The 72,089-nt window shown below is 39.8% G+C and overlaps 2 protein-coding genes across 4 annotated transcripts; one reads left to right on the forward strand and one right to left on the reverse strand.

Annotated features, from left to right (window-relative positions):
• Positions 1–1,231: 1,231 nt before the first annotated feature.
• On the forward strand, positions 1,232–51,626 carry tsc22d1 (TSC22 domain family, member 1). 3 transcript variants are annotated; one of them, XM_084420308.1, is made up of 3 exons: positions 1,232–4,291; positions 49,267–49,318; positions 50,253–51,626. In XM_084420308.1, exons 1-3 carry the CDS (start codon positions 1,767–1,769, stop codon positions 50,523–50,525), a joined length of 2,850 nt encoding a protein of 949 aa, XP_084276434.1. In that variant the 5' UTR covers positions 1,232–1,766; the 3' UTR covers positions 50,526–51,626. The 3 variants fall into 3 exon arrangements, with proteins under 3 accessions (XP_084276434.1, XP_084276436.1, XP_084276435.1); XM_084420310.1 differs by lacking the exon at positions 1,232–4,291 and adding an exon at positions 44,730–45,368; XM_084420309.1 differs by lacking the exon at positions 1,232–4,291 and adding an exon at positions 48,241–48,796.
• Positions 51,627–53,262: 1,636 nt separating this feature from the next.
• Positions 53,263–56,170, reverse strand: serp2 (stress-associated endoplasmic reticulum protein family member 2). The gene is made up of 3 exons (XM_084422242.1): positions 55,931–56,170; positions 53,787–53,859; positions 53,263–53,693 (listed from the first exon to the last, which is right to left on the reverse strand). Exons 1-3 carry the CDS (start codon positions 56,012–56,014, stop codon positions 53,653–53,655), a joined length of 198 nt encoding a protein of 65 aa, XP_084278368.1. The 5' UTR covers positions 56,015–56,170; the 3' UTR covers positions 53,263–53,652.
• Positions 56,171–72,089: the final 15,919 nt, after the last annotated feature.

Genomic DNA, 72,089 nt, shown 5'->3' on the forward strand with positions numbered 1-72,089 from the left:
GCTTTTACACAATGCCACGTTATATACACATAATGTTCTAATAAATGGTACTTTAGGAATGAAGAAATTCACTTTCTTTTCAACTATAACATCAAATGTCAACTAAATATTAAACCTAACATTAAATATAATCTTTGAATATGCTTTCAGCATAATATTTCTCTTAGTCATACCTTTACCCTTTTCTGACAAACATATATATTTTTTTTTATAGTAACTTGTTTACAAATTTCAACAGCTATGTGAAACCCACTATTTCACCCGGCAGCCTTGATGGCAAACCATCAGCGTTAATACATATCTGGTGTTCATACTTTTGAAAATGTATCTTCTTCCACACAACAAAGATGCTATTCTCACTGTCACAGCTGAAAGCTAAATATAGCTGGATCAGCGCACATGAGATACATTCCTTGTTGTTATTTTATAACCTAGCTGTCGTTGTCTGAAATAAAACACGTATTTTGGAATTAAATGATACATGTTTAAAGCAAAACACATGAATAGTAGACACTGTGTAGGTCTGCTGGACCTAGAACTTTACTTCTCATCCCTAAACAGAGGTGAGCAACAAACAGCGTGTGTAAAATAACTGTGTCAGTGCAGATGTGTTTGGTTGTTCTTTTCTGTCTGTGGAAATATCTGGCTACTCTTTCAGACTAGCTGTTTTGCAAAAACAGAACAAATCATTGATGTCACAGGGTCTGTTTACATCTTGTTGATGTCCCTGCCCTGTACAGGGCAAAAACACACAACAGCACCTAGCCTAAATACTGGTGTTTACTAGCCTACATCTTTCTCAGGTTCAAAATGTTTATTTTCGGTTTAATGAGTTTTGAATCAATAAAATCCAAAAATATTTTTTGTATAGCTAAACCAATTTGTCAGCCTAATAGGACCCAGAAATCCGTGCCCCTGTCTTTCTCTCCCCTTCTTCAATGTCAAATAATAATAACCATAGCGGACAAAAGATGTTATTCTGAGTGTTTGCTGCCACAGTTACCGAAGGCTATAATAAGAAACATCCCTCACCAACACAGTTGGCTGTACTCGGCTTCATTCGAGGGTTTTCGGAGCTCTTCGCCGGCCGTCTCTAGGACACCCCCCTCCCCCCTGTCCTCCGCCCATCATAGCCAGACTCGCTCGGCTTTATGTCTGGCCGCTGTGAACGTGAACTGCCATGCGCGGTCGCCATGTTATCGCGCTCTCCTCCCCCTTTCGGTGACTCGTCACAGGCTGATAGCACTAGCACAGGCTACATTACAAGGAGGCAGCTGGTGAATAGGACCAGAGTGGGAGAGAGACATAGCGCTAACACAGGACTAAAACAAAAGAAAGCACGGGATGGAATAAAGCAGGGCAGCGCTGAGTTGCTCGGTTTCTCTCTGTCAACTGACGCTGGCCGAAGGACTTTGTTTCGTGTGATTTCGTGCTCTGGTGACGGGTGATACAACAATTGAAAATGCGCCTGGCAGTTTGAACTGTGATGGGGAGAGACGCTGTCGTTGTAAGGTTGGATATCGATCACCTCGGGCCGTCTGTGTCGTCTCCTTCACGTTTAAACTTCACCGTTATGCTGTGCTGAATGGTTTTGCGAGGATATACGTTTTGAAAACAACAACAGCTGAAGCGAATCCGTGTCGGCTAGCTCGCTAGCGACTGTTAACTTAGCATTGGCATTAGCCTGCTCCTCATGGTGGACATTTAAATACACCTCCAAGTGGAATTATCGTGGCAGTTAACGTTACTGGAGAAGTGTTGGTTTTATGTGGAAATTACTCGAGCGGCTTCAAGTTGCTTCCCAAAAAGAGCTTGTTCTCTTGAGCTGTATTTATAACTTTGTCAGAGACTATCCTTCAGAAATGAATCACCACGACCGATCAGGAGACTCCGGCAGCGCCCGAAAAATGGTTTACCCCATGAGTTTACCCAGACGGGACAGCAGTAACAGCACGGTAGGTGGTTCCTCCTCATTGACAACTTCGGGAAGCACCAGCCTTAATAGCAACAACTTAATGCTAGGGGATGAGTATTCACCACCGGTGCTGATTCAGTCTCAAACACCGGCCGCATCCTCGCTTGGGCCCCAGAACCCTCCTCAGAGCCTCAGTATCCCCTTGCAGACCACTATGTTTCCCCAAACTCTGCCCACTGCAGTGGCACAGATGAAGAAGAAGAGTGGCTTTCAGATCACCAGCGTTACCCCCGCTCAGACATCTGTCAGCACCAATAACAGCATTACAGAAGACACGGAGAGTTGTGACGACTTGGATGAGTCCCACACCGAGGACTTATCATCCTCAGAGATCATGGATGTGTCCCTTTCGCAGAACAACAATGCAGGAGGACCTGAAAGGAGCTCCTCAGAGGAGACACTGAATAACTTCCATGAGGCGGAGACCCCGGGGGCCGTGTCTCCCAACCAGCCAACCATCCTCACCCAAGCACACCTGCATGGCACCATGGTTAACGGGACAGTTCACCATCATCACCATAATTCTGCTTCATCTAAAAAAGCCCATCCTGCTGGTGGGACACAGATTGGGAATCCTTTGGGAGTTGCAGTCACAACTTCAGTGACTTCAAGCTCTGGAGCTTTAACTAGCACAGGCCAGAAAATGCCTTCAAATGTGGTAGGATTGATTGCGAATGCCTCTGTTGGCACAACCAGTGTCATCGGCCAGCCTTTGGCTACTGTCGCCTCAGGAACTGGAATGATCTCTGTGACTTCAGGTGCCACGATTAGTACTGGTAATCCTTTAACAAATAATGTTTGTATGTTAAATTCCACCAGTGTGCCTGTTGTGGGTGGCAAGAGTACCAATAGTAGCAGTGTAAACTACTCCCCTGCTTTGAATAGTATTAGTAACCAAACCGTAAACTTGACGCACATTCCCAGTGGAATAATCGGCACGGGTCTCACCGCTGCTCCCACAGTTTCCGGTGGTGTTGCTCCGACAGGCGCAGGGCAGGTGGGGCCAGCTGTCGTGGGCCAGCATGCAGTGCCTGCTCCCTCTGCCCCAGTGATGAACGCTCATCCTCCGCAGGCCCAAGTGCCGCCTCCTGCCTCCACCAGCTCACGTTTCAGAGTGGTCAAATTGGACTCTACCTCTGAGCCTTTTAAGAAGGGTAGGTGGACGTGCACCGAGTTTTACGACAAGGAGGTCCCGGGTGCGGCGTCCTCTGAAAATGCCCCCAGCACCAGAACGGTCGAAAGCATTCGCCAGTTTGTGCCTGAGAGTGTTGTGTGTCCGGACAGAGAGTCTGTAAGTGGGAGTTCTGTCAGCAGCTCGGCCAGCCATTACACTGAAAGTCTGGGTAGCGGAGAGACTGGCGGCTCCTCGGCTGCGAAACAGACCTTCCAACAGCCCGCTGCTCAAAAGCATGACTACTCCTCTTCCAGCGTGTCCATGTCTCAGATGCAACCCCAGGACTTAGTCCATGCTCATCTTAAGACTAATGCGGTAGCTCCGATGCCGGCGAGCATTCAGCAGCAGCCGCCGCCGGGAACTATCGGAGGACTGCAGAACACAATCGGGCATTCGTCTACAGCTGTGCCCACTCATATGCCCAAACTGACATATGCCCAGGCAGCACAATCCTCTCCTGTGGTGACCCAGCAGCAGATGGGCTACTCGCCCGCACCGGCCCAGGTAGCACCAGCACATGTTAACCCCTTAATCCCCGGAGGCAGCCTACCACCTGACTTCCCTCAATCCAAGCAGGTCATGAACACTGTGCCACCTGGGTCAACACAAACACTGCCCCACCTGCCCGCCCCCATCCCGATCGTGGCTTCTCAACCCTCCGTTGCTCAACCTCTTCAGCAAGGCCTCCTGCAGCCACAACAGACCCCCACCGCGCAGATGGTCCAGATCGTGTCCCAGCTGGTGCAGTCGGGCACCGGTCTCGTGCAGCAGACCCAGGGGCAGCAGCTCGCCCCTCAGCCCTCCCTGGAGCAGCAGTCACAAGCTCGTGGCACACAGTTTGTCCCGGCCGTGACCTCATCAGGCATTCCTCCTAAACTTCAGAGTGATCCGCAGTCCAGCCTGATCCAGAATGGCTCAAAAGAGACCGGGCCGCAGCCTGCGTTTATGCCCAGAACGCTAGAGGATGCCCAGCTCCTTCTGTTACAGCACCAGTCTCTGCTCATGCAACCCAAGCCAGCCGGCGGTGAATGTGCCTCCCAGACGGGCACCTCCCGTGGTCCAGAGGGAAGCAGTGGAGTCAGTGCCTTAACTGCCTCCGCCAGCCTGCTGAAGAGCTTACCTGTGGATGGAGAGGATGATGGGTAAGTTTCAGTACTTATTGCTTATTCACTCTGTTTTCAATTAATTGACCTTTTGTAATTACAGTTGGACTAGCTTTATTACAAATTACACATGCAGGCAGTGGGTGATGATCAGCGTTATGGCTTAATGCAGTGCTTGAAACATAAAGGGTGGCGTTGTGCATTAAATATCACAGCAGGTTTGAAGCAGGGATTCAGGCTTCCATATAGCATAGCTAGAAGTGTTTTCTCATATAACACCAATGTAGACTGTTATTGTGGTATTACAGACAGAAAGAGTAAGGTAAATGCTTTGCTCTACAAAGTAGCCTATGTCAGCATGCCTTTAAAGACCCCATGAAATCACTTCAGATGGCTGTATTTTTGTACTGTTGACATTCACTTTTGAAATGGGCCAATAGTCTTTTGTTTACATCACAGCCATAGTTAGATGTAGGTGTTTTAGTGGGAGGTTCTCTCTCATTCTAGAGAGAATTTGATTGGACAAAATGATTGCATGATGAATCATTATTTTTGGTCTATTTTGAAAGAGAACGATTTGATGTTTTTAAATGAGTATATCAGCTAAAAGTGACATTTAAGTGTTACACTAGTATATAGGTGGCATCTAAGCTAACATTTTATGGACTTAAAGCTGTAAATATGCTTTTTAGGACTCGAATACAGACTAAAAATGAGCTTGCTGCAGATACTTCAAACTGTAACACAGTTAAACCCAAAATAGATCACTGATGTGTGTCTGTTTAAACGCAGGTTGTCTCTGTTTTTGCATACAGATAGCAGTGTACTCTGTTAGTAGATCTAACCAGCCTTTTTAAAATCCAGAAACACTACCTTCTGTCTAGTCCTTTTTTTTTTTTTTTTACTGCAAGGCCAAAAATGTAACCTACATATGAAAGCAAGTTCTGCATGTCATACTTAATAATCCAGGTTGCAATGCATACACATTTTTAAACCGGTGTGACATATGTTTGCATTTGTCTTAAGCTCTTCAGAAGAAACAGGCATGCATGTTTATACTGTGCTATTTTAATGAGTTGTTCATAAGTAAAGTTTCCTGTGCTTGACAGAGCTTGTCTAACAGATGTCCTAGTGCTCTGTAATCTAACACTCATTTTTGAAACAGACAGTTTTGTCACAGTGCACACACACACACACACAAGTGTGGCACCACTTCTTTCTCTCAGGTGTTAGTCATAATCTTGCTTAAAGTTTTTATTGTCTGGCTTTACTCTATAACACTGTCAGATCACAGACCAGATCTGTTCAGAACTATATTCAGACATAAATGTCAATAAAATGTGGTGGTCACCAAACATCAGACCCTCGCTGGGAATGAGATCACACTTCTATTGCATTTAATTGCCTTGTCAATTTTTGGTCAGCACTTCTTGTCAGCCACAACTAGATGGTCTTCTAAATTGGTGGCATAGTCTTAAGACTTTTTAGCGAGATTCAGTATATATTTTGATATGCATTTGCTTTCAAATAGCTTTACATAGTGGGTTCCCAGGGAGATTTGTAATGTTTCATGCAAAAACTTTTCAAACATAGTTTAAATATTCACAGAATTTATATACTCTTAACGTTGAATCAGATGCTTTTAAATGGCTGTCTAAACTCTCTAATGCTTGTAAGTAGTAGAATTATAAAACTAGTCTAATGAAATGTAATGGCCATATTAAAATCATCATATGGTAACACTTTATTGTGATGGCCCACCGGACATTTTACTAAGTAACTTTGCAACTGCATGACATGTCAACTTAATCTACTAACCTCAACAACACCAAACCCCAACTTAAGTCTATTATAAGTTTACTACAGTCTCTACTAATACTATAATGAGAGTAAGTTGACATGTAGTTGCAAAGTTACTTAGTAGAATGTCTAAAGTGAACCATCGAAATAAAATCATATTCACAATGTTACTCTGTGTATCACCAGTGTGTCCTGAATATTCAATATATTGCCCAGACCTGCAGATATCCATGACCAAGTTTGCTGTTAAATGTAACTTGGCATGTTGACAGCTTGACACTTTTAATATCCTTTGAGTTTAACCATGTGATCGACATGACTACACATCTGTTGGATTCAAGTCCATCCTCCAAGACGTCCTGCTGTCCTGCTGTGGGAATTGCTGTGTTGTGTCTCATAGATGTGCTTTTTAACCAGTGTCATATTTTCGGTGTGATTGTGTTTGGTTGAAGGACTGTAGGCCTGCCTACAAGAGAGCCAACCACTCAAAACAAAATACAGGAAAAGATTTGTCCTCTCAGTGAGCAAACAATTGAATTTCAACCTATTTCTTTGTTGTGAAAGACTATCAGCTGGTGCTGTTTTGGTGTAAAGCATGAGGCCACTTATACAGGATGAGATCATTCAGTTTTCTCTCTTTTTGCTCTTGCTCAATAACAGATTAAGTCAGCACAAATTATTTCAATCTTTTTATTATACTGTTCTTAGGTCACAGTGTGCCACAGACTGGCAGCCTCGTATAGAAAGATTATCTCACATTTGCTTTTTTTCAATGTAATCTGCTCTTGGCAGTGATAAAAGCCACACATGTGAGTCTCAATGAATCACTCATTGTGTAGAGATCATGTAGATTATCTCTCCAATTAATGACCGTGTGGAATGGGATAGGAGAGGAAATGCTTTCACTCGGCCAGATCGGGCCAGAGCAGATAACGTGGCAGAACTTAAAGCGGCAGTTTGTGTATGCTTTCTCTCTTGGTCCCTTAGTGATATTCATTTCCCCTGCTCTCCCCATCTCCATAACAGAGATAGTTCATCCCCCCCCCCCCCCCCACCCCAATTGAACACAGAGATGTTGGGCAGAATGAACTGCTCTTTTCCACTGAACGTTGATGGTACAATCAAGCTCCATAAAAATGGGAATTGGGTGTTGTTGACTCTTCTGATGCCATACAATAATTAGAAAGAAGAATGAAACTAACTTAAGTCTCTGTATTACAATGAAATACTCATATGATACTCATTTGAGAGCATATGATGTTTTCCCTCAATGACGCCACACCTTGATGAGTTGTACATCATGAATGAAACTATGCCTAGGGGAACATTATCAGTTAACCAAGTAGGGCCCTATGAAATCTATTTTACTTATTTTTTTCCCATTTTCTTTTTTCTGGGTTTTTTATTTTATTTTTTCGATATAATTTCTTAAATCCCAAGAATAGATCTTTTGGTCTATGCTGTTTTTAGTTGATGAATGAACAAAGCTTTGTAGTGCGCCTCCAATCCAAAATATCACAATAAGTTTTGTTACTTGTTTTGATATGGATCAAAGGCTCAGGTTTCGAGTTCTGGTTTATTATGCAATTCAAACAATAAATACCGTTTTGGCATTCTTTAATGTGGCGAGACATATCGCCCTCGTCGTAAAAAGTGAAGTGGCACCGATATTGTTTTTTTTGATGGCCGATATCTTAGAGAGCAGGATGGCCGATATAAAGCCGATATTTTATTTATATATACAGATTAAATCTGCAAGGTTTGTGAAATTAAATGTTTATTAGATATTCAGAGATTTGTTTAAATGTAGGCTAGATGCGCATTTGCTGAATGTTGACAGTAAATGAGAAAGTATTTTAGCCTGATTATTTGCCTTTTCTGTTACAAATAATATAAAAGCAAACGCTTTACTTTTTCGCATACCATTTACTTTCGTTGTTTCCCAGTTCTGTCTAACAAAGTATTAGATACGCTGCCGTTCTCTTCTCAGACGCTGGTGTTCTCAGCGCCACCCGTCAAAATAAAAGTCCCGCTTCCAACACATCGGCCATTCAGAAAAACTGATCGGCCGATCCCGATATTTTAAAAATGACAAACATCGGCCGATATATCGGCCTTGGCGATATATCAGTCGACCACTACTCTTTACTATTAGTTACAGCACGGAATAAGCATGAATTAACATCAGAAGGTATGTTGAAAGATATAGACTGACTTACTGAAATGTATCATGTCTCATGTAATCGCTCAGTGTTTCAACTGCTGAAAGACGTCAATTAAACCGCTTGTAAACAATGTTCACGTAATATTTACATCAGAAAAGCCATTCAGTGTCCATAAACTCGTTAGTCAGCTAGAAAAGCAGACTATAGAATTAATCTCATTAAAAAAGTTGTTGTTATTATAACAATATTGTTATAAAAACTTCCTTATGTCATTTAAAATGAAGTAAACAAATCATTTGATTGGTGTTCCCTGTATAGGTTACAATGTGATGGATTTTTTTGGTTTAGCCTAATTAAATTGTAATAATCAAAAAGCATGTCTAATCAATTTAATTAATCAAACTTTAACATAAGGTATAATCTTTACTGTTTTGCAATAATATGGTCCTATAAAATGTTTTGTATGTTATGGTTTAATCTTGTAAAATGTAATAAAATGAACAAGCTTTACTTTTGAAATTTAAAACAAGGGAAAAAAAGTGTGATATTTCTTAAATAATGTTTTAATACTAATTATTATAATGTATGTATTATAATTACTAGTATACAATAGTAATATATTTCTGTCACAGTGTCTTCAAGTTAGCCAAACTTTTATTTTTACGGGTTGTCATGAAGAATTGTGAGTTTCTGTGTGTAAGATATGACGATAGTTTGAGAACACATGTGGAGTGTCATAGGGCCCTAATAGAGGCTTACATTTCTGCCTGATCTTCACACTAAGCCATCGTACGGCCGCAGAAGACTCGGAATATAGCGCATGAGCCCTACGGGCCATATTTATAATGTTCCTCTATTACTTTATTTATATTGAAGCTTGATATAAAGCAAGATTTTTGTTGTTGTTGGTGAATGAAACAAAACTGCTCTGACATTCTGACTAGCATCTCTTTTTTTTTTTTTTTTTTTTTACAGATGGGTGACAAAACAGGGTTGAATGACATGAGGGGGTGAATAAATGATAACATTTTCATTATCTGCGAACTTTCCCTTTTAATGTGTGTTTTTTTTTAGCCACATTAGACATCAGAAGGCTCTTTGTATGCACTTTTTTTTTTTTTTTTTTTTTTGGGGATGATGTCATTTGGATTAGAACCTGTCCTTCCAAACCTGAGAGCAGAGAGCACAGCAAAGTACTTTAGGGACTGAAAGCTAATAGGGGCAGAGACCTCATGAGCTCAGCTGAACTGGTTTCTCACATTCACAACAGACATTTGCGCTTGTCTCAACTCTTTTTCAGGTTTGAAATCTGCTGGCTTTCATATTCTTTCCCAGGCGTGACAACATCTCCTTGAATGCTTTGGTGCTTCCTACATCTCCCGATTGCAATTGTTTTTCTCCCATTAATCTCTAATTGTTAGTTTTCTGAATGCACATTGGGTACAAATTCAACATTTTAGTTCCGAAAACTAACAGGGTTGCATCGTAACTGTTGCGTTGAATGTTTCTTCGGCCATGTTCGGCTCTGTTCAGTTGTCCAGAGAGAATCTCATCTGGACGGCTGCTAAGCAACACATTCACATGTAAACAGTTCGTTATTATGAAGCCTCTACAAAAAGCGTAAAGGGAAGTGCCAAGGCGCAGCAACACGTTTTATTACTTGTAAAGCATATTTGCCGAGTGGATATTTTCATCTGGCCCATTTAGCCAGCCCAATTTAAGTGCTCTCTGAACAGCAGAACGGAGACCAAGCAAAACAACCTCCTGGCCGTTGCATTGTCATGTTTTAGCAGACTCCTTTGATCTGCTGGGTAAAATGATTGCCGTGCATGACCTCCTTAATTTTATTTTCATTGCTTTTAATAATGTTTGTCCAGCAGTGAGAGGAATTAGCAGTTTGCTTTCAGAGATCGTTGGGGACGGGTATTGTTTTATTCTTCTCTTCAGTAGATTTGTTTTTAAATGGATGAGGTATTTGCATAACCAAGCCTCAGCCTTTTGTGTGCGTGTTCCATTATGTCCATGTTTATTTGTTTGTCCCATTATCATCTGAAAATTATTTAGAAATGGACTAAATTAGATCTTATGCTTTTATTGTACAGATACATTTCCTTTTTTATCTTCCAAACTCCAGCGCTCTCATTATCTGACATGTAATGATAAACATGCTTACTTTTGCTTAAAGGTCAATCCTTTGCTACCTGATTAATATGCCTACAGAGATATCCAGATCGCTGCTCTGAAATTAAAGCACTCCCCAGCCCAAGTCGTTATTCATGCCTGAGCTACAGCCTGTAGAAAGTTTGATCCCTTCCTATGATGGCTTTCTAAGAGCAGTCGGCACGTGAGTCAGCAGAGTTGGAAAGCTGCCTCTCTCTGTGGTTTCAGACTGGGCAGGAAATCTCGTGTGCAACCTTGAGCATGTGCTCATGCCGCACTCTTGCTCTGTTAAACATGTACAATGAGATATCCTCTTGTATCACCAGACTGGACAGAGTGAAATGAGGTCACTGTGGAAAACATGGCGACCGCTGAACAACACATTTCCTCGACTCTCTTTTGAACTGGACAGCTTCTAATTTAGATAGGGTTTATTCTTCTCTGATAAATGTGAAAGTGTCTTTTCAGCTGACGTTTATTTAATTGCCTTTTAGTGCTTAACATAAACTTTTACTGACTGTATTAATGGCCTGCCGGTTGAATGATTGATCATCTTTGACAGTGGGGAATTTTTTCCCACCAATCACCTTTGCTGGCTCCCCGAGGCATTGCTCCATCTGTGCAGAGTGTCTTATCTCCGCTTCCTCCCCATCCCTGCCACAAACACCATGTGTGCCACAGATTATCTGCCAGTCAAGTTCTCACCTCTGCACAATTCTAAACTCCTAATACCAGATAAAAAGCAAGCAGCTTGGACTAGTGCAAATTAATCTCTGCTTCAGTCCTCAGACACCTTATCATTCATCATTTGGGTACCGTCCACCTATAAGTGAATGTGAACATTGTTGATATACAAAGTTCTGGCGTGAAACACTAGATGGCGCAGGCTAATAGGTCCTTTAACTCACCTGTTCATAATCTATAGGGCGCAGCTGATTGGTTCCTGCCGTATCAGTAGCCAATGAGCTCGCTGCTCGACCTTCAAACACTTGGGTAGCATTTGCTTTAGCAGTGCAGCGCGCTTTCAGAAACCCTCCACCTTCCCCAGCTCCACCTGTATAGATCTGCTACTGGTTATTCATGTACGCTATATTGTACAGCAGCAGCATGTCTTACTTGCTCACAGCAGTGTGTCGGGTTTGTATTGGCAGTAGCAAGTCCCGCAGTAGCAATAATACCCAAACAGACAACATTGCCAAACGCTCCAAGAGCTGTCATGACGGAAATCTTATTTAAAGTAACACTAAGTAACTTTTCAACCTTCATAATATATTTCCAAAACCCTTGTGATGGTACATCGACTTAAAATAGGTTGAATGACACGTCTGCCATAGCCTGACGGGGTCTGTATAGTTTTTAATCGTACTTTTAAACTTCGGGGTTCGGGTAGTAACACCCGCGCACAAAAAGAACTACAAAATTCGCCTGCTTTACGGCATAGGCTACCTCACTTCCCCCAACACGTCCTCACATGCTGTTGGACTTGTAAGTATATTGCTTATATTGTATATCACTCGGACAAGCACCTGGCGTTCTTGTTGATGGATTAGTAGACATCTTCGGAGGCTAGCTGTGCTTGTTCGATGTCCGACGATTTGTAACGCGTTGTGTTTATTCCCCAATCGAACTCACTGTCTGTCACACGTTCTACCGTCCACAGCATTACTTGATAGACAAAAATAGGACAAGAATGAGCTTCAAACAGAAACAACCCACTTACGGGGTGTTCGAGGCGCACATACAATACAGACTGCCGAAAGTTAAACAGGGCGCGCGCAGCTCTTAAAGGGGCCACACCTTATTTCCACTCGTTACAGCTTCTATCCGACTGAACGGGGACCGGTATACAGGGGGGAGGGGATCAGGCCGTGAGTGAAGAGACTGCTCTGCGTGAGTGGTATTTACGACAGTAACGTTAAATACAAGTAGTCCACAGCGACTCTAGGGGTCGTTGTTTGACCAAAACGGAAATCCTACATAATGGGGCTTTAAATGTAAAAAATATCAATGAACTGATGTAAGAACAAAAGCGTGGAGCTCAAGTGAACTGCTCATCACTCCAGGACTACATCTTACGGATGCAGTTCCATCCGATGGCAAAGTACTCTTTAGTCACGATGGGGTTTATCGTCGTTCTCCCAACACTTTGTCCAAAGTAATCCCTCTCTCTTTTGCGAGGAGGGTGAATGAGTGCCGGGCTCTGTATTTAGCATACAGCGTGCCGCTGTGAGCCATTAGCACTGAGTCATTGTTTCAGCCACACTGCCAGTGTCGCCTGGCCGCCGGCCATCTCGCGCTTTCTGTGCAAACCCCCGCGCGCTTGCCCATCCCTGTCCTTTACGCCGGTCTGCCCGCTCGTCTGAGCTGCCACCGAGCTGCTATAGCAACCGGCAGCCCTAAAACCCCCTAGCATAAGCCTTCCAGAGACAATTGTGTCTTCATCACTCTCGCACTGGCTCTGGAGAAGCTGCGCTCATTCTGCAGGGGCTACGAGTTCCCATTTAAAACCACGCCACGCTTCTTTGTGCTGGAAATCTGAATCAAAGGACTTAAGAATTATTGTTTGCTTGGTTGTTTTTGGACTAGCTGCAGAATACATGCAAATTTATGCCTAGCCTTAGATTGGAGTCTGGCAGAATAGCAGTTGCTGTGCTCTGTCATGGTGGTTTTCAAGGAAGCATGGGTAAAGAACAGATCTCTATTCTCTACAGAGGTTGCTTTCTCATCCGGGGTCATGTCAGTTCAAGAGCTGAATCCTTACCAACATTTTGCCTTGTACAATACCAGTAGAAATAATGTTTATTACTTGGATAACAGAGAAACGGCATTGGGGAATGTCAGTAGATTTAATTCAGTGTCTGCTCAGACTTTAATTTGCAATTAATCGAAGTTATTTATATTTTAGTTTCCTTTTTTAGTAAAAAAAAACTATGTAGCAATATCAGTGTTTCCTATGGAATGCAGTTTTTGCAGGAGCCATTTTTGTTAGTCATTTTCATAATGTGCATTTCATACTTGTTTTATTTAAATTCCACAATACAAAAAGTGCAATTTATTACGTGGACGACAAACTGTCATGGAAAACGATGAATCTTGGGCTGTCAGTCGATTTAACAATTCAATGTCAGTTAATCAGTGTCAATAATTTGCGATTAATCTAATTATATTTAGATATAATTTAATTTTGTATATTTCCTTTTTAGGATAAAACAAAATGTGTGTTCAGTCTGCCATTTCATTTGGATGACAATGTAAGAAAATTGTCATTGATTTCTTAAAATGCAGCAGGTTTGCAGGAAATGTATTTGTTGCTGTTATCTTCTCAAATGCTTGTAAAAAAATTTTTATTTCATACATGTTGAGGTTTTATATTTAAATTCCACCATACAAAGAGTGCAGATGACTTTGCTTTTACCATCTGGATTTTATTATAGATCAATAACAATGCCAAATTTGGTAAATGTAGTAATTGGTCATGTCACATGACCTGAACTGCAGAACTCTAATTATCTACTAATTGTCTGAGTCAGGTACCAGAATTATGATAAAATGATGTTTTTGCACCATGGAGCTTTAAGTACTGATTTACCGCACATCGCTCTCTCTCGCTCTCTCTCTCTCGCTCTCTCTCTCTCTCGCTCTCTCTCTCTCTCTCTCTCTCTCTCTCTCTCTCTCTCTCGCTCTCTCGCTCTCGCTCTCTCGCTCGCTCTCTTTCTTTCAGTCTGATGCATGGTGGAAATGTCCCAGGAGTCTGCAGAGTGTTGATAATTGTCCGTAGTATATCAGTACTTGTTGTCTCGGGCAGTTCGAGCTATGCGGGGTGAATCAATGGGCAGTGCCACTGTTTGTAACGGTAACCATGAGCTTGTGTTCTCAGGCGACCTCCTGCTACACTGTCCCATGGGTCCTGTGGCCATCTGTATTTGTAGCACTGGTGTCAAACGGGGACTTTCCAGGAATGGCCCCTTAATGGGCCCTGTTTTAGTGTTTCTGGCTAGTGGGAAGCTGTTTTTTGTCCTGTCATGTAGCCTTGCCTTTTTTGGAAGGGTTATAATCCTATTCTAAGCGAAAGATAAATAGTGATGGTAAGAAAACAGAACCAAGTAGAACCTCTTCCAGATGACTGAAAGTGTGTGTCCATTGTTCTCCTTTTGATGTATGCAAACAGTGTGGTTGTGGCAGAGACGTGCTAAGCGTCCTTGTTAGCATCCTTAGAGCAGTCCTGATGGATTCTGGCCAGGGAATAAAAGATTAAATTTAACTGTTTCATTAAAAAAAAAAAATCCTGGAGATTATCCAATATCGCTAATACATACATTCTTACTCTCATCTGACACAGATCGGAATTTGTTGCACAAGTATAAACACAAAAATCAAATAAATGAAATCTTACCGCACTACTAAAATAGTTATGTTATGGTATATATCTTTTCAGATAGATTACTTATCCATAATTTAGATTACTTAGGCTACGTTCACACTGCAGGGCTTAATGCTCAATTCCGATTTTTGGAAAAAATCAGATTTTTTTGCAAGGCCGTTCACATTTCCAATTAAATGCGACCTTTTGTGATCTCCTGTGTGAACGTGAAATGACCCAGAAGTGACCCGCATGCGCAGAAGAGTACTCAACAGTCAACGACGTCACTTGTTGTTTGCGGAAGTAGCTAAACTTCAACTAGCTGTGATTCACTCACACACACACACACACACAAAAAACACACGAGCGCGCGCAGCGACCGTTACACAAGAGCCAGACAGCAGCCGCTGACCTATCTAATATCAGCACAAACAAGTTAACATAACGTTAGTCAATGGATATATAATGATGGTGGCCGTGGGCTTTTTATTTTTTATTTTTTATTTTTTTTATTAACGGGCTCGTCGAGGTCGACCCGTTCGGCAGATTTACCTCAGCTCGACGAATATGCAGTCCGTTTTCAAACCGACGACTACTTCAACGCAGAATTATGACGTTTGTCGCGTATCGATGTGCGGGTCGGATACATGCGACCTGGCCGTTCAGACTGAAGTCGCATTTCAAAAGATCGGATACGTATCGGATTTGGGACCACATACCCAAGTGGCCTGGGTCGCATTTGAAAAGATCGGATCTGTGTCGTTCAGACTGTCATGAAAAGATCAGATACAGGTCGCATAGGGGCAAAAAAATCGGAATTGGGTCGTTTCAGCCTGCAGTGTGCTTTTAGACAGCTTTTAACTTATCCATGCTGGCAAGTAATTATGGCCACCCAAAGTGAATTATAAAATATTTTAAGTACGGCCATGTCACATAGTAAAGCGATCACCAACAGAATTATTTTGGCCGGGGGATTAATGTAAACGCAGATATCGGATACCAGTCGTGTCTAGAGTGAATGTAAACAGGCGGGACAAAAAATCTGATATGGTCAAAAGATCAGATCTGTGCATTAAGACTTGCAGTATAAACGCAACCTTCTCGTTCCTCTCTTACACGGTCCTCTGATGGCCGCAGATGACCTGGGTTTCTGCCTTGGCTTGTTTGAGTGCGCAGTGCCAGAAGCTCCCTGACTGCGCTGGGTTTGGCCCTTGTAAATTAGAGCCATGTCCCCTTAGGCAACCCTCCCACATGCATCAAGAATCCTGCCTTTTCACTTACTCAAACCTGAACCACTGTACACAGAGCCTTTTATTAGACCAGACACAAACATCACAACCTTCTGAAAGAGACTTGTATGGCATTCATTTGCTCAGTCGTGCACCGCGTCTACCCCAGATTTGAGGCTGTCTACGCTGGAAACTGTCCATCACCTCGAGCACCAACAAACAATGGATCAGTCAGTTAGACTTGAGCAATACTAAAATGAAAACTAGATTTTTAACATTTTTAGGTGGTTGTGACTGGTTACTTACTGGCCGGAATCAAAAGAGCCCACCCACAATTCTGGGATATTCTCTTTTTTTTTTTTTGAAATGGCTCGAGTTTCTTCTTAATTTTTTTTAGTTTTTTAATTTTAAATAATTTTTTTTTTTTTATATACATTTTTTCTATTTATAAATATTGATTTTAAAAAAAAAATTCTATATATTTTTTAATATATTTAAAAAATGTCATTTATTTAATTTATTTAAATTTTTGTATCATTTTTGCCAGGTGAAAATGAGGTAATTGCCCACCTTGACCCCATGATTTAAGGCATCCATCTATTCATCTCCTTAGCTGCCACCATCCATTGGTCTACAAGTAGACATTTGCATGGGTTAATTTTGAATGCTGCAGTGATTTCTCATCTGTGTTATACAGGTGCTTCATACAGCTGTTTTGTAGTCTGCGGTACCACACAGGTGGAGCTGATACAGTGATTACTCTTCTTTATATTGGAATCTGTCTTCATGGGCTTTTTGTGTTGTTGACTATTGGCTTCCGAAGCTCTTAATGGCTGTGGTTATCATCTAATCTGCGGTGAAGCTGATGCTTTGAATTACTGGTTAGATTGCAGAGAGTATTTTAAGCCCTCAGTGCTGAAATCTGCTCGTTCTGACTGCTGTGAGTGGATGTGTGCAGCTGTATCAGGTAGGCTGTGTGTAAATCGTGTGAATGGGAGCACGTTGACAGTGAATGGTGTCCTTTCAAGATGTGCTCTGCAGTGTCAAACGCTTTTTTTTTTTTTCTGTGTAGAACTTGTTAAAGATGGGCTGCATCTCAGCATGGTGTTAAACAGAAGGAGGTCTAATCCAAGAAGAATAGATCTCGTCTTAGCATTGTGATCCAGCACTGCTTTTGATTTCAAACCAAGCCTAGATCTAGGCTAGTCTAATTATGGGTTGTTATGAATGTCTGACTACTTTTCTTTGTAGTGTTGCTAAATGCACACACAAATTGGTTTTCTAGCCTCCAGTTGATTTTGTTTACAGGCTGTACAGTACACACTCAAGTGTGCCCAGCTTTCTCAGAGGAGCATGAACGCACAGATCCAGTGACAGCCATGCAGTATTGATGGAGAACTTTCCTTTGGGCCCACACACAGGGCTTTCATTCACCCAGCCGTGGGGCCGAGTAATGTGAGAGTGTGTGTGTGTGTGTGAATAAGAAAGGGTGAGTTGGACGCGTACACACATGATGTGGTCTGCTCTCACATTTCACTCACTTGTTTCCTCACTTTGTTTGTCTGTCACAAGCAGCACATAATCACAATGCACAGAACTGTCCATAATTAGACCAGTACTTCCCTTTACCATTAAATAAGCTAATTGAATGTGCTTTTACATAAGACCGTCAGCTCCTTCCCCATCTGTCATTCAGATGAAGCAGGCTTGTGAGTCAGCATGTAGGTGCTGGTGGATGTTTTAATGACTGTGTAGATGGCTTTTGGCCCTACTGACTGATCGACCTCTGTGGCTGTTGTGATGAATCACCATGTCCTCATCCGTCATGATCTGTAAGGTCATTTATTGAATGCTTTTCTGCATTTGGCAGTTATATGCTGGTTTTAGTTTTCATCTACGTTTGGGTTTCTATTTTTTTCTAATCATGCTGTTAGAGAGGGGTGCTCAAATGACCTGTGAAGTATAAAAACCATTTTAAGGTGAGGTGTGTAATTTCTGAGACACTAGTGGCACCTAGCGGGATTACAAAAATACAGTTGCTCCTCCCCCAACTCAAACATCACAAACACAACTCTTGCGGTGCTTGTGAAGGCATGTCTCAACAGGCAAAAGTAGACTACTTTCAATAACAGTTCATATTAAGAATACTTTTAGCTGTTGCTTGGTGTCATGAATAAGCAGTTGAGGAGGCTAATCTGTCTAGAGTGAACTAGAGATGGGCATTTTTCCAAAATATTGTATTCAAATATTTGGGCTCATAAAAAAAAAAACGAATATTCGTTTATTTAAATGTTTAACGAGAGACTGAGACTGAACGCTGAGACTGCGGCAGTTATCGTACAGCACATATATACTCGAGTCGGCATATGGTTATCGTGTTTATATTGTTTTGCATGTTCATGAAAAACCATAATATCCACATGCTCTGTAAAAAAAGGCGCTCAGCCAACAGACGTCTCAAATCGCATAGCAAACTGTTATCTTTGTGTCTCTGTTTCTAACACTGTTTTCTATTCTTAAACCTGTCTCCCTCGACGAAACTTGATGGAACCATATGCTCAAGATCATTTTGCTATCTGATAAGTTTCTCACCTCGCTCAGATGGGCTTACCTGCAGTCGGGAATGCTGTTTTTCCTCATTCGACTGGTGTTTGCATTTCATGTGATTTCTCATTGTGGTAGTAATATTATAACTCAGTTTCAATAATTCATTTGATCAAAAGTAATTCCATTTTGTAAGATCATTTTCATGTAATTCCAAACTTCGAGGCAGACGACTACATTACATAATCAAATACAATCAACAGCTCCACAGCGCCACCCAGTTCATTTAATTTGAGTTTCAGTGCTTGGGATTCATCATGGATTCGCTGCATTTACGGCCAGCAAAGCAACGTAGTAAAATTTGAACAGTATTTTTATTTTTCAAATAATAATTACAGATCAAACATACACCATTCGTGTACACCCTTAAAGCCGGGGACACACTTAACGACTATAAGGCCAATTATGAATGTAATTTGATACGACTGCTCATGGCCAAACACGCTGAGTCAGAGACCGTTGCGTTCAGTCCGTTCTTGTCTAAGGACAACTTTGATTAACTTTTTTGATCCACTTCAAAATGTTGACTACTGTAGTATGAATTAAGTGTGGATGTACTACATCCGCCGTGTTGTTACCGTCACGTCACACCAGCGTCAGTTGCGTCGCTTCACTTCTATTGACAGTTCCTCTCTCGTGACCTCATGGTATAGTAAAGTTACCATCGAATGTGCACTTCAGAATCTCATTGGAAGTAGTGGGTCTTCCAGGTACTTTTCGCCTTCTGTTTTTCACATACTATTGTATTTGGACACTACTCTGTTGGCGAACTGGTTTCGCATACGATTTTGGACACAGCCGACTGTCGCGTCGCTTGATAAACTTAAGATTGAGCCACTGGAGTCACTTGGACTATATTAACGATGTCTTTAATGCATTTTCTGGGCCAGCAAGTTATAGTGTCTTAGAAGCCTATGGAGGAGTGATCCAGCTCTCAGATTTAATCAAAAATATCTTAATTTGTGTTCCGAAGATGAACGAAGGTCTTACGGGGTTGGAACAACATGAGGGTGAGTAATTACTGACAGAATTTTCAGTTTTGGGTGAACTGACCCTTTAATAGAAAACGTCTGAGTTAAATGAGTGTCCCGGCCTGCCTCCTGTGCCCTCAGCCTCAGCAGAGAGAGAGAGAGCCTGTGGTTGTTGAGACAGTCGCACACACACTAACACAGACTGTGGCTCCTGGACAGACAGTATTGCATAAGAGTGTCAGTGAGGACTAGATGCGACAGTCCGGCTCTTTCAGGCCACAGCGATGGACAGGTCAAGCCCCTCGTACTATGAATAGGCTAGATATTTGTATGCTTTCACATTATGGTCTGTGCCTGGGTTTGAGTTTGAACAATTAAATCTCTGTTTTAGTTCTGATGATTATTAGCTTTTTTTATTTATTTTTTATTTTTATGTGCTTTAATCCCTCTTAAATATTTGTATAATATATTATATTATAAAAGCTCTAGCAAAATACATTTTAAAAATGCATTTAAAAAGTATAGTTCACCAAAAAAATAAACGTTGTCATCATTTATTCACCCTCATGTTCTTACAAACATGTATGACCTTCGTTAATCTGTTGAACACCAAAGAATCTTGAATCTTGTTTTTGTCAATACAGTAATAGTCACAGAGGTCTAACAGTTTCAAGCTCCGAAAGCTTTACTCATGAGTGTGAATAAATGACGATTTTCATTCTTGGGTGAGCCATCTCTTTAAATGTGGTTGAACTATGCCGATGTGCTCAGCTACTGGGCAGGCAACATAGTTTTCTTATGACAGAGACTGACTCATATCGTTCATTGCTGAGGTCGTGAAACAAGTTTTATCAAAGCATTGTTGTGTCAGACTATGATGGCATCAAGGTCTCGTTCACGTGAACATCTTTTAGAAATTAAACACTCGGATTAAAAGCATTCCTGTGTGTGACTGGATGTCTTCTGCTTTTGGGATCGGTTCTGCACCTGAACACAAATGAAGGAGCTCTGTTTGTTTTAGGGCCGGTTGTTTCACATCACCTGAAATGAACTCTTAGAGCGTGGCCATTCCCTCCCTCAGTTTATGTAATAGAGTTGAGAGGCTTTATTGGAAATGGTGGACACAATGATTTTGGCTTTTGATAAATGAGTTTTGGCAGGAGAGGTCAGTGTTGTCACAATCTGTGGATGTGGCAGCAATGAGTTGAATATGTTAGTAGCTCTGTCTTCACTGTGTTTGCTTATATTGCCATCTAATGGCCATTTGGGGAACATCTAAGCAGCTCTTTATTACATGGGAAAGCAAGCTTTTGTTTGAGGTCCAAAAATAATTGGTGGAACCCCTGCAGTGCCTTCACAAACTGGGCTAGATCGTACAAACCATCCAAACTCGAACAGCAAGATAATTGGATGATTTGGGTTTGGTGAATTTTCCCCCACCCTCTTTCTTTCAAGTGCACATTGACATCAACTTCAAATCTGGCAAGATGTTACAAGTCATTAGTTGCCCAATGTGCTTCCAGCTGTAGTGCGTACAGAAACCATTCATACTTCAACAATACTTGTGAATCATTAGTGCCAAATTGTTAAAGTATGTGTGGTTGTTTTCTCATTATTAAGAGCTGGATATGGATAATTGGTGCAATGTGTCATACTCGCCCAAAAAAAGCCTCATGTGCTCAGACAGGCATGTAGTTTGATCTCAATCACATGTAGGGTGTTATAGTGCCATCTAGTGATGTCTAAAACAACTTGAAGATAACCATAAAATAACAAAACAAACAAACAAAAAAAAAGATAAAAACCTAGTAATAAAACACTAAGAAAATGCTCTTGTTAATGATAAAATAATACTAAATGCTTCCTACAGCGCTAGTCTGTGTCAAAATAAAAATGTTTTAGGATTGTTTCCAATTTTGCAAAAGCAATTTGAATATAATAGGTGTTACTGTTAAATTGTCATTTGGTGATTTGAGATGATCTTCATGGTTCACCAAACTTCTAAACATCTGAAATAATGACTCTTGAAGGACCAGCACCACATCCTCTTCTACCACTATTTGAGGAATTCATCTTCCAGAATCTGACAGTAAGTTTTGGGAGTTAATTTTTAGTCCATCTCTGCAAAAACGGACTTCAGGGTAGGAGATGGACTAAAAATAAACTCCCAAAACTTATTAAAACGTATTCTGGAAGATGAATTCTTCAAATAGTGGCAGAAGAGGATGTGGTGCTGGTCCTTCAAGAGTCACTCTCAATCTGTCTGTCTATAAAGCCTATAAAAAAAGTCTTAATGTATTTCACAACACTTCAGCTTGTGTTTCTTATTAAGAGGGGGTACATTTTTAGGATTCTTTACCTAACCCAAGTCTCTGAGACCCTGACACCTTGCTCTTCTGGAGACTCCAGGTAGGCTGCAGTTCTGGAAAATGGGGTAAAGGGTTCCTGATGGTTTCACACTTAATTCTTCACCTTAATTCCTAATTCTTTTGCAGTTAACGTGTCTTTTCTTCTCCACCTGTATTTGTCTGACCCTGCTGACCTAATGAGTATTTCACTGTCCAATGGTCATGCCTTAACTGCAATTTCTAGTATTGCATTAGTATTGCATTCTTCTCATGGGAATTTAATAATTTTTGACTTTTGAGGTAAATGTCTTTTTTGGCTTATTTTATCTGTAAAAGAAAACGTGCCTAATAATTCTGCACACCTGAAAATAAGGCGTTTTTCATTTCCAGCCTTCAGGAACAATTATATATCACTTATAAATGATTAAATACAAAATTAATTGTAGTTATTACGATTAATGTGGTTTAGAATTGGTCAAATGTGCCTGAAAAAAAATATATATGATCAGAAAATCAACGTGCCTAATAATTCTGCACGCACTGTAAAAAAAAAAAAAAAGGCCAATCATTTTAATCCATCTGAGAAAAGTACGAATTCCTGTACAGATTCCTGGGTGTAATATTGCAGATATAATGATTTTCAGGTGTTGTGATGGTTTGCTTTTTTCAGTTATTGCTGCTTTATTTTAAAGGTGGTCTCTGTGTAAGCAGTTAAAAAACAAAACAACCCTCTACAAATGCGACTAAATCTTCACTCTGAGCGACTAAATAATGTCTATCATTAGCCATTGGCTAATAAATTCTTAGATTTTACTTGCAGTGCATGTTAGAGGCTAAGTGTAAGTTTAGCATAGATATATTTTCACTCGCTGAACACTCTGACTGAGCATTTTTGAGCTCAATCGATGCGTTGATGATACCGTAAACTTTAGTGTGAAGGTGCACGACTCGTCGCCGCTTTGCTGAGAGTGCTGTGTTCCTCACACACATGCAAAGAAAGAGAGCGAGAGACTTACCAGGCAGAATCGACGCGCTACATGTAAATATTCTTTGTTGTATTTTCCTGTCAAAATGATGCAGTTCATTTGTAATTATTCAGCTTATAAGAACAAGTAGAAGGTATGCTGGTAATTCCTAGCCTGACTACGTCAGACTTCGTACTTCCGCTCAATTTCAGTTCGCTTCTGTACTCAGTCTGAGATAGCGACCTATCTCCCAGTTTTCCTCCGGCCTCAAAACAGCCGGCTAATCAACGAACAGAGGGCGGGCTGAGAGCCGTGACGTAGACGCTAAGCGCCGAGTTTAAGATTGTAGTTTAGGTTAGGGAAATCGAAAACGACTGCAAACAGGTAAAAGTACTGGACCTATTTCAAACCTAGCATTGTAGTGTTTAACCCACCTCGGTGACACTGCTCCGTGATGGCAAGTCCAGGGCCTTCCTCTGCTTTTTTATGGTCCTTGGAGTTTTAGAGGGTGTATCTCGGTCTCTTTTATCTGTCGAGCTCGAACTGGCACCCTTTTGACAGGTCAGTGTCTCCTTTCTTTTCCAGTCCTTAAATATTGCCATGTCATGCTGTAATCTTGCAATTAAGTTACAGCATTTCTGACAGACTCGAGATGAACAAAGAGCTGTTTAACAGAACTAATCCTAACTTTGACAGTTGGCTGCAAATATTTTCTTGTTTCTCTCTGCTGTCAAATATTAGTTTAGAGGCCCTGATTGTACCGTGGATGCGTAGATTTACTTCACATAATCTGCAAAAGTCGTTCATAGCCATGTTCACTCCGGTATTTCGCTCTGGTTTTGTTTTCGCATAATACATGTTTACAGTGGAAGTTCGATGCGGCTGAGCCGGCGCATAACACACGTCATAACTAGGGATGGCCCGATACCGATACTGGCATCGGGGATCGGGCCGATACTGTCCTCATATACTCGTACTCGTACTCATAAAAATTCGCCGATACCACGGACCGATACCATGTACATTTTGCGAAACGAAACTGGCCGCCGCGAGCGCTTTGTCAAGGTGAACTGAGTCATAGACGCACGAGCTGGTTGAGCACATCCCTTTAAACAGACAACAGTGGAAAGTGTGTTCAGTCCGATGTCAATGGCAACGAAATTAAACGAGGCATGTAGCTTTAGCTTATTATATTAACGTTAACTGACGAGAGAGAGAGGCAGAGAGAGAGAGAGAGAGAGCGAGAAGCGCACTTCTGTTGAATGCTCTTGATTGCTGATCGTTCACTCAGCACATGTTATTTGGATGAAAACTAAATCGTATATGTAAGTAAAGTAAAACATGAACTGTTACCTGACTGAAGTATAACGAGTGGTTCCCTACATTATTACAGGACGTCTGCAGAGGTCAAGAAGTTTCATGAATGCAAACATCCGAAGCGCGCGCCCCTCAAACCAGCGTCTCAGCGCGCGAATACTGAATTAAATTGTCTTTCACGTCTTGCGCTTGTACTGACGAATTCACACACAACTATGTAATAACGCCCGTCTTGGTGAGTATCCTATAGTAAACAAAGTCGGTTATATCTCAAATGAACGTAGCATGTTCAAATGCGGTCCGTGCGCTCGGTCTTAAAGGGGCAGCAGTTTGATAAACCTGCACTGTGTTTTAATGTTAATCAAACAAAGGACAAAGAAATTACTCACTGCTCTTGACTAAATAGGCTACCCTTTTCAACTTTAGAAAAATATCCATCTATATATAATTCATACAGTAATGAATATGTTTTTTTTCACATTTGATTACTTTATTCAAATTTCTGTACCTGTTAGATCTACCCGAAAAACTCTAAAAACACTGTTTATTTCATTTGTAGCCTTTCTTTGGTCTATTGTATATATTTGTCCTATTTGTAATTCAATTGTTTGTTCTTATTTTGTTACTGACTGCTTACTACTTTTAAATTCACATTAATTAGGCTGCTAGTTTTTGTTGTAGTATCAAAATTGGATTAAATAATTGATATTTCACTGGTTTTGACAAACATTTGAACCGCTGACCCAGTCCTCAGCACTGAGCCCTGCTGAAGCAGCTCTAAATATGTGCTGTGCTATTAAATGAAAGATAAAATATGATAGAGCAATAGAATGAACAGTGACAGTAGGCTTACAGAAGCTCATATGCATTTTAGCAGGCTTAATTAAGCATGAAAATAACTGAAAGAAATATATATATTTGATTAACAAATTAAGCCAACTAATATGATTTATAATCTTTTGGTTTATCTACTAATACGTTTAAAAATGACAAATGACCAAAAATTACAGTATCGGTATCGGACTCGTTCTACAAAAAGTGGTATCGGGACATCCCTAGTCATAACCAAACGTTATGTGATTGGCTTACGGGTAACCAATGATTTTAAACTTCAGACAAGCGCCCCCCCTGCGAGAAAGAAAACGCTTTTCAAGTATGCCCTTCCAGACTCTGTCTACGAAGCAAAGCGAAGTAGCAGAGTTTGGTATTACCAGGCTAGGTAATTCTGGGGCAGAACTAACGGCAATCTCATTGGCTGGCGCTCATCTATTACCATCCCTGTTTTGATTTCAGCAAATCAGTTTGAGCAAACGCAGACAACAAGTTTAATATTCACGAACCCAGCAGCTCATCAATCCTTAGTGCGTTGTATATTGTATTAATAGTAATATTATAATATTTTAATAACTATTATCTTTTTTTTTCTTTTTTTTTAACACTGATCAACAATATCTTAAGCACCACCACCAGTCCTAAGTTAAGGTAAAATGAGAAATATGCATTCAAGTTTTAGTTAAAATTACTAAAGTTTTATCATTTAAAGGTACAATATGTTAGCCTGGTTCTACCAGACTCTAGTACATTTCATTTGTACAGAGAGTCTGGCCTCGCTCCATTGAGAAACGTTTACTTCCTTGTAGGCGGGTTCTCTGTTAAAGTTCAAAACTATTGGATCTGCCCAGAGTCACTCAGGATCTGCCATAGCCAATCGCTAACGTGTGGTTGACTGTGACGTATGTCATGCGCCGAAACCGGCCGGCGGAAACAAGAAGTCCAAATGATCAGAGGATTATGTTTAGAATAAGATGTCTGTCAACGAGAGCTGCTGGTTTTGTTAATCGAATTTAAGAGTTCAAGGAACAATTGTAAATTCTAAATGTATATTTGACACTAAGGACAGTGATGTATTCAGTCAACTGTCGAAGCTGGGTCTAATCATTAACAATACGCCGCTGCGGTCGTTTCGGATCTGCCGCAAATGCTGTACAGTCATCACCGGCTACTGCGCGATATGGAAACAACTTTTCTGCCTCCTTCACTTGGTCCTCCATAAGTGCAACAAGAGGGGAGAAGACAACAACTATCGGCTTTGCATCCCTATCGTTCGCCTTAGCTAACTCATTCACCACTAGAACTGCCAGTCATTTTTACCGTTTTGAATTTTATATCTGCAATAACTTTGTTGAAAAAATAAATACAATCCTTCTGGTACCTGACTTTTCCTAAAAGTGTCTGTATTTTCATTTAAAATGTTTTTCATATAAATTACACATAAGGCAAAAAAACAAACAAAAAACAAATGAACATAGCCTATTATTTACCTATTTCGGTCATAAACGGTCATATTGACCGCACTGAATTTCGCGGTATTATACCAATATACGCAACAATAAAATGTGGTAAAAAATACACTAAACATATTCAACACAAATCATTTAAATGTAATGATATTCAGAACAGAACAAGAATGTAAAAATAACTAAAGCCTTTCGTTATTTTTTCATTCTTGTTCTGTTCTGAATATCATTACATTTAAAGCCAAAATGAAATGCTTTATAAGCGAAAGTGAAAGTAAGCGGCGTTAGGCTCACGCAATAATTATAATCCAAATGTTTCAACATTTGCGATGTATTTAAACGCTAAACTATTCTTTATCATAGGATTTTGAACTTCACTCACGTTCCAATATCGACGGAAAAAATCATCACACGCATAAAATGGTACGAATTGTAGCCTACTAGTACTGAGAAGCAGTTGAATTTATATGTTAGGTTGACTATTTTATTATTATATTTTATTATGGCTATAATGAACAGGCTGCAATGCTGGAATATGGTGTGTGTGTGTGTGTCGGCGGGCGCGATCAAACAGTGGAAACATGAAAACATAGGCTATAGGCTATTTTGTTCAGGGCATCTACAAATATTATTTATTTATAAATTATAATTAAACTTGTTTAAATGTACAGTATGGTGTTGTTTTGTTTTTAAAAGACATCCTAGTACAATAAATGTATTAATCTCTCAATTGGGGATTTATCATTAAAGATAGCCCAGAGCTTTGAATAGCGATCAAAATGACTGCTTGCGGCAGTTTAGTAGTTATGGAATTCTGGCACGAATTCTAGCGCTAACGGAGTGAGCTGGAAATCAAACTTTTCCCGAACCCGGTGGGGAGGAGGGCCACAACATCATTGCCACCAATAAAACTTAGCAAACATTGTTCTTGCTCCGGCTTTAACTTCTGTATAATCGGCCGTTTTGCAACAAAGGACCGAATAGCTTTTCTCACGTCTTTCTCCGCTGCCATTATTCCAACTCAAACTGACGCACTACATCAACGTCATCGTTCTCAGCCACTCCCTCTGTTCACTGATTGGTCCTACAAAAAATTTGGTTCTGGAAACCTAAGAATATACAGCAGTCCCAGACGTAGTACTGAAGGAAAATGAAATTGAGCGGAAGTACGTAGGAGGGCGGAGCCAGGCTAACAATATGTAAGACTTTTGTAATAAAATATCCAAAAATCACTTGCACAGTGTGATATATTTCCTGCAGGTGTGTACTTACAATATCCCAAAAGTTCTCAAAGATTTTTAATTTAAGAGAAATTCCAATTTTAAATAATGGCTTGTCCCTGGTCATTGTCGCCTGTTAATGACGTAATATCCGTGTTATCCCTGGTTTCCGCTCGTACGTAACCATGGCGACAGATATGGACAACTGCCTTACGTCCAGTGACACACTCACGCTGTTGTTGTTTCGTTCAAACATGATGGACCATGGCAAGCAGACTTTGGGACAAAAGGAGAACTAAAACGAGGATCAATATCAGTGTGGCGTTTTCGAGATGCCGAGAGCTCCACGTCCGCGACTAACTTCGACTTGACAGCTTCACGAGTCACGACTTGACAGGGACGCTACTCTTGCATGTGCTTTATTAGACAGATGAGCAAATGTACATAAAACGAATCAATGTTATATAGCTCAACATGATGAAATGTTGGAATATGATCAGTACGATATTCTAATGTTGATCTAGCTTCCTGCTAGTCTCATACCGCCAACAAACGAACACATAGAGTAACATTGTAACGTTCAACACACTCAAATGCAATTTAGTTTGATAGTGTAGACCTAGTGAAACAGTGCTGCGTTACCTCACAAGTTTCATTCATCTAATAGACTGATCTGTGTGAGTAGTATTTCAGCACTTGCGGATAGTTCGGTAGAATGAAATGTCCTCATTCCTTTATTTACGCGGGACTCGCGTGTGGTGCTGATATCTGTCTCTCATTAGCTATCATGCCCTGCTTCATACCACATGTTAAAAAACATCAATGTATTCACTCATCCATAAACATTATTAGATCCATCGGCAAAATTCCACTTATGCGTCATCAACCTAGCGGCCCCTAGCGGTGAAAAAAATTGCATATTGTAGCTTTAAATAGTGTTTGATTATCATAATATCATAATATAATGTTTGATTGACTGATTGGCTGTCACTGACGATTACTTTGGTAATCGAGTAATTGGTCAATTATTTTGTCAGTTAATCAGATATATTTTTTGTTAATTAAAACAGACCTAAGCAAACAATAGCCTTTAAAATGGCTTAACATACATATATAAATAACAATGAGGCAATAATTGTTTCAAATAAAGTATCAAAATCAAGTAATCATATTATAGTTTTATAGAAAAACACTGTTAAATGCATAATATTATATAGGCCTTCATAATTTTGACATTATGTATTATAACAAATGCCTGCAGAGGGCACCAACAGCCTGCTGTTGTCCCACTTTACAGTAGATCAAATCCTGGTTTAATATTGGCCAAACAATATTTAATTCCAATGTTTACTTAATCTTTCATATTTGGCAACTTCTTTAAAATAGAAATGCTACAGCCACTGTAATTGAATAAGAAAATATGGACATCAAAACATGCAAACTCAGAGCGAGGGTTTAGACTTACTTTGAAATCATGATGAACAGTTTGCATATTTAGAAACATAATGATGTGTTCTCCTGTGTTGGCGTAGGTTTATAAATAATTCTCCTTACAAATCTGATGAAATGGCGCACATTGCATTCCCAGATGAACGTTGTAAGCAACCCGAACTCACAGCATGTGCAGAGATGGAGTTTGGGAGTTTGAGTCAGAGATTGCTCTACGCATGCAAATGATAGTTCATGTGGAGGCAGTGGAGCAGCGTCTGTGAACGGAGCCGAATGTAACCTAAACGCAGGCAAATAATAATAATAAAAAAAAAAAAATAATAATATATTCTATTGCCGAGGTGTGCGAAGAGGGTTTGCAAAACTGCATGCATTTTGGGGAAGAACATTGTTTTGGTTGTGCTTCGGCTCTGCATGATTGCGGATGAATACAATCCTTCACAATAGATAATGCTTTACCAAGAACTGAGTTACAAATGGCAATTTATCTGTTCAGTAAAATAACTTAACCTGCTGAGTAATAAAAACGCACTCTTCACATGACTTTTACAACTTTTCCGAAAAGTCGAGCCAGTGTTGATTCTCGTTTTATTACGAGCTCTGTAAAAATTGAAATGCAGGACAAGTGACACATTGAAGTTTAATTATTAAAGATTTGGTCAAATCACTTATGATATGATTCTTGCCTCACTTTCTAGATTGCAATTTAGGAAATTAGTTTTAAAATGATCAACACTGTATAAATTATGCAAATGATACTAGTGACATGGTTCTAAATATCTTTATCATATGGCATTATGATATATCATAGCACTTTCCTTTTGTTGTTGCCACCAATGAACACAAGAGGGCAAATGTGACCATCCAAACTGGTGTAGCGACTAACACTCTAGCTGTCCTCAAGCCTTTATCCCTTTGTGTGAGGTCATGTTTTAAATGATTTTGAAGCGTCTGATTCATTTAACCAGTGCCTTTGTTGATAACCTATATACCTCCATATGAGATTGTCGACCATATCAGAGATATGCCCATAGGAGAAATGTTCAGTTTTCTTTGACTTGATTTCAGATTAATTGTTTGGAAAAAGCTCAGCTCAAGTCAGATTGATGTTGTGTATGGAAAACCTTTTCAGTGTGTTTTATTGTCTTGGCTTCATGCTGTGCTGAGCCTGTGAGATGGAGGAGTGCTGTTTACAGTTAGTTAGATGGCAGGTTCATTAATTTCCTGAAAAGTAAACAAGTTGTGCAATTTCTTCTAAGAACATGTGTTGCTGTAGAAATAACACACAAGCAGACCTACGTTTGTTTTGAACGGTGCGCTATTTTTCAAAATGTTTTGTATGAAATCGCTAATCACCAGAGACGGCATTCTGCTTGTTTCACCAGGTACGTCAGAAGCCGTGCCATTTGGAAAGTCCATTGAAATGAAAGCTCCCTCACATTTATCCCAGAATGACGTCTGCCTGCTTTAAGGTCATTTTAACAGTGCCGCTTTAGATCTTGTGCGTCCAACTTTCGCTCATTCAGAGAGATACTGTAGAAGTTTTTGAGATTTGAATTACAAAAAAAACGAAAGGTTACTTTCTGCATGGTCAGCTTTCATGACCAAAACAACGTCAGCTACTTCACGCTGCCCTCCTGTTTGCACCTATTGTGCAATCTAGATCTGTTTTACTAGTGTATACCTGCCTGGCTCCACTCCTTGAAATCATATGGAATTCCAGTTTTGTCTTCAGGGAAAACGTCTTATTCCTAGAAATGCTGTGCAAACATTGGTGGTTGTTTTTTTCTTCACGAGCCTTCTCTTTGTGCTTCGTCTTTTTTTTTTTTCTTTTTTTGGGGGGGAGTGAGTTCATTGGGTCTAACACAAATTATATTACATTTATATCATATTAAATACTTAAGTGAAATAGATTGCCAGGATATTTCAAGCCCCTAAGCATATATTACAGAAAACTATGCATCGCAATGTACATTTACAGATAGCATGTTTAATTTCCTTATTGAGTTTAATTTTAATTCCTTATTGAGTTGAATTTCCTTATTGAGTTTATTATATGTACTGTTTGGTTTTGTGCCTCAGTATATAAATTGTAAGGGTTGGTGTGATTGGTGCAATTTTATAAAATTGCAACGGCATATGCTATTTCTATAAATATTGTTGCTTGTAATTTAACAGTTGTTTTGTAAATCTTAACTAAAAAATAGATGCTTTACTACGGGTGTAACGATACACTCGTGCCATAATTCGATACAAATTGCGGATACTGAGCTCATGGTATGATAATGCTTATCGCAATATTAAGCCAAAATAAAGTTATTATTATTTTATTATCAGGTCCCCCAAATATTCCCCCATTGCAATATTATACATTTATATTCAACTATAATAGTTTAAAAAAAATTTTTACCCAGCCCTTCTTTACATGTGAAAAGGTTCCTCATTATTTTTTTATTATCCTTATTATTTAAATGTTTCTAATGGTATCTACTCATCCAATATAAGATTATTCATTATATCTAAATAAATATGGCATCAATGCAAAAACATCTACTTCGCATTATATAACACTGGAATTAAAAACAAAACCATTGAAAAACAATATTACTAAACCGTTCCCACTCTGAAATCTGACTGGATGAGCCACTTTGTAAAATGATATTTGCACATAAATGTGACCGCAATATCATATTAATGCAGCATGTGAATGCAGCAACATTACTTGGCAACAACTAAAGCACTGCAATAATGTTGCTTTAGTTCTTCCTTGGCTTTTTTTTTTTTTTTTTTTAAGGACAAATATATTTTCTATATTTTAATCCACGTTTTTCATCGCCCACACGTTGTGAAATACATAAAGCGGTCCAGCCCAATAAAAGGCGCACAGATATGTCCATCTGTAAACAATGTAGCAAAATCTCTACAAGTTGATGCATTTCTACTGCCTCTCTGTATTATACCATCATGCCGCTCGGCCCTGTATTGTCTTTGTTCCTTTGTTGTTTTTAGCTTCAGTGTTGCTGTCATCATCTAAGCACTGCTTTTTGTATGACCTTTGTTGGGCCTTTGAGACCTTGTAGTCATGAAGTGAAGCTGCTAGAGCTGGGTGCAAATGACAAAGACAAATAGAAAACTGAGGGATTCGAAACCCAGCTGCCTTTTTGTAACTGTACTATAGGGACCGTGAGCTCCTCGGAGTCAAGAGGACCGGTTATAACCGGCTGGGCTCTGCCACTCCCCCCTCCATATCGCTGTCTGTTTCTCTCTCCAGCTAGCATGTCTTTCTCTGCGAGCGGTCAACCCATTTATTGGTACATGGTATACTTGAGACTTCTGGTACCTTTTACATTTATAACTTCATATCCAATGTTATCATATTGGAAGGAAAATGTTGACAATCTTCATCTAGCCAGTAGCCACACAATTCACCAGTTTTTGATACACCCGGGACAGCGCCCAGAGATTAAGTCTATTACAGTCAAGATGTGGGCGTCATGGATTTGCATCTGACGTAAACTAGTAGTAATCTGGTATATTGGGTTCTGCGAGTGAATGTTTAATGAGATGAAGGGGTGATCAGGGTGTGTGGCAGGAAGAGAAGAGCGAACGGGGTAAATATAGCCAGGCTTGAACACTAAACCATGCAGTGTGAGGTTAAGAAGTCGCCACAAACAATGACCTTAAAACGGTCCTCTGAAACAGCATTATGGTTCATCGTGTTCAGGTCGAAGGTCGCCTTCATCAACAAACGCGGTTTTCTTGGCTCCATTAGCGTGAGAGGTAAATTCAATTCCCAGTAGTAATGTTAAGCATTACCCGAGCCACTCGGCTGAGGTTTGCTTGTCGTTACAGGAGCACAGAGTGATGTAACTGGCATCTTTCATAGACCAGACATGCTCTCTCCATCTTAAATATCAAGAGTGATAGACAATCTGCCAGTTCAGCAAACTCTCGTGATTCCTGAAAAACATGTCGGTCTTAAATCTGTTAGTCTTGGGCTCAAGGCTGCATTGCTGAAAAACTTTGCAGGGTTCAGTGTCTGTTATCTTCAGTACTGTAACCCTGATGAACTTACTAATGACATTTTGAACATTACTGGCAACTGTCGTTTATGTAAGTGTGACAAACAGTCATTTGTTTGAATCATCATGGTATAAACCCTGCAAAAGTTTGGGTGTCAGTAAGATATTTAAAGAAAATGCACTATGGTTGTAATTCATGAATGCTTTGGGATATATAAACTAATGTTGGTTGGTCTTTTTAAAGATACCCAGCAGATTATTGCAGGAGTGAAAGCACTTTGAAAATGTGTAAAAAAAAAAAAAAAAAGTTATAGATGTTTGTTTACTGTAAAGCAAATGTATTGTACTAAACATTTATTTGATACAATTTATATTTTACAAAATAGGTTTTCCTCTAAAATTGCTATGAAATCAAAGCTATATGTCTAAGTTGATATCACAATGTATATTCCTATGTTGTTTAGACGTAATACCGAAAATAATAGGGTGGCACCAGCCTTTCGTAAGATTTTGTTTACATTTTTTTATTGGAACGTAAAGTCCACACTAGAGGCTTAGTAACTACTAGCTAGTTTCTAACTAACTGTACTTTATTCCGTTACACCACTTGCTCTTAAAGGGATAGTTCACCCAAAAATGAAAATGCTGTCATCATTTACTCACCCATATGTTGGATTACTCACCCAAACCTGTATGATTTCCTTTCTTCTGCTGAACACAAAAGAAGATATTTTAAAGAAGGTTGGTAATTAAACAGTTGCTGGTCCCCATTGACTTCCATACTATTTTTTTTTTTCCTACTATGGAAGTCAATGGGGTCCATCAGTCGTTTGGTTACCGACTTTATTCAAAATATCTTCTTTTGTGTTCAGCAGAAGAAAGAAAGTCATACAGGTTTGGAACAACATGAGGGTGAGTAAATGATGACAGCATTTTCATTTTTGGGTGAACTATCCCTTTAAGGCAGAATGTAGCTAGTAGGTTGTAAGCTCTCTGTAAAGTAAAAACAAAAAGTCTTTAGACTTTTCAGTTTTATTGACGTCGCCATCTTTGATATACTTTAGTCACTGTCGATTTGGTTACTGGTAAGAGAGTTAGGGCTGGACCTGAATATTCGTTCGGTGGGTTGGTATTCGATTTGAAAATTTGCAATTGAATATGTTCAACACTATAAAATCTGACGAAATACAATACACTTTCTTTTTTTTTTACAATTATCTTATATAGCCTAGCCATTTTTAATAGGATGGACAGTTGAAGGAACCCAACCTCGTTATACTCAATAAATATTTGCTGCTTCTTGGCCTACTTGAGTGTTCCTGCAACGGGAGTATTCTCTGGCTAGAGCGCAGAACAGCGGAGTGTGTGTGTGGACAGAAGTGCATGCCTGAGCTTGTGTTTTGGGTTAAGCTGCGTTGCTTTGACATTGTGGAAAATAGAATAATAGAAACAATGTATTAAGCTTTTTACCTGTTATTATCAATCTAAATTAATCTAGTTTTTAATTTAACTTAATTTCGTTTTTCTTTATTTAAATTTAGTTTTTTTCTTTATTTAAATTTTTATTTTATTTTTAAATTGTTTTTTCTTTATTTAAATTTAGTTTTTCTTTATTTAAATTTAGTTTCTTTATTTAAATCTACCCTTTACTGTGTCAGTAATTTGTTAGTCAGAAAAATATTAGACTACCTTAACAGACCCGAGTGTGTGTGTTACGTGCGAGTGTATTTACTTTGTGTTGTTCATGGGGAAGATGTGTTTAATATCACTAGTGCAGTGTCCGTTCTCGGAGCATATAAGCTCTGCCCGTGTGAGGTGCGCCGCGTCCCGCTCGCGTTGTTCTGTAGTTTATTAAAAGTTTATTAATTCTGAACGTGTTGCGTCTCGCGTGTCTATCTATATTGCACCAAATGCAACACTGCACTCCCTTGTGAAGTCGATTGGATGAACGGTTCTTGAAATAATCAAAATGCAAACGGACAGACAGACACATAGAGATTTCTGCCTTTAGTAGAGCGAAGAATATGTTCAGCCCCCTCTCTCCGAAGCTTCGAATATTTGATGTTCATTACTACCGAAGCTTCGAAGCTCAAAAAATGGTATTCGGACCAGCCCTAGTAAGAGTACGGGCTTGCACGTTCACACACAGACAGTGTTCGAGACGCTGCTTGAACGGGACTCGCACTTGTGAGTAAATGCGGTTGCCAATCCCAAAAACGACCAGTGTGAACGTAGCCTTGGTCCGTACTTCATTTAAGAACACCTTAATGTTTCGACACCGCAGTATTATGCAAATTAAAGTCACGTTTAGTACTTTGTTGCATATCCTTTGCATGCAATGGATGCTTGAAGTCTGCGGCTCAGATATCACCCTGTGCAGAGTATCTTCTCTGGTGATTCTCTGTCAGGTCTGTGCGGCAGCCATTTATAGCTCCTGCTTGTTTCGGAGGCAAGCGCCTTAAAGTCAACTTAAAGTTCACCCAAAAAATGAAAATTCTTCAAATCTTTTACAATCTTTTATTGTTGACATCAAACCATGCACGTCCAGTCAAACTCTGCAATATTGCATTGCATATTCAGCATACACTTAAAATTAGAATGGAATTTAAGTGCAAATGTGGTAAACAAAAAAACAAACATGGTTATAGCAAATATTTGAATTCAGACCTGGTAAATTTTCATGATGGACAAGCCCCGCCCCCTGCACATGCCCCGCCCCCGAGTACACGTTTTTGAGACCTGTCAATGATCGAATTGAGAAATGAACAAAAATGCCCATGCCTAGTTTAAACACATCAATATCATGCAAATTAAAGTCACGTTTAGTAATTTGTTGCATATCCTTTGCATGCAATGGCTGCTTGAAGTCTGTGGCTCAGATATCATCATATGCTAGTGAGAGTATCCTCTCCTGCTTGTTCCGGAGGCAAGCACCCTTAAAGTTCTTTAATCTTTTACGGTATATATATTTCTAGCCGTGTTTCCATTACCCTTCAAATTGCGCGAATTGAAATTGCGAATTGAAAATACGCCCAATGGAAACACGTCCATTTCGCAAGAACTCGCATTTATCGCAAAAAAGTGTTTACGCTCGCATGAGGTGGTTTTTCAGGCAATTCGAAAAAGAAATATTTCGCAAAACTGCAATGGAAACAGTTTTTGCGCATTTGCAGGTCACCTGACATAATGACGAGGTGTGTTTGGACAGAATACGAGACGAGTTCTTTATTAAATTCATAAAAGACAAAAGAATTAGAGGAATAATGGATTCTAAACCCCAAATAAATGCCACAATCAAGACCTCGGAGCAGATATGAGGGAGAAACACCTCATATGTGCCTGCTCACCAGTATAATAAGGGTCGTTCCTTACCATTAATGCTTTGAAAACACACATACCGGTACATCTCCTTCGATTAATAATAACGGCTAGTGCGGTGGCTGGGATTAGCACATAAACCTATACCAACGTCCGTTGCAATGGTTTTTGGAATGATTTTACTTATCGCTTTTTTTAGTCGCATAACATCGGTTTATGGAAACGCCTTCATTTCGAAATAGTTTTTTGTCGACATTTAGAAAAAAATCGCAAAAGTTTTGCGCAAATCTGTAATGGAAACACGCCTACTGTTGACATCAAACCATGCACGTCCAGTCAAACTCTACAATATTGCCTTTGCATATTCACTTAAAATTAGAATGGAATTTAAGTGCAAATTTGAAATGTTATCGCAAATGTTTGTGATCAGGGCTGCTAACTGATATCTAGGTCAGTGTATGAATGCAGCGGCCACTTCTGTCTTTGGTTTAGAGCACTGCTCTCTGGCACGAACAGCACATGTCTGTTGTGCTGCCAGCTCTGCGGAAGGAGGCGGCGTGTCCGTTTGCCTCGCGCCCGTGTCCCCTTCCCGTTTAAACAAACGGGCACAAAGGGGAGGACTGGCAGAGGGAGCGGACCAGTGTTCCCGCACAGTGATTCGTGCGAACGGGGGTCCCCTCGCTGAATGAAGCAGCGGTTATGTAACGCATAAAGAGGACAGGCTATGCTTGAGGCTCCCTCAGGTTCTCTTCCGCCTGAATGGAGAAAAGGGGTTCTGGGAGAGGGATGTCCGCTGTCCGATCGGGAGGGAGGAGAGATTCCTGTTGTCTCCACAGGGCCTCCGCTCCTACACATGCACTGCATTCCACTGCAGATTTTTCATAACTAAATTACATACAGGATATTTGTCTATAGCTGATATGATTCAACATAGCTGCTTCATTGTTGTTTTTTGCATTTTAGCCACATTTTAATTAATGGGATCAGTATTTGTTATTGAATACAGAGTTTGAGCAGAAAAGTGGAGAACAGGAGAGGGGAATGACAGAAGGTGGACTTAAACTGGCATCACCTGCATGAGCTCTAGGGCTGAGCTGTGTAACAGCTATGCAATACCGTTGGTCTGCGTCATCTTTGACCATTTTCTCTTTATATTTGGAACTTAATCAGTTACCTTTTTAATGTGTAAAATTATTGATTGTTCAACAAACATTACCAGAATTTATAAAGCGCCTTTCCCAAGCTCAAGGTTGCTGTACAGAAGGACAATAATATAGACATATATAGACTATAAAGCCAAAACAATCTTACGTTAAATTATACATTTATCTCTGTAAAGCTGCTTTGAGACAATCTACATTGTTAAAAGCGCTATATAAATGAAGATGACTTGACTTGACTTGACATAACAATATGCTCAAAAACATACAAATACACAGAAGGATGAAAATACTGTGAGAATAGATTTGAATTGAGACTTGAAGGAACAAATGGTGATCATGTCCATAGTTTTGGTGCTATGACACTAAAGCCCCTTTTTACACAGAGATTTCGGAAAATATGAAAATGTGTCCCGGGATTTATCCTGGTATCGTTTGATTTTGGTTCATTCACACTGCCAGTGATTTTCCGGAATCTGATGTTCACACACATCCCGTAAAGATCCCGTAAAGACGTTCCGGGACTGATCCCAGCAATGTTACCGGAATCAACGCGCTGTGTGAAAGAGGCTTAAATGATCTGCCACCCATAGATGAGAGACAAAAGTGAGGAACAATGAGGATTTAAGCGTCTGATGAACAAGGTTTGTTGGACAGGTGTGTAGCAATGCAACAGAACTAGGGCTGTCACTAATGATTATTTGAGTAATTTGTCGATTTGGACGATTAATCAAGTAATAGAATTTGTTTGTGGTAATAAAACTAGACCTAAGCAAACAATAGCCTTTAAAATGGCTTGCATATATAACAATAAGGCGATAATATTTGGTACAAATAAAGTATCAAAAGCAAGTAATCATATGGTTTTATAAAACAAATACATATGTAATTATGTATTATAACAAATGCATGATCAAATCAAATCCTATTATCAAATAATATTGGCCAAACAACACTTGTCAAATGTCCACTTAATCTCTAATATCTGCTGTAGTATGGTTTTAAAATGGTTTTTATACATTGTGCAGCCTTAGAAAACGGTCCAATAATAATGCGGTTCATGGATTCTCGTCTGTGGACTTCTTCGTCTGCGCCACTTCTGGTATTTTGCCGGTTACTCGACACACGATAAATTGAAATCTTTTTCAAATCGAGTACTCGAGTTTATTCGAGGAATCGTGACAGCCCTAAATAGAACAAAAGAATATGTATGTGTACCTTTTCTGCTGTCTCCAACTTTTACTTGATGTATTATGATTGCCACCTATCTTTTAGTGTGATATAAACAATAAGACACTTCATGTGTCTATGGCTGTAGTCAGTAATGCTCCCTTACTCGGCATTCAGTGAGTCGCGTGTCTGTTTTTGCCAAGCATATAGAGCAGCTCCAGCGCTGCTGCAGGTGTGTGTGTGTGCTCACACAGGCCAGCACACGACTGCAGAGATGCTTCTGAGGTTTTTAAGCGCTGTGGAGGGAGGGCTTGGAATGCTTCCCACCTCATTGCCCGGACGACTCCGCGCCTCTCCTCACGGGCTCTTTTCCATAAGCAAACTGGATTCTGCCTGTTGGCACTGAGCGTATATATTCTTCTCAGAATTAGGGCAGAGCGGAGAGAGAGGAACACTCGTCACAGGCTGACATGACAGATGGAGAGAGGGAGCAGGCGGGGGAGTCCACTCAGTGAATCTGGAAAAAACAGGCAGTGCAGTTTAGTAAGAAAGAGAGCCAACAGAGACATGGTAAATTATTGGGGAAATGCACAGTGTGGGCCCCAGTGTTGTGTGTGCATTTACGTAAAGCATTTCCCTAGGTGTCTAACATGTAAATATTTGGGATTAGTGGTCGAAACTATGGGATTTTTAATGGCTGATGCAGCTACCAATATCTACAGCAGATGCCTGTGTATTCATTGCATTAAATACTTTTATGGTATGTTCACACTTGGCATGTTTGGTGCGATTGCTCTGTTTGTGTGGTCCATTTGAATAAGTGTGAACGCTGCCATCCGAACTCTAGTGCGCACAAAAAAGCAGACCAAGACCGCTGAAAAGATGGGTCCTGGTCCGCTTCCAAACGAACGAAAAGCATTGCCCTTTGAATGAAATGTGAACACAAAACAGACCAAAGACATGCAAGCTAACCAAAAACGGGACACGATGCCCCTAAAAAGGACTGGTTTGGACTAGGGCTGCATCTAACGATTATTTTTGTTGTCAATTAATCTATCGATTTATTTCTTCGATTAGTCGACTAATCTAACGATTATTTTTCCGATTAATCTAATGATTATTTTTGGGATTAGTTGATTTATCCATTGGCAAACTTTCCAATAAATAATAAGTACAACAATATATCAGCTGTATTTTGAAGAGGGTAGTGCATCTGTATATTATTTTAACATGAAATCTATGAATGATGACAAAAAAAAAATATTTCAGAAAGGGTATTTGTCATTTTATTATGAAATATGCGAACAGGAAGCATTTTAAACTTTTTTTTTTTTAAACTAATGGTACTATTTCATAAAATGTAAGATAGTCACTCACAGGCCTATTTAGGAAATGTTTACTATAGTCTGTTATTAATTACCGTAGTGGGAGTATGACTTACTCAATTAACTTGTCCATTAACTTGTTCGAAAATGCACTTGTGTTTATCTGCAAAAAGGTTCACATACAATAGATTGCAGCCTAGGCTACTGTTAATGTAAATATAACGTTAGTCGTTTGTTCTTAAAGTCTACATTAGAGACCTGCACGGGAAGGATTTCTCCCTTAACATCTCAGGTCATCGCGATCACACAAATCTCTGTTATTATAAATGAAACTGGGTGCACAATGAATCTTTCATAATATCTACACTTCGTTTGCTATAATCAGATGATTTGCCAGTATGCAGAATTCTACTGAACAAAAAGTCCATTTTGAGCGCTGAGGGGATTCTATTTTAAATGCATCTGATTGGCGTTCAAGAAACCAACACGTTTGTCTGTGATTGGCTACATTGTTCAACGCTGCAAACATGTTATAAATAGATAGAGACTCTGGCCTGTAAATCGTTTCTATTTTGTTTTAGTTGTTCTTGTTGCTTTTGTGCAACAGATGAATGATAATTTATTCGTTTTTAGATGTTCAATTTATAGATCATTCTATTTTACGGGAGTCCCGCGAATCGTTTTATTCTCCCGCAACCAGCACACACACGAGTGTATTACCGCCCGCGCCCGCACTCTCAGCCATCAGATCTATTTCTGTGCCGCACTCGTTGGGTCCCGCGGGAGTGCAGGTCTCACACCTTTCTGTTCGGCCGTAGTTTAAAGTATTCCCATACTTTGGATGATCGTGGTCTGTCATTTTCACCATGAGCGGGAGCAGAAGCCGCCATTACTCGATATTTAAACGTAAATAATGAATGTGACGCGTCGACGCATTTCATGCGTGTCGACGTATTTTCATAGTCGACGTAATCGATGACGTCGACGCGTCGTTGCGGCCCTAGTTTGGACCAAACGAACCGAACTACACCCTTAAACTCAAATACAAACTCAATTACATTTTTACCACATTGAAATTTTGATATTCTTTTGAACTTTCTATTCATCCAACAATCCAGAAAAAGCTCTTTTTTCAACATTAATAATACAGAATAATACGTTTTTCACCAGTATATTAGAGTGATTTCTGATGGATCATGTGAAGACTGGAATTATGGCTGCTGAAAATTCAGCTTGGCCAAAAAAAAGAATATAGCAAAATAAAATATCAGCAGATTTTCGGCTTAACACTATTTGAGAGGCATGCTGTTTGGCATGTAGTTGCACATGAAACTGGAATGATTCATGTTTTAAAATAAATATGAGCTGAGGGCTGGCCTGTTATCTCTTTTGCTACTTCAGGGTAATTACTGTCCTGTCTGTGAACATGAACCCTGTTTCACCTGAGAACTGTGTGCTTTTGGTCCTGTGCTGTTCACACACTACCCATCCTATAGAGTTACAGTAGGAATGTTTTGTTCAGTCAGGAGGAGATGCCTCTTCCTTTTTTAGGCTTCTATATCACAGTGTGATGGATGGAGATCCTCCTCTGATTTATCCCAGTGCTCATACTGATATTAAAATTAATCAAGCATCAGCCTCAATGCTTTCTCCGCATGCCGTGAAATATCTCATTTGGAAAAACATGCACATAAGCCTGAACACTCCATTAAAAGATGGAGGGCTGCTGGGTGCTTTTGTTCGAAAGAAAAGGCGTTGTACAACTTGTTTTCATAAAATGTATTTCAAATTAGTTTCTTGTATTTAGATTTGTGGTAAAGCACTTATTCAATTCTATTGTATATTTAGCTATTGAAGCTAGCCATGTGTCAGACTAGGGGTGAAACTTTTTAGTGTGAAAATGTACTTTTTTTTTTTTTTTAACAGGATTCTGCTATATTAATCACATCCTTTTGACAACGAAAAGGCGCCATGTGGAGAACAGGCCAGCTTTAGCACACTTTTCATTTATGGTCTCAGTCTGATACAATAAAGCTACATCTTGACAGTGTCTGCAAACATACCGAAAAGCCCGCAAATCGCATTAGGAGCTCGAGTGGAAGTAATACTCGTGCTTGACTGGCCGTCTGCATCAAGAACATAGTGTACTATGTAAACAACCCCCCTCTCAGATCCCCTTCAATTCGCCTATATCCCAGCTATTGTCTCGCTCGATCAGCCCCAACCAACTGGAGCTTAACCGCTCCATCAATGGCTGTTTGTCTCCGGCGGTTTGAAGTGTTCACTTGAGAAAAGTGCATTTATAAAGCGGTGAAAGCTACAATATATTGCGTGCAATGGGGCTATAAGGTGCACACAATGCAAAATAACATGGGTGTGTAAATTTCCCAGAATCTTGCATCTCTACAGTGCCTCGTCTGTCACTTTATATAAAGGCTACAGTGCTTCCAGACAAAGGGAGAGGGCGGACCGGTGCAGATTTGGTGCGTATAACAGCGGCAAGGCAAGAAGGCTTCTATTCTAGCCGCAGGCCTTCATGCTTTTTGTAGTGGAAACTACTTCAGTGACTCGTCCCAGGTCTTTTCCGTGGCTGTTTTGCTTTTGGGCTAATCCTGTTAATTCCAGGTTTCACTCCACATTACTTATACCTGTTTCTTCTGTCTGCACAGAACTGTTACATAACCACAAATGTGTGAGGAAGTCGGTGACCATTCACACTTCCCTAAACACTGGAGGAACATGCTACTCTACGGAAAATAAAGCCACTTTCCTCACGAACCTGTGGTTTGCTCCAAGATACAACCAGAAGAAGCAAATTATTTTCCCTTTTAAAAGGCACTTTTTACATGCCTATAATCTAAAAAGACATTTCATTAAGAGTAAATTGTGAAATGTTTAAATGTAGGAAGTGCACATCCGTCTCCTCTTGGAAAAACGTCACCGCATTAAGTCATTAATGTGCACTGAAGCTGTTCTCACATGCTTCTTTTCTTGCTCATGGAGTGAAACTTGCTGAGGTTGTCCAGTCTATTCTGTGTGTGCTGCACTGTCAGAGCTGGAGAATACAGGATGAAGCTCTGTTGTGCAACCTGCTGCTGTCAGCCCAAATGGCAAAATGGCACTTTCTCTCTCTATCTCTCTCTCACGCAGGGTGGCCTTCGTTTGTTCATGCCGAAATCCCACAATGTGATCTCACCAATCTTCCAGCTATGCCATGTTCACGAGATGAGCCTCTCAGTAATAATTTCCAACTTGTATAGTAGTATGCGAGGTACACATTCAGATTTCGAATATGCTGGTGGACCGTTTCAGATGGCGTTGCGCCGTACTATTGTGACTCGGGGGTCAGGTCGAAGACTGTGGAGAATGGCATCTGCACTCCGACTCAGATACGTTACAGACACTGAGGGTGGCCGTTTGCCTAGGGACAGTCCTGCCTGTCTAAATGCACTGTTTGAAACGTGTTACCTTTCTGTAAATTCTGTGGCGCTGAAGGCCCGCGGGTATCGGGGAGCTGCCGACTGCAGGGCTTCTGTAAGCAGCAGTCCTCCTCTGCACAGCTGTTTAAACAGTGTCCATTTCAGCTCCTCTCTCTGCGAATCTCTCCAGGCACTTATTCAAATCATGGTAGTCTATTTTACATGTAAATATTGAGGCTGCCCAGTTCTCAGACTTGGACTGCCATGATTACGAAGCGATAAATGGTCACTCATGGCACTTGAATTTGAAAGCACAAGATGTAGGCTATGATTTCCTTTAAGGCTTTGTAAACAAATGTTGGGGTTAGGACAATTGCATTTTAAATGCTTGTTGCTGTTCAGTTGTTAATAATAATAATAATAATAATAATAATAAATTATCATTAATAATAAATGTTAAACATAATTTTTTTTATTGTTTTATTTTAATTGTTGAAGCACCGTCATGTCCACTAGAGATGGTAACTGTTAATGGATAAAAATGTTGGAATTATGCAAAAATGTTAAATGATGAAGCCTGTATGGAATCATGTGCATTATAAGGCATTATCATAATGCAAGCTGTGCTGTGGACTTAAAATGAACTATATAAAACACGCCTATTTTGAGGTCATCTAGAGTGCTCTCATAGTGCACTATTGCATCAGACAGAGACAAGTCTTTTTATATTCACTTAAAATTCCTTTTGTTCTTTGGCACATAAGTGCTGTATATATGAAATAAAAATAAAACATCAGTTGTTAAATAACGTGATTATTTGTAAATTTAAAGAGTACAATGATTAATATCTCAGATTATTGATCCGATGATCCGCGTGCAATGCAGTGATTTAAAACCATAATACCGGACAGAAGATCACTTCCTTTTGAGTTAAGATTCTGAAGTATTATGAAGGCTTGATTTGTAAGCCGCTGAGCTTCAGTCAGTCAAGTTGAAGTTCTGCAGCTGTGTTCATTCTGATCAGCAGAAGCCTCACAATGCCATTCAAAGCTGTCACTGAGTTTTATTTGAACAGGTAAAATCCCTCCCAATGTTGGGATCCATGTTGTTTTTACTGCTAGCCGCCTAAGCCAAGAGACGTGTGTGCATGTTTCACCAGCCGCACACGCTGTAAGCCTGCATCGGGCTACAAGACTGATGAGAAGTGACAAGATAAGTCCCGGCTCAAGTGCAGGGGCCCGTCTCTTCTCTCCACAGGGGAGAAATGCACGCTTCTGTGCCGGGAAAATAAAGAGGAGAAGAAAAACATTGGGACAGGATAGGTTTGGATAGCCGTTGAGGGTTGCGAGGAAGGCAGCCTCCCCGAGAGCACGGATGCGTGCGAGAAGCCATCATTGGGAATATTTTAATCTCTGTTGCTGGTTTATGTAACAGTCACGTGACCATGTCAGTGACGTGACATCACAGCTTGCCCTACTCTTGTTTTCACTCAATCGTTCACGAATCTCTCTATATGCACAAAGGCAGTATAGTGAAGGCAAACAGAGACCGGACCACAGAGCTAATACCAGGTCTTGTGGTGGCGATGGTTCAGCTTTTACGGCTGCTGGAGAAGAGGAAGGGAGCGAAACAGTGGCCATGCCTCTTTGTGGATGTGCACGTGTGTGTTTTTGAGTCGTGTGAGGAATAGAGGAGCAAGTTCTGTGTTTGGAGGGCCGGTGATCGACATCAATGAGAGAAACGGTCCTCCCAGTTCACGGCCGAGACGAAATGGCCATGAAGCTTTTGTTCTGGGAATTAGAGCAGCATTTGAAAAGGTAAAGTGTGTTTTACACTACCATATACATATATTAGATGTGAGACAAGGCAGTTTACACGGCATTTTCTATTCATATGCTTTCCGGTTCTTAACCAAGATGCAAATGCATTTGACATCATGAATGAAAAGTGTGGCATCTATTTGTTGGAGAGTCTCAGGAGGTCTTTGTTCCTCTGAGCATCATATGTGTGTCAGATTAATCTGGGCATTTTAATGAGGAAATCATGTTCAGTCTGTTGATTTATGTGCAAAGAAGATAAATCGAGAGAATCAAAGTATATGTTGGTTTACAGAAGGAATGTTTTAGTGCAAAATAATATTTGGTGCATTGAAATGCTTTGAGATGGCAGTGCATGTCAAACGTCTCCATTATTTTGTTAATTCCTGTCAGGTGTCATTTGATCTCTGTTGAAATTCATTTACGTTTGCACGTATGGCAGAGGCTTTTATCCAAAGAAACTTGCATTGCATTTAACATTGTTTTTTTGGTAATGCATTCCCTGGGTATTGAACCCATGACTTGGGCGTTTCTAGAGCAAAGATCTTCCGTTCGAGCTACAATCAAACTTTAAGTGGAAAGGGTAGATGGATGATTTGTTCTGTTGACCTTTTGAGACAGATTTCTAGACAGAAGCTTCTTTATCAATGACAAACATGTTCTTCTTGTTCACTATGTTGAGTACACACTGTCCAGAGAACCTTCTACTGGTCCAACCAGGTGTTTATAGAAATTGTGTCATAGTACATACCTGGAGTAATAGTGTGTGCCATGGCCTGTTTTTTTTTATTGTGACTGTTTCAATAGTGAGATGGCGAACTGTGATCGCCACACAAAGATGTCAATAAGTAGGTGTCGTTTAGTTGAGCGCTCTGAATGGTGGTATTGTGAGGTCAGGTCATGGACAGCAGAGGTATATTTGGACTTCATAATTGCTTAAATCCACTTCCAGTCAAAGAGCCTGGAACAGCTAACAGCGTCCTGAGCAGCTTAGCGTGGGGCTTCATTTGGTGTGCACTTCATTAGGATAAGTGATCTATTTTTACTGGATGCAAGCGTACACACTTGGTTTAAACATTACAGCAGTGTTAAATCCCACTGATGTTTTCTTTGTCATTAGTGGACAGGACTTATGCAATGTTTCAGAGGAACTGAGGATATCTGTTTTCATTTGGCGGGAAATGATCCTGTGAGCACAATGAAGCATTCCTCTGAGCTTACCGGTTGGGTGTTACGCCACCTTTATTACAGTTTATCCATGTAGATGATGAGCACACACACCTTTACAACAGAAATGAACCAACCTAACCACAGTCATGACTCAAGATGACAGCGTGTTGAAACTGCAAAGCTGATGTAACTGTGGATTGTGAAATATGCACATCTTGTATGCAAACTAAGGCATATTATTAATATTATTATTATTACACATCTTTGTTGTCAGATATTTTTGTGTCATGACTGTTAACTATATATAATTGATTGTTGTCCCTAACGATTTCCTACATATCTAGTTTCATTTCTCTTATCATTCTTTGCTTACATTATGATATCAACTCAATGTTTCATGTCCATTTGTTTATATATATATAAAAGTTTTAAGTTTGAGGTATACCATAGTTTCATCACCATAGTGTGAGATGTATAACTGTCCTGTTGAATTAGTGCGTTTGGGTTTAGTTTGCTCATCTGTCTTCTGTCTCTTCTGCAACTGAATTGGCATCACCCTGAGCTTTGCAAACCAAGCACATGTGCAGGCACAGATAATATGAAGCACGCTGATGTTTAGTTAAACACTTCAATTAAAGCTCACATGAGATTAGTTAGCTGCATCTAAAGCATAGGGGAGCGAGTTTTATCTAAACATGCTGTTGATGCTTTCTGCATTAAGACCTTGGGACAGGGCATTGATTTTATACATGTCCACTGTAGTGGTGGACACACCGGGACTTGAAGCATGTTTATCAGACATTTTGGGACATAACAAGTGAATCACAAGAAGTGAATAGGAAAATAAATTATATATCAATATTCCTATGAAATATTAGATGTAATAAAAAAAAAGAAGTGTAATAATTGGCAACATTTTTATAATATGATTAGATGCATTGTATTGAAGGGGACTTCCCATTTATGGCCATTTTACCCACATATTGCATAACAAGTAAAATGGTATATTAATTCATTCCGTTATATCTTTCATAACAAAGTTGAGAATCATCTTTATACAAACTTTGTTTAAAAAAAATCCTGAAACCTAAAAATTTATTGGTGAATGAAAAAAAAAGAAAATGAAAAAAAAAAAAAAAGGTGTTTGCCTATACAACCCAGTCCTGGTGTCCACTACAGTGGATATAGTATAACGTGAATAAAATATCTTTAATAAAAAATAATAATAAAAAATAAAAAAATCCATTTGTTTCTAATGCTCTAAACAATGTAATTACATGGGGGGAAAAATACTAAATTCCAAAACTTTTTTTCTGGTTCTCAGGAAGATATGACGTTTTATCGTTAAAATGTTTCACTTTTCTTATTGGGAGTCCCTGGGACCGGTTGAAGGTCCTGATGGGGCTCCAGAAGCCCCTGCTCTAGGGATTCACTCCACTGCAGTTCCGCTGCTTGCCGATAAGTGGCGGCATGTAAACGCTGTGCTCAAAGCAGAGGCAATTGCCCTTCAAATATTGTTTTGCCCGTGTATTCAATTCAACTAAACAAACTGGAAAATATTTTTCAGAAATCAGTATAAAAAAAAAAGAAAAAAAAAAGCACGTTCTCCCCCAGAAGGGCCGTGCCAATGACATAACCTGGATAAACATCATTTCTGCCAGCTTTCTGTGGTAAAATAGATGCTGAGTAATAGAAATGGGCTGATAAGAGCTGTTGGTGCCTTGAGACTTCTGGTGGAAATAACATCAACTCGCTCCAACCGGATTGTCGAATAAGGCAAGTGGCGTTTGAATAAATTATCCAGAGCGAGTCGGAAGAGCGCCAAACGGGGACGTCGCTGCATAGATTAGTCAAATTCCGCCCGCTCTCCGCCAATGGCGAGCTCAGCTGCGCTGGTGTAAAATATATTATGCAAATAGCCCAGGCTGCAGATATTCACCAGCGCAGAGATGAGCTGACCTTGGAGTTTCTTTGTGCTGCGGCACTGGATGTACGGTCTCTTGATAAAGCGAGCTTTTCTGCCGGGGAGTCACGGCATAATATCCCTGCAAACGCACACAAAGGATGTAATGCTCGAAAGGCTGTAGGAAGGACACGCGCTCGCTTCCCTGCCCGGTTTCATATGGACGCAATAGCATGAATTCTCCATGCTATTCCGTGGCGATGGATCTTGGTGTTTGTCAGCTTAGAAATTTCTCAATATCTTTTCTCTCGTCGTTGTTGGGGACAGAGACTTCGTCCGTCAAGCTCGACAATAGGTAAAATGTCAGACTTGATATGCTCGTAATAAAGGCTAAAGCTTGTGTCATGTATTGTGCAAAATTAGAGCGGTGGAAATGAAAATATACGCGGTGCTGTTTTGGAGAATTCGTCTCATTTAACTTATATCACAGCTGAGCGTTTTGATGGCTGGTTTTTGCTTCGGTCGGGTAAAACCCTCAGCTGTAACGTTAACGTTAAGCTGCTTGCCTGCTGTTTCACTCACAGTCCCTGAAAGATGGTGCTGAGTTTATAAGTGTATCTTTCTGAATAAGCGACAGAATACAGCAGCGCTTGGCGTGTTCTAGAGGTTTCCACAGAAAACATTGTAGTATGTGTAATATTACATAACCTTGAAGCGATGATTTTCGTCATTTTGTGTGTTTAGGGTAATGTTGTTTTGCTGTTGCCATAGTTTCTCGTGTAATTAAGCAGTGAAGTGACGATTCTCTCTCTTTTCCCCCCACAGCTCATCGGGCGCCAGTGTTGTGGCCATAGACAACAAAATTGAACAAGCGATGGTAAGTCATCTTGCTTTTCTCATCATGAATAGGGCATATTTAAACAGATATATTGTTTACATGCTGTAAGCAGTCTATCGAGTTGCATCAGTGCCGGGGGAATGAATTATGTAATCATTATCAAATTATTGTTGTTCTGTCATTGCGACGGCGTCGATTCTGACGTTTCATTGTTTTGAACATGGTATAAAGCTTTCGCTCTAGACTAGTCCAGGTTTAGTTTGAACAGAAAAGCTGGTAAGAAAACGAGTGAAGTGTTTGTTTGCTGACTTGCCTGGGGTTTTGCCTGCGTGCTCACGCGATCTGTGCGCCTTGTTACTGTTGCTAGGCAAACCCCTAAGCTTTTACACCTAGTTAAAAATATCTCGGCTTCTGATTGGCCTGACGCGGTGTGGGACGGCCATTTTGTCGGTTTGGTGACGCAGAGCAGCGGCATAAAGGGAGTGTGGGTATCCAGCAGAAGCAGGTTAAAGGGATAGTTCACCCAAAAATGAAAATTCTGTCATTTACTCGCCCTCATATTGCTCCAAACTTGTATGAGTTTCTTTCTTTGGTTGAACGTGACATGTTTTGAAGAATGATGGTATCAGACAGTTGACGGTAGCCATTGACTTCAATTGTAGGAGAAAAAAAAAACTATAGAAGTCAATTGCTACCATCATTCTTCAAAATATCTTCTTTTGTGTTCAACCGAAGAAAGAAAACTCATAACGTGACCGGTTTGGAGCAACATAAGGGCGAGTAAATGATTTTCAAGACTTTATTCCAAACCTTCCTAACCGTGAACACGGCACCTCAGAGGAGATTTGTGTTTCCACATAACAATATGACACATGTAATAAAATGAAGATGTTTGTGTGAGTTAACACAGATGTTTTGGTTTGAATAAACAAAAAGAAAGATATGAAAATAACGCTTTGCTGTCCACTTTCAGGATCTTGTGAAGAGTCACTTGATGTATGCTGTCCGTGAGGAGGTGGAGGTGTTGAAAGAACAGATTAAAGAACTGATTGAGAGAAATTCTCAACTGGAACAAGAAAACAACCTGCTGAAGAACCTGGCCAGCCCAGAGCAGCTCGCACAGTTCCAGGCGCAAGTTCAGACCGGCTCGCCCCCGTCGTCGTCCTCCTCCACGCAAGGAGCGCAGCAGCAGCCGCCCGTCCCGTCGGCCCAACTGGCAGCACAAAACTCGGGACCTTCGGCATAGCACAGGATGAAAGTTCCTGTTGAGGGCGACTGAGTGGTTCGAACCGTAAAGGAAACGGACTGAAGCTTATGAACAAACATGCCTCACTCACATGTTAGACTGATGAAATTTGCACACCTTTCAAAACTTGACAGATGTCGTACTGAGGCGATTTATACACCGGTGACAATCCAGTTGGCTGAGGTTGGGACGTTGGCAAAATCCACAGAATGTGATTGTCAGGTGGAAGAAAAACAATCGGAGTGGACATGATATAAAGAATCACTGTGCCTGTGTCTAAAGTCATGTTGGTTTTCAGTCATGTCTCCCTTACCTTTTGTAGTGTCAATGCTGACGGCGGTCTTTTTAGACTGCGAGCTTCTAGTAAAGCAAGCACTTTTCTGGTGACGAATGTGATGAAACTTTGAAGATCTGCCAATCTGTGCCCCAGCTGGCATGGGGAAGGCAGACGCATCGATGACGTTCATAGTTGCATTGGGGTAATCATGATACTCTTTTGAATGAAGAAAACGAGGAGGCATGATGCTTAAAATCTGCATTCGCTCTCCGCGCAGTGAGAATGACGGATGAGACGCAAGCTGAATATTCGAGGTGGACAGGCTGTATATTATTGTATGATTAGTGTAAGTATTTTGTAAAATAGCGATATCATGTGAAGCGGTTAAAGAGACACTATATAGGTTGTACATATTTAAAGGGTAGCGAGGTAGTTGGAGGAGACAACATCCTTTTTCTTTCTTTTTTTTTTATGCTGTTAAGCAGGATCAGTCTTACGATATTTATCTGACAAACGGACAAAAAAAAAAAACCTACTCATCTAACACCCGCTGTACACTACTTTGTTCACTTAAGATGATTTTGAAGTATTACAACCATGTGATTTCTGTTTTCAGTTTGGACAGTGAAGTATTCTGGATCAATCTATTAACTTACAGTTACTCTTGACTATCATATAGCTGACATGGATTTGCATTGTGTACACAACTTGTATGCTTATGTTCTGTGCATGTTCTCAAACCAGGAGATAAGTTGTAAAATACTGTAATTGCACTTGCCAGTTGCACTTAACAACTCTCAATAAAGTCATGTTTGTGAGAAAAATCCTTGAGATGCTTTAGCTTGTGTGGCATGCCAGGTGCATTCAACCAGACTTCTGAATGAACTAGAAATGCTTGCCAGGGTTTATCATAGCACAGGGATGTGGTGAGTGTTTATATCGTTGCTGGGTTTTTTCAGTTCAAATGTTAGTTAATGTAGTCAAGTTAAAATCATTGTTTCTTGAAGACGTGATGAAGTATAGACAGATAATTGTGAATTTGTGCACCTTAGTGTAACAGAGCTAATGATCAAAAGCGTAAATCTAATGTCGTTTTCACTGGAAGATCGAGTTATATTTCGATTTTAAAAATGCGAGATTAAAAAAAAAAGGTAAAAAATAAAACATGCATAGGTTAATCGTTCACAATAAGATCAATAACGTGTTTAGAAAATGTACATTTCAAATTGCATTATTTTGTTCTCTTTCATAGTGCATAATTTAATATTTTAACTGTACCATGAATAATGGCTATATTATAGATAGGAATTTAACGAGTATCTTATCTAAATAAGTCCCTCTTTGATGCTTGAAAAATTGAAATGATTGAATTGAAAATAATTCCTCCTCAGTTGATTCATGTTTTCTTAAGGGACTAGATGGTAAAACTAAAAAAGTAAGGGTCAAGGTGACACAAACTTCAAGGTATAGGTCATCCAAAAATGTACATTTTATCATTTACCCTCAAGTTGTTCTAAACCTGTATGAGTTTCTTTCTTCTGTTGAACACAAAGGAAGATATTTAGAAGAATGTTTGTAACCAGACAGTTGACGGTAGCCATTGACTTCCATTGTATTTTTTTGTTTTCCTACTATGGAGGTAAATGGGTGCCATCAACTCTTTGACAACCAACATTCTTCAAAATATCATCTTTTGTGTTCAGCAGAAAGAACGAAACTCAAACAGGTTCGGAACAATATGAGAGTGAGTAAAGGATTTTTGAGTGTGACAGAATAAAAATTTTTGGGCGAACTATCCCTTTCATAAAGACCTCTGATCCAGTGGGGTTGCCTGCGCCGTAGTGTGCTGTCTGCTAATTTTACACGACAAATCATAATCTACTGTCACGTAACATTCATGAATGTTTCCATAAAAAATAAATTAAAAAAAGATAAAATAACATTTAAAGGGTTAGTTCACCCAAAAATGAAAATTCTGTCAGTAATTACTCACCCTCATGTTGTTCCAACCCCGTAAGACTTTCGTTCATCTTCGGAACACAAATTAAGATATTTTTGATGAAATCTGAGAGCTGGCTCACTCCTCCATAGGCTTCTAAGGCATTAGAACTTACTGGCCCAGAAAATGCATTAAAGACATCGTTAATATAGCCCAAGTGATCTTAAGTTTATAAAGCGACGAGAATACTTTTTGTGCAAAAAAAAAAAGAAAAGAAATAACGACTTTATTCCACTATTCATTTCCTTCTCTCTGGGCCTCGAGTTTTTTCACGTAGTGTAATAGCGCAGCGTACGTCACACGCATCACACACATGACCAGCGTCGGCCAATAGTGAGCCTACGTGGTGACGTGCAACACCGACACGCTGCGCTATTACACTACGTGAAAAAACTCGAGGCCCAGAGAGAAGGAAATGAATAGTGGAATAAAGTCGTTATTTTTGTTTGTTTTTTTGCGCACAAAAAGTATTCTCGTCGCTTTATAAACTTAAGCTGCTTTAAAAAAAGCGAAATGTTAATGAGGCATTATCCAAATGTGTTTGACGTTTATTTGAAAAAGGCTCACGCAAACACAGTTAAATAGAGAAATAGATCATGGCAATCATCAATCACAAATAAATATGATAAAAATAATAAGATGTCAACAACAAAAATGGTTCTGTAGAAAAGCACGTGTTCCCTTCATCCAGGGACACTGTAAACATGTGTGACAATGTCATGTAGTTTTGTACACTAGATCCAGCTCAGCATACAAAGACTTCAACCTTCCAGTCTTCCTTCAGACTGTGTCCAATCACACGAAGAATCTCATTCAAGGTGTACGACAGGGTGTGTGAACGACACTGGGACTCACATTCCCATTCGGATACTTTGAATTATCTGAAAAATTGCTGAAAACAAGAAAGAAAAATGACGGAATCAGTTTATTATTACATAAACAGGAATGGCAATCAGCACATTTAATCAAAAAACTTTAATATCACCTGATCCACAGACAACAAATACAAAGAGTGCCAGAAGCCATGGCCCCACCGGATATTTCTCCTCCTGCGGTCGCTGAAACAGTGAAAGTTGAAATGTTTCATAAATAAAAAATATATATTTCATAAACAAAACAAAGCTGTGGTATCTGTTTACACATGACACAAATGTCTGCATAATGTCACAGTGACAAAAAGAAAACAAACACCTGAAGACTTGTTGATTTGTCCATACACTAAATTATGTTCGTGCATCATTTTGTTTGCATCATGATATACCAAAAAGCCATTTTATCTAATACAGCCATTTCAGCCATTTATCTTTATATACAGACTACAGGGGTTGGAGAATGAAACTGAAACATCTGGTTTTAAACCATGCACAATAATGTATTAGCATGATGTAGGGCCTCCTTTTGGGGCCAATACAGCATCAATTCGTCTTGAGAATGACAGATTCAAGTCCTTCACAGTGGCCAGAGGGATTTTGAGCCGTTCCTCTTCCAGAACAGTGGCCAGGCCCACATGTGATGCTAGTGGAGGAAAAGACTTGCAGACTTGCTCCAAAATATCCCAAAGTGGCTAAAAAATATATCATGGTGCTTTATCATGCTGATACGTGGCAACCCCGTACAATGTTTGAAACATTAGGTGCACGTTATCCTCCAGAATGGTTCGATAGTCCTTGGCAGTGACACACGCGTCCATCAAGCACAGAAGTGAATGCCATGATATTGCAGCCCAAACCATCACTGATCCACCCTGTGCTTCACTCTGAGCAGCAACAGTCCAGGTGTTGAGCCTCTCTGGATCTTCTCCACACCGTAACACACGGATGTGGGAAAGACAGTGAAGGTGGACTCAGAGAACAATACATGTTTCTGTCCACAGCCCAAGATCTGCACTGTTGGCAGCACTGAAACCGACATTTGGCATTGGAACGAGTGACCAAAGGTTTGGCTATAGCAGCCCGACCTTGAATATTGACTCTGTGAGAGTCGAGGTGCACATCTGTGGACAGCTGTGGTTTTATGTTTTTTTTTGGATACGGGTTAGTACCTGGACATCTCTTTCAGACAGCTTCCTCTTGAGTCGACAGTTACTCCTGTTGGATGTGGTTCGTCCTGTATGTTGGTATGCCAACATTACCCTGGATCCCACAGCTCTCGATAAACCATAAAGAGTTGCTGTCCTGGTCACAGATGAGCCAGCGAGACGAGCACAAACACATTTATCCTCTTTTGAACTCTTGATATGTCTCCCATTATGTTGTGTGGATTGCAATATTTCATGTTCAGCTGTGCTCATTCAATCTTCACACTCCGCTCTTACTGATGGAATGTAAAATCAGTGAAGATTGTATATAGTCGTTAAACCTCCAACACTATATTGGCCAGTGTTTCAGTTTCACTGATAAACCCCGCATATATATATATGAACACAGAATTATGTCGAATTACGTACGCAAAATGATGTCAAAGTGCCTGTCTCTGTGAGTATCCTTGTAAACACAGTCGCTCGTAAACGGATCCACATGAGAGGATGTTAATAATCACTATCATACTCCTGTCATGATGGCCGAAATACTCATTAACGTACTTCATCAGATGGATCTTCATCAAGCATTAACCCATGCCACATTCTCACAGTAAATACAACTACAGCTTGCCATACAGGGCAAAATGATTTCATTGATGCCTATGACAGATGTAGTGACCCGGTTAAACTGCACCTTTACAAGGGAGGGTCACCAATGGTCAGATTAGTTATGTGCATCTGTCATCAGTTTGTACAACTGTAACCATGGCAACAACACAGGCGTCAACGTTAACTAAATCTGGTTTGCATCATATAACGTAGTGACTCAATAAAGCTTATTGAGCAGATTGTGATTATGTAAAACAATAGCACGTTTACACTGCATGCGAATTAAGCCTAATTTCAGATGATCCCCGATACTGAAAATAATTACTAGGTGAAGAATTAGACTTGCACTCGCCTCATGTGATGTTTGAATAAAACCCATCGATAAAACTGACAACGGCTTCGAAATGAGTCACGATAACCCCAAATCATGCACATTAAAAACGAAATCCATACATAAATGACAAAATTACGTTTATACAGACGACAAACGACCGTCTTACCAGGGTCTTCGCCACGTTCCCCCTCTGAGTGATGTTTTTGCTGTGCTTCTCGTTTGCCATACGGATTCTTTGTTTTGCTACCATCTTCCGAGCCAGCGTATATGTATAAATGAAACGCTACAGTAAATCAAATATATTGCTTTATCTGAGGTGATGCTTCAGTCCCCTTCCCTGCACCTGCTCCCCTAAACCGATTTATGCGGGACGGAAGTGCGCCTCCATGTAGACTAATAACGTCTAGAGGGACGCGCTCGCGCTTTAGCCCAGCTCCATTGAACTGCACACATTTCTGCTTTTCCTTGAGATTTTTTATTCACAAGTGAACTTAAAACCTTGATTTGTCACACTCTAAAGGTTAATTTGATGATAATTATGAATAATAATAACTAATAATAATAATAACAATAATAAATATGAGAACTAAATAAACATGTTATTCCCTTCTGGGAAATCCAGCTGAAACTGGTATTTGTTTTGGAACATGGTAGTTCCATCTAGCTTTTTATTAGCTGTTCCAAGCTGGTCCTAGATGGTCATAAACTGGTCACTGGCTGGTCCTCCTAATTATTAGCAGGTCTAACCTGGCTAGCCCAAGCTGGTCATATGCTGGTCACTAGATGGACCATGCTGGTCATAGTCCAAAATGATCATTAACAGGTCTAAGACTTATCACTTGCTGGACCAAGCTGGTCAATGCTTAGGGTGGTCACTAGCAGGTCCAAAATGGTTTTTAGCTGTTTTTAGGATTGTCATGGCTGGTTAAAGTTGGTCACTAGCTTGATCAAGCTGGTCATAGCTGTTCCTGAATGGTCATTAGCTGGTCCAAGATGGTCACAGTTGAACAAAGCTGGTTATTAGCAGGTCCAAGATGGCCACTAGCTGGATCAAGCTGGTTAATGCTTATCTAGGATGGTCACTAGCTGGTCTAAAATGGTTTTAGCTGTTTTTAGGATGGCCATAGCTGGTCCAAGATGGTCACAAGCTGTTTTTAGGATGGCCATAGCTGGTCCAGGTTGGATGTTGGGCTGTTGTTATAGTGGATTGAAGCGGTTTATTCTCTGCATGTATTTTTTTTTTTTTAAAGCTAAAGACAACTAAATACATTTAGAAAATATATAAATTATTATTAATAATTATTAATATCATCAACCATAAATAATAATGATACAAAAAGTGGGAAAAGAAAAAGAAAAGAAAAAGTAAAAAAATGAAGTTTGCTGTTTTACCAGAATACTACGTTGCAAAAAAAAAAAAAAAAAATCTTGGTCTGACATTACAAGTTTGTTTGTTGCTGGTTTCCAGCTCTAGCTCCATTTTCCAAAATTAACTTTTCCAAGTAACTTTAAGTTGCAGTGGGCTTTTCCATGTCTTTTTAATTCTTTAGGGAGTACAGTGCTTTCCCACTGAGTTTCCCCACAACCGCCAAGGTGAATAATGCCCTATTTTTGCAGTATTTTTGAGTCGGTGCCAGTTAGTCAGATACGAGGTTGCCACGGCACAGGTCCTACAAGACGATAAAGTGGTTGCTTAGCAACTGCATCAAGGGGGTTGTGCACAGCAGCGCGCACCTTCAATGCAAAGAGCTCAGGCGTTCTCTGGGCTCACATTTCGCATTACAACGCATGTTGTGAAGCGGGTCCACAGTGCACTCTCCATTTCTGCTGTGTTCAAGACTCAGCCAGCCGTGCAAAATGCCACATTGTGCAAATAGCTGTGCAGTATTGTGCCTGACATTCTTTTGAGATGTTCTGACGCATACATATTTGCTTTATCTCTTGTATAATTAATCTCCAATCCCTCAGAGCATGAACACTACATCTTTTTAATACAAGAAATATTAATCAGCATTCTTAAGATTTGAGCAATGATTATTTTGAGGGATGAGGCCCTTATATGTTACATGTTATATATCACAAATGTTCTCAAGGGAACATTGTGTTTCATAGCCGCACTGCATTGACTTTCTCCATTCCTCTCATGCTTTATGACCGTAGCACATACCACAACACAGGAGAACTGAGATGCATACTAATAACGAAACTGATCCATAAAACATAAACACCGCTTGCAAATAGCACACCCATTCACCAGAAATTTGATAACATAGAGCAAACAGCATTCATAAGTAGTCTTTTCATTTGATTTTAAGGACAGAAGATGCATTGGTGTTCTGATTTTCAGACGAGCGATGGTTAAAAAGTCAAGAAAAGAGGACATGGTGAATCCTGTTGTGTGACCATAGCAAAAAGGTTAAGGAAGTAAAACCTATAACCTAGATGTCACCTCAACAGCTGGTTTAACTTCCTCTGTTTGAGCTTGAAATCCTATTTCTTTCTGTCTACCACAAGGGTTTCTCTTTCCCTCTCCTTTGCTTTCCCTCACACACATTTATACATACAAATTGGCACATCCACTCTCTGTATTCACCTAATTCACAAGTGGGCATCCTCTTTTCCCTCCTCCTCATGTATCCTCAGCACAGTGTCCCTCTGTGTTAGGTGCCAGAACAATGTACTAGAAGACAGGTCCTTTATGTTTGCTTTCAAATATTAACCATCAGAAGAAACACAGAAGTCTTTATTTATTCACTTATTTATTTATTTATTTTTAACACTCCAAGCAAACTCCATTGTCCTGAGAGTCAATGCAGCCGCATTTTAAATTCCCTGAGCCAAAAAAGGACGAGGAAATGTCTGACCTAGATTCAGATCTTATTACTCCTAAATTACTCGTCCAATTATGCTCTAACTAAATCTTCGTGGGGAAGACAGTGTATTCACCGAATAATATAAAGGTATGGAAAACAGGAGGAGAGATAATCATCATGGATAGCTTGAGTCATATGCATGTGTCATAATTTACATAGAATCAGATGGATATGCTATTAAAATGAATGGTGGATATAAACAACACTGAGGTAATGAACAGTACTTTATTCGCCTGTGTGGGCTTGGCACGCCATGTCAATTTACATTATTGCAAATATCCTTCAACAATCTTCAGTTCACTGAAAAATGAAAACTCTGACATTATTTACTCAACCTTGTGTCCTTTCCAACCCTGTTGGACTTTCTTTCTTCTGTGGAACATAAAAAAAAATGTTTTGAAGAATATTTAAACAGTTCTTGTCTATATAATGAAATTCAATGGGGTCCAAATGTTTCAAGATTCAAAAAGGACATAAAGGTATAGCATGAAATAAATCCATACCACTCAACAAGTATATTTAAAGTCTGAAGCAAAAAACTATACACAATCTATTTGTACTGTGAACAGATTCAAATTTAAAGACCCTGATTTTTTAAAGAATGAATAGGTGTAATGTCCTTTCGAACAATATATGTCAGAAATGATTAGTCCTCACCTGCTCCCAGTTACGTTGATCATCATCCTCCGTGCATTTTAAGGGTTAGTTCACCAAAAATTGAAAATTCAGTCATTAATTACTCACCCTAATGTTGTTCCAAACCCATTTGTTCATCATTGGAACACAAATAAAGATCTATTTTATGAAATCTGAGAGCTTTCTGTTAATCCATTGACATCTACGCAACCCATTTTAACGCTTCAAAAAGGCCATAAAGAGATCGTAAAACTAATTCATATGAATTGAGCGGTTTAGTCCAAATTTTCTGAAGAGAATCGATCGCTTTATATGATGAACAGATTTAATTTAGGCTTTTATTCACATTTAAATATTGATCAGCGAACATTAATAGAAGCTCAACCGAATCTGCTTGACATGCGAGAATTAACCTCTTGCGGAAGCTCAAACGTGCTGCGTAACGCGAGAATGAACCTCATTGGTTCTTACTTAAGCTCAAACGTGCTTCGTAACACGAGAATGAACCTCATTGGTTCTTGCTGAAGCTCAAACGTGCTTCGTAACACGAGAATGAACCTCATTGGTTCTTGCCGAAGTTCAAACGTCCTGCGTAACATGAGAATGAACCTCATTGGTACTTGCTTAAGCTCAAACGTGCTGCGTAACACAAGAATGAACCTCATTGGTTCTTGCTTAAGCTCAAACGTGCTGCGTAACACGAGAATGAACCTCATTGGTTCTTGCTTAAGCTCAAACGTACTGCGTAACACAAGAATGAACCTCATTGGTTCTTGCTTAAGCTCAAACGTGCTGTGTAACACGAGAATGAACCTCATTGGTTCTTGCCGAAGTTCAAACGTCCTGCGTAACACGAGAATGAACCTCACTGGTTCTTGCTGAAGCTCAAACGTGCTGTGTAACACAAGAATGAACCTCATTGGTTCGTGCTTAAGCTCAAACGTGCTGCGTAACACAAGAATGAACCTCATTGGTTCTCGCACGTCAAGCGAACATCCTTGAGCACAACTGATGTTTGTGTTGATGAATGTTTATATGTGAATAAAAGCCTATTCATCTGTTCATCATATAAAGCGATCTTGTGTTTTCAGAAAATGTGGACTAAACTGCTCAATTCATATGGATTTGTTTTACGATTCCGACTCTTTATGAACTTTTTGAACTTTCAAAGTGGTAGTTGCGTAACTGTCAATGGATCATTAAAAAGATCTTCATTTGTGTTCTGAAGATGAACGAAAGTCTCACAGGTTTGGAATGACATGAGGGTGAGTAACTAATGATAGAATTTACATTTTTGGGTGAACTGATCCTTTAAGCCCTTAGTTCTCCTTTGTTCATTGTCTTGTGTTAACGTCACATTGTTATGTGCAAGCTAGTGTTCTCCGTGTTCATTAAAAGTCTATTATTATCAGTGGGAAAAATCATTTCTAAACTGCCGCAGAACATATAACAACTATAAAACTACTATCAACTAACATCAAACCTCAAAGGTCATGACACCATATTTGTCACTGAGAAAATCACTGAGACATTTAGGAACAGATCTGTAAATATTCAGATTCAGTTCAATATCATTAGCACAACATGTAGTGTAAAATCTGTCTATTAAAGCAAAAGCATGTGAGAGCCACTGAGATGAAGATCAGAGACAAGCACCATCCCCCTCCAGCAGCCCATGAACCACAGGCACGCATGTCTCAGACGGAGCTGCAGCAGATATGTAGGTCATCATCGTGAAAAGTACTTCCGTTCACCCCGACGCACCTCCTCAAAAGTCACATCCCAGGTCTTTGTCTTCCCATCTTTATGCCGGTGGATCTGACACTGCAGATGCGTCCCTCAGGAGCAAGACTGAACAAGAGGGGCCTATAAGAGACCCTTTACATCTCTGTAGAGCTTTTTGTGGAAGGCTGTCGCGTCTCAGGTTTTTGGAGCCAGTGCCGCCTCTCTGGGACAGTCAGATTACAGGTGACCTGTTTGGCCTGGGTGGAAGAACAAACAGTAATGTCCTCCTTTCAGCTCCATTAACCCTCTAAAGCCTGACACATGAAATAAGCATGAGATTATTTCATCTTTAGACAAAATATTAAAAATAAAAGATCTAAAAATGTTTGTATGTGTGTTTTTTGTTGAGTAAATCAATGAGATCTTAATAACAGTATAACACATACAGTGCATAAATATCAACTGTCACAGTATTGCCCAATAATATGTCTTAAATGCTTAGTTTTACAATCAAAGCTTTGTAGATATTATTGTAGGGGCAACACATATAATGCAATAAACAATGATGAACGACAGATGTACTAATAAACATAAGCCTGTTGTATCATATTTGACAGTCACATTTTAATATGATGTTCATAAAAAAAATAATGCATGGATAATCAAGTAAACTTAAGTTGCATCAGTCCAGTAAGTGTTCATCTTGAAATATTAGGTTACACTATATTTTAAGGTGTCATTGTTACAGTGTAATTACATATTTAAGAACTGTTTTGGTTGAGGGTTAATTGCATGTAATTATGCATAATTAAGTAAAATGCAAAAAGTACATGCAACATAGGTAACAGGGACACAGTAAAATAAAGTGTTACCAAATATTACTAACAATACAAAAGTTACTTAAAAAGACACGCATACCATGACCTGAAGGTGGACGTTTAAACAATTAAAGCCCTTTTACTTGCTAAGAAGGCATGTAGTACATTGTGTACATCAAAACTTTCAGCAAAGTTTTGATAAAGTTTCAGGCCTCTGAAATTTGCGTATCAAATGTGATACAGTAGGCTTTATAAGTGTATCTGCATCATCTGACTTTTGTAAAGTAAGTTAGTTAATATAGCAGGCTCCAAAAGTCTGAGAGCAATTCAAAGTATTTTACTACAAATTAAATTATTAAAACATGAAAAGATACAAAGGAATTGTTTTGTCTTACTTTAACGACAGCTGCCTGAACTCCACAAGTTAGTGTAAAACCTCACGATCATGTTCTCCAGCGTGATTTGAGATGATCCAGATGATCTCGAGCTTCAATGGAAGTGTGAACTCCAGTCCATCTCTACAAAAGAGCCACATGATGAATGTCACAGAATTATTTATTTGATCAGTGACCAAAAAACGGTGCAAGTTTCCCACATTTTACATTAAAAGTCTCAAATATGAAATGCGGCCTCAAGCTTTTGGAGCCCAATATATGACATAAATTGTTAGAAATTAAAGTAAGGGTTAGTGGAGGGATGCCAGAAGAATTGCCACAGGACTGAGGTAAGCACTTATTTATCCTTGTGCTGTGACTGGAATATATGACCAAACTGCATTTACAGTAATGTATAAACTCCATGCATGAGCATTCACTACCATTCAAATGTTCAGGATAGGTATGATTTTGTAAAATTTTAAAAAGAAGTTATACCAAGCTCACTAAGGCTGCAAAAACCCAGAGTAAAACACTATTGTAGTGAAATAATATTACAATTTCAAATAACAGTTTTCTATTGTGATATATTTTAAAATGTAATATATTTCTGTGACAGCAAAGCTGTATTTCAGGCATCATTACTCCAGTCTTCAGTGTCACATGATCCTTCAGAAATCATTCTAATATGCTGATCTGCAATGTTGAAACAGCTGATTAATATTTTTGGGTGAAAACCATTATACTTTTTATCAGTACTCTTTGTTGAATACAAAGTTCAAAAGAACAACATTTATTTGCAAATTATATATTTTGCAACACTGTAAATGTATTGATCAGTTCAATGCATTCTTGCACAATAAAAATAATGAATTTCCTTCAAAGAAGAAAGAAAAACTAACCTCATACGTTTGAATGGTAGTGTATTTTGCTCAAACATAACAACTGCCTAAAAAAAGTGCATAATGGAGTCAATATTGTATTTTGTCTCTTTCCCAGAAAAAGAAAAACATGTGCGTGTGTGCATGTTACACTATGTTCGGTTTCCTCAAGCCCTGCCTTCATTTGTCCTTAATGAATTTGTTTTGCAGCTGTCACAGACCAGTGGAATGCATCTGTGGTTGACTAGTGAATGCTTCAGTGCCTCCAGATGTTTAGTCTGGGAGTCCCGCTGCAGGACACAAACAAGGCCAGAGAGAGCTGGTACACACTGGACAGGGAAACAGAGTTCACTTGTAAGCCTTCAGGTATTTCAGGTACTTTGACTGAAGGGTATGAACTGAGAGAATGCCAGAAATGAAACATGCTTCATTGAAGCTGTTAAAAACACCAGTTACTGGTTTACAGGTGGAAGACTAGTAAGGCATCGGAATCACAGGCTATATTTGAAACAGGATAGTAACTCATATTGGCTCTGGTACTGGACAAACAATCAACTTGGAAACGGGCAATGTGCCTTGATGACCAATCACATTATAGCTTTGGCGTCATTGAACTGACTTGTTGACTACTATCCAGTTAACGACCGTAGGGGTGGAACTAAACAGCTAACTTGGTTGTTTCAATGATGAAAAGTAAGGATGGCTTACACTGGAAAGATGGGGATTTGGCGTCATGATCGGTAAGAGGAGAGTTAAGCTCGTTTAAGCCTGCATAGCCTACATGAGCTATCCTGTTGAATAGGCAGGGCGACTATTTAACATAGCATATTCAACATCACATAGTTACAGGCTAACTTCAGCGCGCATGACACAGTAATAACTTAGCATTGAGACCAGGCTATGCTTGAGCAAACAGTTTGTGAATAGGCTACTACAAATGGTGGCCGTGAAAGAGGCTGTGAACGCATTGAATAGGATATGTTTAGTTGGTGAATAGCATAGGCAACTATAACACAGTAGCGATAACGTTAAGCGTACCAGAATAAAATATAATATTCAGAAGTAAACGGTGTAGCTGACTTACAGATTCAGTTAACATCCACAAATGAATAAGCGCAACGATTCAGGGAGCAGGCTACACAGTGACCTCCGCTACTTAAGCTCCGCTGCTTTCTTCGACCCTCTCTGTCTCTGGTCCTGTGCTCACTCAGTGTCAGTGTGAGAGGGGGAGTGGCCAGCTGTGCTCACTCAGTGTCAGTGTGAGAGGGGGAGTGGCCAGCTGTGCTCACTCAGTGTGCAGTGTGAGAGGGGGAGTGGCCAGCTGTGCTCACTCAGTGTGCAGTGTGAGAGGGGGAGTGGCCTCTGGTCCTGCGCTGTGCTCATTCAGTGCGCAGTGTGAGAGGGGGAGTGGCCAGCTGTGCTCACTCAGTGTGCAGTGTGAGAGGTGGAGTGGCCAGCTGTGCTCACTCAGTGTGCAGTGTGAGAGGGGGAGTGGCTAGCTGTGCTCACTCAGTGTCAGTGTGAGAGGGGGAGTGGCCAGCTGTGCTCACTCAGTGTGCAGTGTGAGAGGGGGAGTGGCCAGCTGTGCTCACTCAGTGTGCAGTGTGAGAGGGGGAGTGGCCTCTGGTCCTGCGCTGTGCTCATTCAGTGCGCAGTGTGAGAGGGGGAGTGGCCAGCTGTGCTCACTCAGAGTGCAGTGTGAGAGGGGGAGTGGCCAGCTGTGCTCACTCAGTGTGCAGTGTGAGAGGGGGAGTGGCCTCTGGTCCTGTGCTGTGCTCATTCAGTGCGCAGTGTGAGAGGGGGAGTGGCCAGCTGTGCTCACTCAGAGTGCAGTGTGAGAGGGGGAGTGGCCAGCTGTGCTCACTCAGTGTGCAGTGTGAGAGGGGGAGTGGCCTCTGGTCCTGCGCTGTGCTCACTCAGTGTCAGTGTGAGAGGGGAGTGGCCAGCTGTGCTCACTCAGAGTGCAGTGTGAGAGGGGGAGTGGCCAGCTGTGCTCACTCAGTGTGCAGTGTGAGAGGGGGAGTGGCCAGCTGTGCTCATTCAGTGCGCAGTGTGAGAGGGGAGTGGCCAGCTGTGCTCACTCAGAGTGCAGTGTGAGAGGGGGAGTGGCCAGCTGTGCTCACTCAGTGTGCAGTGTGAGAGGGGGAGTGGCCTCTGGTCCTGCGCTGTGCTCACTCAGAGTGCAGTGTGAGAGGGGGAGTGGCCAGCTGTGCTCACTCAGAGTGCAGTGTGAGAGGGGGAGTGGCCAGCTGTGCTCACTCAGTGTGCAGTGTGAGAGGGGGAGTGGCCTCTGGTTCTGCGCTGTGCTCACTCAGTGTGCAGTGTGAGAGGGGGAGTGGCCTCTGGTCCTGCGCTGTGCTCACTCAGTGCGCAGTGTGAGAGGGGGAGTGGCTAGCTGTGCTCACTCAGTGTGCAGTGTGAGAGGGGGAGGGGCCAGCTGTGCTCACTCAATGTGCAGTGTGATATTTGTATATACTGTACTCCTCAGCTCACATACTGTTTTTTGAGGTACTGTAAGCATATTCAGATGCATCGGTAACATTGGTAACAGGCAGGTGTTTTCTAGGCAAAATATATCTGCTTGAATGGTGAAAGACTGAAATTAGTAAAAGTAACAAATGTGACAAAAATAAAGAATAAAATGTGACAAAAGAAATCATACTTTTAGCCTCTTTGGCTTTAGCATGCTAATGCGAGTTTGCTATTTTACCATAAAGATGGAACTTCCATTCTAAGAGCTGGAATATCGAATACTAATTATGAAAGACTAATATACTAAGAAGTGTTTTATGTAGTGTTCTCTGCATTTGAAGAAAGATATAGGCCAGATTTTTTTAGCTAAAGTAGCCTCAGACTCAGTCTGATGTTTCATTTGTTTGCCGTATGAATAAACAGAGTGAAAACACTAGTCTAGAACATATAACACACAGGAACAGAGTTCTGTTCTCACAGAAATGTATTATTGTTAACTCTCTGTTGACTGCTGGGCTTGGTGTTCTTCTGTCCATTTGAGAATAAGTTAGTTGACCTACACACAGAGACAGACAGTTCTAGCTCACTGTACGCTCTGTGGGTCAAGCGACAGGACCACACTCTGCTCAAAGGTCATTCATAAATGATTTACTGAACTGAATCCAGCCAGCGCAGTGAAACGCATGCGACTGAGTTCTCACGCTAACACTCAGTCACACCCTTCCGAGAACCTGACGGGTTAGCTTTACATGGAACACAATACGGCACGTCTCAGACCAAAACCCTTCACAGTCGCATCTGATTAAAGGAGCTTTGTAATATAAGTGACAGCACAAAGCAGAGTCAGCCAGAAGTGCTTCAGTCAAATCCTAATCATATTCTGGGACAGCAGATTATTCAGAGCAGAGACGTAACTTATTCATATGTAATGGTGTAGTGAGTGACATTGTGTGAGCTAATGATGAGGTATAAGCCAACGTTGCTAACACTGCAAAAGCATTTTCCTAAAATCCTTTCTATTTTTCTCTCTCTTTTTTTATGTAAAAATATCTAAGATTGAGACTTGTTTTCAGAGAATATATTGTTGTTGCTGTTCTTCTTCTTAATTTTAATCTTAATCTTCTGAATAATTGTAAATATTTTTATTTGTATTATTATTTATTTATGAATGTTCTAATATGTATATATACACACACACATATATTATAACATTCATAAACAAATAATAATGCAAAAAAATATTTACAATTATTCAGGGTAAAAATATCTTCAGTTTTAAGAAATTTGTAATAAAATATTAAGACTTGTTTTCAGAGAATATATTGTTGTCATTTCAATCTTAATAATCTGATCTGAATAATTTCTAATATTTGTTTTCATATTTTTTTTAGTTAAATATATTTGTATTATATTTTTATGAACGTTATAAATTATATATATATACAGTGCTATGCATAAGTGAATACACCCATGCTAAAGTTGACTAAAAAGAGGAATAAAAAATCATATTTTGGAAATTGAACTTAATGCCTTAATTTAAAAAAATAGGAAAAATCCAACCTTTAAGGACACCAATTTTCTTTGTGAATGAATAATGTATCGTAAATAAATAAATGTTCTTCCTTAAAATACATGGTGCATAAGTGAGTACACCCCTATGTTAAATTCCCATAGAGGCAGGCAGATTTTTATTTTTAAGTATTTTTTTATTATTTTTTTTTAGGATACTATGCATCCTGATAAAGTTCCCTTGGCCTTTGGAATTAAAATAGCCCCACATCATCACATAGCCTTCACCATACCTAGAGATTGGCATGGTTTTATTTCAGTTAGCCTAATAGCTAGTTTGATTTGCATTGAGAGATGATCTTATGGAAAGTACTCCATGCCAATCTCTAGGTATGGTGAAGGCTATGTGATGATGTGGGGCTATTTTAATTCCAAAGGCCAAGGGAACTTTATCAGGATGCATAGTATCCTAAAAAAAAATAAAAAAAAAATACTTAAAAATAAAAATCTGCCTGCCTCTATGGGAATTTAACATAGGGGTGTACTCACTTATGCACCATGTATTTTAAGGAAGAACATTTATTTATTTACGATACATTATTCATTCACAAAGAAAATTGGTGTCCTTAAAGGTTGGATTTTTCCTATTTTTTTTAATTAAGGCATCAAGTTCAATTTCCAAAATATGATTTTTTATTCCTCTTTTTAGTCAACTTTAGCATGGGTGTATTCACTTATGTATAGCACTGTATATATATATATATATAGAGAGAGAGAGAGAGAGAGAGAGAGAGAGAGAGCGAGAGAGCGAGAGAGAGAGATGTATTCGACTGTATAGATGTATTTATATTAAAATATTAATTATAATTATTAATTCATAATGGGTCAGCAGGAGTCCTCTCTATAACACCCTGTTGTTGTTTTTTTGCATGTTGGTTGCATAACATAATTTAATAATAATGATAATTTTCTCATTGTTATTTGAGGACAGTTTTATTATCCTGATCATTTTTTTTATTATACCCCCCCCAAAAAATTAAAAATATTTGAATTTAAAAATAAAAACATCAATAATAAACTAATAGATCAAATCATTTATCAATAAACCAAAAAAATGTGATTTATGCTCAAAGCTAGCAAAAAATAAAATAAAAAATAAACTCAAATCAAGATTTCAAAGATATTTTTGCAGTGAACTCTATTTCAACCACAAAATACAACATACTTGGGAGTTGCTTAGTGGATAGAAATTGAGGGAGTGTCATATAGATTTAATGATCGCTAGCAAATCTTAGGATTACAGAGTTTGTATTGTACACAAAAGCCTGGTAAGCAAATAGGTGTTGTAATTGGGGATGAAGAGGTGTGTGTGAGACAGGAGCAGGGTTTGTTTAGAGACTAGAGAGAGATGTATTCGGCTGGTCACTGAAGTGTATGAAGTGTAGAGAGAACATGAAATAGGGCCGCATCGGCGGGGGGCTCAGTCGCGTTACTCGGCCCGTATTGTTTCAGCCCTGCGTGCGATTAGCGCTGCCATTTTCTTCTTTGTCAAACACTTCTAGTGCTTCTGTAAGCTTGCCACTGGTCATATTGTTAATGCTGCTGGCCCACACAAAACTATGAGCACGCCTGCGCCGTTTAAGCAATCAACCCGAACAAAGCGCTCAACCACAAAAGGGACACAAAGCGGGCCGGCCTGACCCCTGAAAACCGCCGTCAGTGAAGTGTATGAATTCAGCAAGATGGGTGGATATGGATTCTGCTGGTACATGGAAATGATAACAAACATCACGTCATGTGGGCTGGACGTGACCCATGTCATGCATGTGGGAAGGAATACACAGTGGCATATGACTGTGTAGAATTTTTATCAGGAGATTTTTTCAGCTTTGAGGATGATCAGTTTTGGAAAGTTATGATGTGTGACATCTACAGCTGAGTTTTGTATGCAAATCTTCTGCAAAATCATTTGCAGACTTTCACGATTGTGCAACATTGGAACATAGAGTAAACAGCGAAACATATATCATTAAAAAAAATGTCAAATATAACCGCATATTCTGGTTTGGGAGGAAAAATATAGTTTAACTAATGGCCTGGGAACTGCCTAAAAAGTCTTAGGAACCACCCAAAACAACATAGCATCCACTATAGCAACTGGCAACAACCTGTAACACAACTTGGAGTTTTGCACAGGAAAGCACCAGATTCAATTCTACTATAATAAAATAAATTATAATAAAAACATGTAACAAGTTTTTGAAAGTCTCTTATGCTCACCAAGGCTGCATTTATTTGATAAAAATACAGCAAAAAGAGTAATACTGTGTAATATTATTATGGTTTAATAACTTTTTTTTCTTTTAAATATATTGTAAAATATAATTAATTCCTGTGATCAAAGCTGAATTTTCAGCATTATTACCCCAGTCTTCGGTGCCACATGATCCTTCAGAAATCATTCTAATACGCAGATCTGGAAACATTTATTATTATTATTAAGGTTGAAAACTGTTGTGCTGCTTAATATTTGAGTGGAAACCGAAAGTACATTTACATATAAAGAATAAAGTATATTAATTAGAAAATCTTTTGTAACATTAATGTCTTTACTGTCACTTTTGATCAATTTAATGCATCCTTGCTGAATAAAAGTATTCATTTCTGTAATTATATAAATATTATATTACTAAAATGTAATATTAAAAAAGTTTGATGGTAAAATATTATGGTTTTATATTGTCACATTTTCTAGTGTTTTTCTCATCAGAAGGGATCTGCTGTCAGTTTTGGCTCTCTCTCTCTCTCGCTGCTGGTCTAATGACTTTGCAGAGGCCTCTGATTTACAGCCCTCGTGAATATTAAATGGCTCATCCGCTCTCCGGCTCGTCCTTGCAGTGCTTATTTTGCGTCTCCATACAGTCACGACAGAGCTGTTATGACTGTGCAAGCGTGTGCATGTGTTTGTGCTGTCTGTTCTGCTCAATGACCCTCACATACAAAACACACATATTCACGTTCACCATCACAGCTGGCCAAACAGAAGCTAAGGGGCAGAACTTAAAGGGTCAGTTCACCCACAAATGAAAATTCTGTCAGTAATTACTCACCCTCATGTTGTTCCAACCCCGTAAGACTTTCGTTCATCTTCGGAACACAAATTAAGATGATGAAATCTGAGAGCTGTCTCACTCCTCCAAGTGACTACAGTGGCTCAACCTTAAGTTGATCAAGCGACGAGAATACTTTTTGTGCATAAAAAAACAAACAAAAATAACAACTTTATTCAACTATTCAATTTCATTTCTGTGTGGGCCTCAAGTAGTGTAAAAGCGCAGTGCTTCTGGGTTGTACGTCAGAACGTAAGCTCACTATTGGCCGACGCTGGTCATGTGTGTGATGCTGTCCAATAGTGAGCCTACGTTCTGACGTACAACCCAGAAGCGCTGCGCTGTTACACTACGTGAACTCACTCAGAGGCCCAAACAGAAGAAAATGAATAGTTGAATAAAGTCGTTATTTTTGTTTGTTTTTCTGTGCACAAAAAGTATTCTTGTCGCTTGATAAACTTAGGGCGTGTGTCCACCAAAGTGTTTTTTCACGCGGCTGGCGTGTTTTTTCAATTGTTTTCAATGGGAGCGCCGCGTTTTTAAAACGCCATGAGTGTAACGAGGCGCTGAGTGTCTTCTTCACGCTGAAGCACTGAGCGTTCGGCGTTTTTTACAGGTCGCCGAGAGTTGAAGAATGTTCAACTTTGGGTAAAATGCAGCGCTCATCACTAGCCGCGTTTCCATTACCCTTCAAATTGCGCAAATTGAAATTGCGAATTGGAAATACGCTCAATGGAAACACGTCAATTTCGCAAAAACTCCCATTTATCGCAAAAAAGTTTTCACGCTCGCATGAGGTGGTTTTTCAGGCAAAACTGCAATGGAAACAGTTTTTGCGCATTTACAGGTCACCTGACTTAGAAGGCCCAGTGTGTTTGGACAGAATACGAGACAGAGTTCTTTGTTAAATTCATAAAAGACAAAAGAGTTACAGAAATACTGGATTCTAAACCTCATAGAGGTGCCACAATCAAGACCTTGGAGCAGAAATGAGTGAGAAACACCCAGAAACACCTCATATGTGCTGCAAGTAAGGCTCTTTCCTTGCCATTAATGCTTGGATAACAAGCCTATGTTTCCTTCCATTAATAATAATAATGTCTAGTGCGGTACCACGTCCGTTGCCATGATCTTTGGAATGACTTATCGCGAGAGGAAAAATTCGCATAACATCGGGTAATGGAAACGCCGTCATTTCACAATCGTTTTTTATCGATATAAAAAAAAAAAAATCGCAAAAGTTTTGCGCAAATCTGTAATGGAAACACGCCTACTGTCATTTTTTACCCAACCGTCCAATGGTGGAGGAGGGGCGGGGCTAATACCACACCGACCAACCGCCACATTCTGCTTGTTCAACGTCAACAGATGACAACAACAAGCATAATAACGGAACAAAATCATCTAAAACAAGAGCCAGAGAAAATATATTACATTGTATTGACATTTTAATATAGAATCAACACAGAAACAAAATATGTGTGAAATGTGTCACTTGACTATTTTAACGATGTCTTTACTAACTTTTCTGGGATGGCAGATATCGATTACCTAGCCGCCTATGAAGGAGTGAGCCAGCTCTCAGATTTAATCAAAAATATCTTCATTTTTGTTCCGAAGATGAACGAAAGTCTTACGGGGTTGGAACAACATGAGGGTGAGTAATTACTGACAGAATTTTCATTTTTGGGTGAACTAACCCTTTAAAGTGATAGTTCACTCAAAAATGAAAACGTTGTAATCATTTACTCGCCCTCATGTTGTTCCAAACCGGTATGAGTTTCTTTCTTTTGTAGAACACAAAAGAAAATATTTGAAATAATGCTTGTAATCAAGTTGACGGTAGCCATTGACTTCCATAGCAGGAAAAATATATATAACGTTATATACTATAGAAGTCAATGCCTACCGTCAACTTTCTGGTTAC

This window comes from Rutilus rutilus (assembly GCF_951802725.1).
Source record: "Rutilus rutilus genome assembly, chromosome: 10".
NCBI lineage: Eukaryota > Metazoa > Chordata > Actinopteri > Cypriniformes > Leuciscidae > Rutilus > Rutilus rutilus.

Excerpts from the sequence above, each read along its gene's own strand:
- tsc22d1 (XM_084420308.1), top strand. The coding sequence starts at position 1,767 with ATGTGGAAATTACTCGAGCGGCTTCAAGTTGCTTCCCAAAAAGAGCTT. Across the intron at positions 4,292-49,266 it reads GTGGATGGAGAGGATGATGG|CTCATCGGGCGCCAGTGTTG; the intron begins GTAAGTTTCAGT and ends TTCCCCCCACAG. Across the intron at positions 49,319-50,252 it reads ACAAAATTGAACAAGCGATG|GATCTTGTGAAGAGTCACTT; the intron begins GTAAGTCATCTT and ends GTCCACTTTCAG.
- serp2 (XM_084422242.1), bottom strand. The coding sequence starts at position 56,014 with ATGGTAGCAAAACAAAGAATCCGTATGGCAAACGAGAAGCACAGCAAA. Across the intron at positions 53,860-55,930 it reads GGAACGTGGCGAAGACCCTG|CGACCGCAGGAGGAGAAATA; the intron begins GTAAGACGGTCG and ends TCACTGTTTCAG. Across the intron at positions 53,694-53,786 it reads ATTTGTTGTCTGTGGATCAG|CAATTTTTCAGATAATTCAA; the intron begins GTGATATTAAAG and ends TCTTGTTTTCAG.